The sequence below is a fragment of the Ornithodoros turicata genome, chromosome 3 (genome assembly GCF_037126465.1).
Source record: "Ornithodoros turicata isolate Travis chromosome 3, ASM3712646v1, whole genome shotgun sequence".
Taxonomy (NCBI): domain Eukaryota; kingdom Metazoa; phylum Arthropoda; class Arachnida; order Ixodida; family Argasidae; genus Ornithodoros; species Ornithodoros turicata.
Window position 1 is genome coordinate 58,429,709 of NC_088203.1, and position 53,535 is coordinate 58,483,243.

At 44.5% G+C, this 53,535-nt stretch overlaps 1 protein-coding gene across 4 annotated transcripts; it reads right to left on the reverse strand.

Moving 5' to 3' along the window:
• Window positions 1-4,534: 4,534 nt before the first annotated feature.
• Window positions 4,535-36,821, reverse strand: LOC135388505 (uncharacterized). Of its 4 annotated transcripts, XM_064618086.1 has the most exons (6): window positions 36,679-36,821; window positions 29,739-29,928; window positions 25,389-25,705; window positions 8,806-8,995; window positions 8,655-8,727; window positions 4,535-5,782 (listed from the first exon to the last, which is right to left on the reverse strand). In XM_064618086.1, exons 3-6 carry the CDS (start codon window positions 25,554-25,556, stop codon window positions 5,773-5,775), a joined length of 441 nt encoding a protein of 146 aa, XP_064474156.1. In that variant the 5' UTR covers window positions 25,557-25,705; window positions 29,739-29,928; window positions 36,679-36,821; the 3' UTR covers window positions 4,535-5,772. The 4 variants fall into 4 exon arrangements, 2 of the variants coding, with proteins under 2 accessions (XP_064474156.1, XP_064474157.1); XR_010421430.1 differs by lacking the exon at window positions 25,389-25,705; XR_010421431.1 differs by lacking the exon at window positions 25,389-25,705 and having other exon boundaries at window positions 36,667-36,821.
• Between the last annotated feature and the right edge of the window lie 16,714 nt (window positions 36,822-53,535).

Consider the following 53,535-nt stretch of genomic DNA (forward strand, 5'->3'; position numbering starts at 1 on the left):
ACTTCAGGTTGACATAAATAACTTCCACCAGTGTTATTCTCATCTCTTCGCAATTAAATTTCTATTTCACACGTTCAATGGCTATGTGAATGCCAACGTTTTTGCACGCGCATGTAAAGTGCTGTGGGTTGTTCTTCCAATCCCCCGCTCCAACGCAAGCAGTTGATCTTCCATGAGGAGTAGACCGTGAGCTTCAAGTCACTACATTCCGTCTCAGCCTTTGCTCGTTTCTTTTAAGGCTGCGACCTCGTCGAGGGGACCATCACATGACTTGTCTGCAGGTTTTTCCTGTGCATATTCCTTGATGCTCTGGTCACAGAAATTTGTGACGGTGTTGTCTTCCTCTGCAAAGTTGATTCACTCACAATTACAGCTCAATATTTAGGAATAGTTTTCATAAGTTTCAATAGCTCTCATAGTGCATATCTACATATATTTCGACGCATTACCATCCTCCACTGCCCCTTGATCAGTATTTAGAAATAGTTTTCATAAGTTTCAATAATTTTCATAGTGCATATCTACATATATTTCGACGCATTACCATCCTCCACTGCCCCTTGATCTTACACTATGTTGTCATCAACTTCAGTGTGCAAGTCTTTTGGTGACTCCTCGGAGAACTCTGCGTGCGAAGAACGGGGGATAGGAGCCTTCCTCAGCCTAGTAGGTGTCCGGTATGCAAAACTGCTTGGGACTGCCGTCCACTTCAACTTCTTTCGAATCTCCTTGTCCTCGAAGTCGTCACGTGTGAAGTGGTCCTGATAGTGGCGTTTTGATAGCACAGCAGGACAGGGAACGCAATGGGAAGATCCAACAAGCACTACTTTGATACGCCCGGCTGTTCTTCGCACAGTTGAACTGTTATTCAATACTGTGTGAAAGGTTCTGCAATGAAAAATAAACACACCACGAAATTTACCTCGCTCAAACGTATGTTATTCGTAGGCGCGAAGTTCTTCCGGCAGGTTCTGTGCCGATCTACGCGTCTCGTCACTTTTGCCCGTTGGAATGCAGAAAGATCATTTGCCTGACTCTGTCCCGTTGCAGCACAACATCCAGACATGGTTGTTCGTAGTTCCTCAGCTCTCTGAGATCCATTTCACGTACAGAAAACCAAGAGCGGCACACGAACATACGCGCACGTGCGCCCCAGCTATTGCGTTCCCCGTAGACCCGGCGGGAGGTTGGAAGCAAAGAGGAGGAAAACGCACCACGTGACGCGCCTCGGCGAATGAGCAAGGCGGCGGCGCGGGGAAAGCGAATGCGATACTCTTCCCTCGGGTACAGTGACTCTATCGTTGCCGAGACGTAGTGGGGCAAGACCAAAAGCATCAGGTGCAGCAAGTCATCTTCATTGTGGTTCTCGAGTCTTTCCTCCCCTCTTTTTCAGGCCTTTCAATTGAAATGGAGTACAGCCAGAATAAAGTGCATGGCACACCTGTACTACGCGCCTTTGTCCCTCTTTATCTCTTTTTGAATTGTACGTATCGTTCAGAACCAGTCCTTTTAGTGCGAGTGTCTACTTTGTGCTGCTGGAAAAATGAGGCCATTCTTTGTTCCTCCCTCCCCTAACTAAGCAATGCAAAACAAGCTAATCATGTAAGGATGGCAAACGCTACCTGCAGTTTAGAATAGGGTGACCCGTGTATACCGATGAATTATAACAAGATCGCGGTGAACTGGAATTTTACTGAATTGAGTCACATATGTAAGAGGATCTGGGCACAAGTTTGGTAAGAAATGAGAGGTGGAAAGGATATGTCCTCCACATGCCATCAGGGAGTTCACAGTAGACGTAGCAAGACTGACATGACACCGACCTTGTGGACACATCAACGTTCATCTCGACGTATCCGTCATTCCATCCAGCTTGGCAGTCTAGTATGTTCATTAAGAAATTATGTCCACTGGACGCATTAGTGAGCAAAAGCCCATCAAGGCCTCATAATATACCAGTCCATCAGGTTTAATAACCAGCACATTTTAACTCATTTACTTTTCAGTACAGACATGCATATCACATGCTTCAAGGCCATAAGCTATACCTGGAAAGGTACAGCTGCTTTTACTCCAGCTCCCAATGGACTTGACCATGTGATTAGTGATTAAGAATGTTATGGATCATACGCTTGGGGCAAGCTTTCCCATGCAAGAGCTGAACTGAGCTGATCTACATTTTGCAGTTCCCCGGGCGCCAACAAAGATGTAAGTCGGATCTACTAGGGAAGCGCCGGTGCCAACAAGTGGCTACTTGTCGTCCATGACAACTAGGTGCTGGTTGGCACAGGCCCTGTAAATAACCTTCAGAAGCACTGCTGATACAAGTGCTGTTCATTCTGTCCATGCTCATTAATTCCAGCTGTTGCCCTGTCTCAGAAGTGTTTCTCCATAGCCAATCTTGGGAATACTTCGCATTTCTCTGAAGTCAAATTAGTTATGTACTCTTGTTGCCTTATCTCTCAATAGATGCCCCATAAAAATTCGCTCCATTTCACCATGTATTTATACCTGTATGGCTCATCCATTCCAGCAGTTACTCAGTCTCTGACATGCTTTTCTACGTGTGAGCCAATCTTGTGAGTACTTATTCCCATTTCTCTAAAGTCAAATAAGTTGTGTACTCTTGTTGCCCTACCACTCACTAGATGTCCCATTAAAATTCGCTCCACTTTACCACGTATTTATACCTGTATGACTCATCCATTCCAGCAGCTACTCCGTCTCTGACATACTTTTCTACGTGTGAGCCAGTCTTGTGAGTACTTCCCGTTTCTCTAGAGTCAAATAAGTTGTGTGCTCTTGTTGCCCTATTTCTCAATAAATGGTCCATTAAAATTCGGTCTGTTTCACCATGTATTTATACCCGTACGGCTCGTTCATTCCAGTTGTTACCCTGTCTCAGACATGTTTTTCCCCATTGTGAACCAATCCTGTGATACTTCCAGTCACTATTCGTAACAAAAATATTTTAGACAACAGAGCAAGCGTTGCGTTGCACAAACATTAATATATGCACATACTACATATGTACTTCAGTTTAATGAATTTCAGTTCAATTAATTCAGTCTAATGCTTGATTTTACAGGATGTGAATGGGGAAAAGGTGTGGCCATCGACGACACATTCTCAAGCACTCACAGTAGTTTTGATAATGGCAAGTGTACACATACTTTCGAAGTCTTGCAGTGTTGGAAAATTACGCGGTAGCTACCGTAGTATCTGTTTAGCACTGTCTTGACAGCCCATGTGGTTCACTTGCAGAGTACCATATCTGACGCAGTCATGTCATGTAATTACCACATAATGCAATTCCTACTTAAGAGCAAAGCCAAACAAAACTGCAGGAGTTTGCAGAAAAGCAAATGCCTTTCTTGCTTTTCATATTTCTGCAGTGAAGGACTGACTTTCACATTTTCATTGCCACCATATAGGTAGTGTTATATTCAAGCCAATGTTTGGTATGTTACAGAACCCTACACCAGAGGTGCCTGCACAGTCCGCCCAGTACTTTGAGGGGGGGGGGGGGGGGGGGGCATTCCCAAACTGCATTGGTGCTGTAGATGGGAAGCACATAGTGATTGAAGGCCCAAAGCATGGAGGGTCCATGTTTTATAACTACAAGGTGGCATAATTTTCTCTCTTTCTTTTCTGTAAGTTAGGACCAAACCAAATGGCCGTAGCTGATGCCAGCTACAGGTTCCAGTATGTTGACATTGGAGCTTATGGCTCTCAGTCCGATGGAGGGATATTCAAGGCGTGCACACTGGGCAGGGTCCTTGAAGCTGGTGGCCCTGAACTCCCAGCACCAAGAAGGCTTCCTGGATCATCCCTGGAAGCTTCCTATGTGTTTGTGGGGGACGAGGCCTTCCAGTTACGTCCGGACTTCATGCGACCATTCCCAGGCAGACTTGGATGACACCAAGAGAGTGTACAACACAAGGCTCTCACATACCAGGTATCACAGTTCATCTATTTCTGTGGCTCTGATGCTCTACAAGGCATATGTAGGTATTTTATAGATATGCACATTTGTAGTACACTATCCGTGTCTGGATACCAAACATGAGTCACTGTGACCATAATCAGCAAAAGCCTCACATGTTGTGCACTGCAAATGTGCATTTTTATAAAGTTAGTGCAAGTGAATTCATACACTGGATCAGGAAAGGACAATGCAAACAAGTCTACTGATGATGGCTAAGGAAGATGTTTTATGCCACACCAAACATATTGGATCAGCAATGTTTGTGTAGGTAGTTGTAGTAATCCAACATAAAGTACAGCAAGGTGGTAATAGATTTGCATATTGCAGAATGTGCATAGAAAATGCCTTCGGGATCCTTGCGTCCCGATGGCGCAAATTCAGAAGACCTCTGAATGTCAAGGTGGAGAACGTCGAGCTCTTGGTCCAGGCTTCCATCGTCCTGCGCAATTTCCTTAGAGCGCAGGAAGGGGAGACATATTGTCCACCGGGCAAGGCAGCATCAACAACAGTAATAGTAAGAAAGAAATGAGACACCAACCACACACAACACAGGTGAACAATTTATTTCCCCCTTAGCACAGATGTGTGCTGATGCAGTGCGGAAAATGGACAGAAAGTAAAAAAATTGCAAGTTTTTGCAGGAACTTGTAGCTTGATGCTTCGAGTGGGTGACAACACATATAAACAAAATGTGAGGACACAAATTACTTGTAGCATACAAATCCTAAAGGTACATGCTAAAATGCTTAAAGGGACTATGAAACAATTTTTTTCTTCCTTTCGTTCGAAAGAAGACATTTTTCTGAGTCTAGAACCAAAATTTTACTTTCGTCGCGCGAGCGGATTTCTCGGGAGCGAATTTAAACGGAGCGGCGAAGGGAGGACAGCTGGCGCCGCACCGTGACGAGCTGCCGAGCAGAGACACAACGGGTAACTTGACGTGACCACGGCCGGCTCAGCAACACGTCATCGTGACGTGTTGCCGAGCCGAGGAATCCCGCCAGGAGCATGCGCCGTAGGATCCCGCGTATGCGTTAATCGGGAGTGGAAATCTCCATGACAGCAGCTTTCGCGCGATCGGCAGATTTCGGCAGTGGCGGCATTACTTGCCATTGTGCAACACCGGTGACGTAACGGAGAACCGAAGTGCGGTCCGTACAGTTACACCATCGGCAGGGAAATATGCGCGGGAGAGGAGGAACGCGGAAGAGACATTTCCAGCGCGCGCTCCTCGCAGAGTGGAGCGATTTCGTCCGGAAAAATTTGTGGCATATTAGTTTCTCTGCGGGAAGAACAGTTTCCATCGAAAAAAAGTATGGGGGTTCGGGAAATTTCATAGTCCCTTTAAGTATGACATTGGAGAACAAGTAATATTAACAGATGCATGCTTAAAAATTTATGCTAATTAAGTACCTCATTGTTAGCGACTTAAAAAAAAGTGTGAAACGGGCATCCAAAGAGCACTGTATTGAGGACATCTTATTTGATAATCTCTCAAATTACTGTATGACTTGTCCATTGTCGTATTGGCTCTCAAGTCACTAATTAAAGTTAGTTAATTAAAGTTAGTTATCAAACGTACAGAATACTGGCTATGAGCTGCGGTGATCCTGAACAAATCAAGTTTGCTTCATCCAAAAATATACAGCGTTTCTTTTTATCTGCAACAAATCTTCCTAAAAAATCAGCTGTGACATAAGGTCCTTGAGATATGGACGGTCCCTGGCTCTCCTCCCTTGATGCCCCAGCAGAAAAGTAGTCATGCTCGTCCAGCACCTCCTGGGCTATACTGGCCTATTCAAGAAGAGTGCAAATGAGAACAGAGTTTAGTGCATTATGTGATACAACTGCTACTACAAATGGCTTGTTGGAACCTTCAAAGCACTCAAGTGGAGAACAGAGTGGATATCTAATGCCTATGTGGTATACGTAGTGTATATATACCAGGGTGTCGAACTGAACCCGAACCGAAAAGCGTACCCGAACCGTTATTTTTGCCGGAACCGAACCCGAACCGCAATTTTCATGACACTGTTGAACCCGAACCGGAGCAGAACCAGAAAAAATAATAGAGGTAACCGGTTCGGACATAAAAGAAATCAGCATAAGAGTTCAAGTGCCTCTCAATCCCTGAACGAGGACACATTGGTGTCCTCGTTGGACATTGGGACGAATCATGGATTTCGCAAATTTTCAGCTAGCAGTCAAACGAGGACGTATAGTAAGTATGCTTTCAGAGTCTTTTTTAACACGTTGAAACGCAGTTGTCCTTGTGAGCGCCGCGGCTAGCGCCCCATGCACGCGCTGTGGCGTCTGCTCTTCACAGAGGAGGCGCCACGCGGACGAATGAAGCAGGAATGTAGTAGGCCAGTTGTGTAGCTCTGTAGGACGAATATGTGATTAAGCAAGCGCCCAACATTTCCCTTTACACGTGAGCACCAAAAATTAAACAAGTCAGAAACATGAGAAGTGGAGAAGGAGCGTACGCAGAACGGTGCCTGTTTGATTGGTCGTGGTTTGAACAGTAAATGTGATTCTGCTTACTGGCAGTGCAGTCGTGTCGTGACACATTGCGTTTGCGTTGTGGATTAACTGGTACACGGCTGTGAGCTCGGACAGAGCAAGGCTGGCAGTCTTATTTTCCACATGCTTCAGTACGGTTTCAGATCGATTCACGCTGCGAATGCAGTGTGCCGGCAGGTACCGTCGTCTATGTAAAATGCTGTCAGGGATGGGCAGTATTTAAATACATTGTAATTAAATTACTATTTAATTACTAAATACTATTTTGTATTTAAATACACACTAGAAAAATGTATTTATAATTACATTTAAATACCAACTTTTGGGTACTTATTCTTGTAAATAATTTGTAAATACTCCTATATACAGAATGTACTGACTTATATCCGAAAATTGCCCTGCATTTGACCTTTCAGGAAGACGGGCGAGTTTCGGGCGCAGTTATGCCGTGTTTGCGCCAGCATGCGCATGCGACAACCATTGTAGATGACGAGTTTTTCACTGCTGTTGCGGATAACGGTCGCGACTACCCAATTACCTTGTTGTACGAAGCATCCTCGTCAAATTTAGTACAAGCCTTTGTTCATCGGCACCTGTGGAGATGCTGTTCTCCTTTGCGAATCTGATTGTCCGGCCGAACAGAAGACGCCTAAAAGATGCAGTCTTCGAGAAATTTCTAATGTTAAAATCGCCATGATAATCTAACAAATAAATGTTATTGTTACTTGCTGATTTGTTGTTATAATCATCATTATTTCTGTAATTCCAGATGCCATCCAGACGCCATCTTACAGCATTCATGGTACTAGTAGTTACAGTATTTAAATACTGTATTAATATTTTGTATTTAAACACTCACATTGAAAATTATTTATGCAGAATATTTAAATACCCCTTTCAACTAAGTATTTTGTATTTATATGTAAATAAAAAAAATGTATTTATGCCCATCCGTGAATGCTGTGCATCTTATTAGGCTTCATTTAAAGGACGACGGAAACGAAAATAGGCTGCAAAGCTATTTGCCTTATATTGCGATGTGTACCAAAACAATCCGGAATTCGACTTAGATTTGCGTATATTAGTTGAAACGTCGCCACAATCGCGATAGAAAATTCGGCCGTGGAGCACTCCGAGCCCCTGGTGAGCGTCGCCGCGCCGCCGTAGCAGACCACGGAAGTGACGCACATTGGCTCTCCTGTTGGAGTTCCTGACTTTCATTTCGCTTCATTTCATTTGGTGTTTCGGCGTACGTCTAATTCCTGCTACGGGGAACGAACGGAGACGAAGAAGCATGTACGAACCCATCTCTCATAGGATATATTGTCTTCAGACTTCCACGAGATCTCCGAATCAAACATCTTCAGGCGTTATTCAGAATTCGCCGTGTTTGTGCCGGGCACCCGCACATGGAGCGCGAGAGATATTTGACGTCACGCGCTCCTCAGATTTTCCCGCAATGCTTGGCGCGCTCCATGGGCGATCGTGTCGAGTGGGCGGCCCAGCGCTCTCGTAATCGTCAGAAATATGGCCATCCGCACAGCGTACTTGCAAAATACTAGTGGCACCATAATTTTACATAATATTTACACCTTGTTCGGTCCCCTTTTTGCAATGGACAAATTTCGTTTCCGTTGTCCTTTAAGTGTATCTTGCTGGCACTGCGCGTGTGAGGTTTAGGAACAGAAAGTAGCAGGACTACAGCACTTGATCAGCGTGGACGCTATGTGCAAGTGTTCATACATTTCTCCTTCCTCTCGCTAAAGGGAGTACCTGACCACTAAAAACGTCAATGCAGACAACAGCAGTAAGCTTTTAGCCACGCATTACCTGATAAAAGCAGTTTTATGGGAGATATAAAATGGAAGCGTTGAACCGGTTCGCGAACCGGTTCGATTTTTGGCGTGGCCGAACCAGAACTGAACCGGAACAAAATCCAAGCAACGCGAACCCGAACCAAACCCGTATTTTTTGCGGTTCGACACCCTGATATATACTTTGTAAAAACATGTTTATGCATTATATGTACATACTCTTATGTTGTGTATATAATGTAGCATCATGTCTTCAAATACATGCATAGGAGCTGCGTACATACTATATGAGTGCATGTCTTTCTTATTTATGCGTGGTTCAACCTCACCTGTGCCCCAGGTCCTTGAGTGCTAGGTTCAAGAGTGTCTTCTGTTGGCTCTGGGGGCCAGTTGGAAACAGTCCTGAAGAAAATGTATGTACCATAAACGCTGTGTTACGCAGATGCAGTGTTGTTACATTATACTGAGAGTGCTACCTACCTCCTTGGTGTAACATCATCATTGAGGAAGACGAGAGCATGGTAAAACTTCCACTTGGGTGCCCCACTGCTCTCCTCTTCCTCAAGCACGTCGTCCAGGCCAGCCCCACTGGCTGCCGCCTTCTTTGTTGCAACCAGTGTTCTTTGAAAGCTGTCCAACAGCCTCTTCCAGATTTTCTTGCATACTTCCACTGGATTTGTGACACAAACAGTGATCAGAAGTTCACTATTGTGTAACTTATTGCACATGTGGTTTTGAGACTGTAATTAGGTTACTGTGTGTTTTACTATCTGTGTTGTGTAACTACTTGTAAAATTGCCCCAAGTTTTGCTCATCTGTGTGCATTTGAGGGCACAAGCAAGATTTCTCAATTTTGCATTTGAGTTGTAAAGATTTCTGCAGTTCCTCAGCAAGTACTGGTAAACAACATGCGAGGTGGTGATTATCTAGGATTGTACAATTACAAGTAATTGTAAGTTTACAACAGCGGTCCCTTGATGATGTATTACATGATCAGTACATGGATTCTGCAGTTTCGAAGTTAACTGACTGAAGTGTGTACTGCAATTGATACTTATGTACCAAGAAGCCACTCTCGTAATGACAAATACCTTCTTTGATTTTCTAAGGAGCTGAAAGAATGTTTAAGTAGGAAGCTGCACAATCACCGGCTGTACAAAAATGGCTCACACCTATGGTGTGACAAGGTCAACACTGTTCATGATCTTTGTTGCACGCTGTTTGCCCGAGATAAAACACTTTATGACAAGTCAGTAGGGAAGAGCCTAAGTAGCAGACTGAAAAAATTTTGGAAACCTGTTAAAGGGGCACTAAACAGCTTCACGAATATTCTGCAATTATTATGCTCTATGAAAGAACGTAGCTCACGATGTCCAATTATGAAATTTGTTTACTTCTAGCGAGCGTCCTTACCATGAAACAATGCCTTTCAAAGAACATAATCCGCGTGAGTCTCTCCTTCCTACTCGGAGAGCACCTACGTCACACGTCTCGCACGTGGAGCAAAGCTGCATTCCAGTCAGTGGAGATGGTGGAGATTTCGGACTCATAGCCAATGATGAGCCTCGTTGACACAAGCAGCGGCGTGCGGGGAGAACCGGTTGTGGGAACATCGCTGTGACCTCGCGGAGCAATACAGTGCTGAAAACATAGTGCGCACATGAAATGTAATATTGTGTGCTTTTGATACCTTTTGATCCGGCTACCTTGGGATTGACAAGTGTAAATATGTTTAGAATTGACCTCGCTTCCCGATATTACAACAAAATCAATGTGTATGTGTCCCGTATTTTGGATGGTTGATGGTGCGCGACGTCAAAATGACGTGTGGCTATTGTCGACAGGGCATCGTAGGACAGGGCATGAGCGCAAAAGAGTGCAGTGCATATTTGGTCGGTTTGGACCTATTATTTACATTTTGCGGCAAAAATTTTTGCTAAACATCACTGTAGGAAAAGAATCACACTGCATTAGAAAAAAGTGTGCCTTGCATACCTGTTTATTGCCCCTTTAATCAATATACACAGGACGACCATCCTTATAGCCTCACAGTTTTGGACAATTCTCGCCTCGCTACTGGCCCTGCTATAGTGAGCAACATATTTGCAGACCAGTTTAGTTAGTGTTATTTTTCTGCTACCTTTTGACTCGGCATGTGACACTGCAATACAGAGTAATGACTGTCTTCCATTTGCTCCCGTTAGCAATCATAAGGTTCTTTCCACCATTCAAAGTGTCGAGTCTAAGGCAGCCCCTGGTATTGACAGTATTTCTAACTTTATTCTCAAAAGCTATCCTGGGTGCCTGTTCTTTGCTCTCACTTATATTTTTAACTTGTCTTTGCAGATGGCCGTGTCTCCAAGTAACAGGAAATTAGCTGATCTTATTCTTGATTTTAAGTCTGGTGATCCAAGTTCTGTTAATAATTATTGACAGGTTTCTTTGCTTTCTATGCTCGTTTCTATTACTTCTTATGCAACAAAATTTGTGCAGAACAATATGGCATTATGAAAGGTAGATGTATGGAAACGAACTTGAGTACATTTCTGCACTACACAGCACCACTTGTCCGTAATCGGCAACAAGTAGACACTGTCTATTTTGACTTCAGCTGGGCGTTTCACTGTGTGGTGCCTGACGTGCTTGTTCTGAGAAGTAGTCAGTATTGCTTGTACAATAATTATTGTGTTTGGCTAAAAAGTTACCCTAATGACAAAACTGAGGTTAGAGTGGATGGGGACCTGCTTACCTCGATTGTCTGTATATTTGGAGTACCTCAAGGAAGCAACTTGGGCCCTCATCTATTTCTCATCTTTGTCAACAATGTCGCTAACGTAATGTAGCATTGTGATATTTTACTGTTTGCAGATGACATACAAATTTTCCTGTCAATATCTTCTAATATTGATTGTGCTCAAATCGATATTGATGCGGTTACCGAATGGTGTAAGCTAAATGCCGAATTATTAAAAATGAAATGTATATATACATATATATTACGTACTGTTAAAACAAACACTCTGCCCCTTACCAGGAAACCTTCAAAGTTGCTGTGGTTAGAGAGTGTGCAGACTGAACGAGTAAGTGTTGCACATCATCTTGATGTGATACTCGAAAGCACTTCAAAGCTTGATCATTACATTTCATGCATTTATGGCTTCTGCATGAGGATGTTGGGGTTTATATGGCATATTTCTTGGAGCTTCTAAGGAACTCAATCTTTGATCTGCTTGGCTTACAGCCTTGTTCTCTGTAGTTCAGAACCCGAATCAGACTACTTGGAAAGTATCCAGAGGAAATTTGTCTATATTATTTATGATAGATTTTTAGACAGGGCGTGGTACTACGATTACCATCATCTTTTATCGAAGATGTGTATGGTGGCCATAAGGGCACGCAGTCATCGTCATGACATAACATTTCTTTACAAGCTTATGCATAGTGTCGTTGATACACCGTGTTTCTTACGTGCCATTGATATCAGAGTTACAAGTAACTCGTTACTGTAATTATGTTCCTTTTTTGGTAACTTGTAACTTAACTCCCTACTTTTGCGCTATGGTAACTTTCAGAGGAACTAGTTCCTTTTTCAGGTAACTTTGCCAAAGTAATTTAAGTTAAGTTCCAAGTTACTTTTCACTCACATCCACATATTTTCTTGGTTTCTCTCCGGTTCCTTCATGTCATTTTTTGCGATAAAACGTGATGTCCAATAAATGACCATATTTTATTCAGGAAGTAAGAACCGTTGCCATTGAAATGAAGCTGATCCATTGTGCGCCCACAGGGAGTAAGATGCAAAGCGTTCGAATATACCTCTACCAGAGAAACGTCATCATGACATTGGTAGACAGACTTAAACCGAAACAAGTTGGAAGGGGAGGGCTGGGTTCCACGAAAGCTGTCTCCCATTGGAAGAAAAGTAGGACCGATGGTCGCGTCACTTTAAGGGACCATGTCGTAATCCTCTCAAGACCGTGGCTTTCGAGCGCGACCTTGTTCACCTCTAGCTTCGAGTGTAGTTCAATTGTACCAGATTTTGGCGCTGTCGAACACTATGATGTCATTTGTTTACAAACAGGGAGAGGTCTATTGTTGGACATACACGGAAACGATCTAAGCGTGTTGCACTCCCAACCCAAGGTTGGGAGTGCAACACGCACTTGCAACCCACAACGCACAACCCACTTGCAACCCAAGGCTTAACTCAACTGCTCACGCGCGCTGCACCTGCGTAATGTTATTTTGTGTCCGAAGTAACTTGGAAGTAACTCGTTCATTTTTTAAATAACTCAGTAACTGCGAGTTACATTTCAGGCTGAAGAACTTCGTTATTAACTTAGTTACATTTTGCACACGGTAACTTAACTTGTAACAAGTTCTTTTTGATGGGTAACTTCTCAATCTACGATTGATATATATGTTCCACTTAGACCAAAGAGACTCCTGTTATTCTGTTCTGCATCGTCATGTGACTTATTTGGTTGTACCTCCCCCGTTGTTTGTCTTAAGTGCATGCACAATCACTTGAAATTTGAAAGTCCAGATATATTTACAGACTTTTCATCTTTTGCTTCCCGTGTTAGAAATATTTTCACGTAATTTAATGTTAGTGTTTATCTGCCTTCTTCTGTTTTGTATCGTTTGTTACTTATATTGATAGTGCACCTTCGCTTAGGCTTTTGCCGTTGGTGGGCACTACATAACTAAATTCCTTGTCGCTCTCTCTCAGCATGGGAAATAACATATGCCCCCAGGCGTGGAGGAAATATTCAAGTTAATACTTTGAAGGTGGGGTTTTTTCTGGAGCATGCAATCAGACAGCTCCCACTTCTCAGAAATCTGCTGTTTAAGAAAGCTGCTGTCAGTGTGTCCGTCGTGCTAGAGGGATGACGTAAAGCAGGTACTCTCTTAAGGGCACCTGTGTAAGAGTGAAGATGACTTGCGCTTGACAAGAAGGAAGCCTGTGGTACAGCCAGCCGTGAGTGGGAAACAGGATACTTGGGAATGTTTTGTTGTGATGTGGTATACTTTTCTCTGGGACAAAAATTGCCAAAGCCCTCTGTATGCTGAAAATTATGGGAGTCCCAGCACTTAAGAGGCCTCAATACTACAGGATGCAGCAATGCTATTTGCTTCCTACAGTAAACAATGTGGGTATCTCTGGTTTTTAGGATAAGCTGACTGTGTGACTTACAAATGACATTAGTCAGTACTCTTGTGTAATATGTCTTACTACACGTGCAAAGACAGAGTGCAAAATCATGTGCGGTACATAAATCATATATAAACACAGGCACTGTTCATTTACAGGTATATGAGACGAAGCAGAATCAACTGTTGGGCAGCTGTGCCGATTGCCTTTGAGACTTGCCGGTGATGGGAGGTGTGATTCTCCAGGTCACACAGCTCTATATGGCACATATATGTTCTGGAGGACAGTGCCAATCGCATTGTACACATCTTTATGTGCTATGCCAAGCACATTTCAATGCTTTATGGGGCCATCAGCGGTAGCAAATTCCCAGGGGAACTTTTTGAAATTCTGTTAAACTTTTATTGATTCTCTCTGACCTTAGAAAATTTAAGCATCAGCAAACGTGCAAACACAATCAGGCGTTCACATTATGTCACATGCATGTATAAGGCAGCAGACTGAAGACCGACCCATATTGCAACCAGCCCTGCTTTAATACCTCACAGATTTTCAGGTGTTCACGGGATTTCTTTCTAACTACTAGGGAACAGAGGTGACTAGCAGCAACGCAATGGAGAAGCATAGGCTACAAAGGCGTCTAGCATTTCTCGAGGCGAACGACATGGTGGTAGACATGCTTGCCAGGGATCAGCACACAGGCATCAAAGCCATGACGAGAGTCTTGTGTCCCCACATCAAGCATCAATTTGATGTGCGGCATATGTTAAAGGTGAAATCACAGTCAAACCAAAATAATGATAGGGATAACACTGTGCAACAAATCCTGCTGACAAGCACAATAACCTGCCAACACTGTACTGCAGAAAGGCAAATATATGTGAAACTACGGAGGAACTGGAGTGTTATTTAAGGCACTATTCAATGAAGATACCCCATACTTTTGATTGTTGTTGTGTCAAAGTAGGTGCTAATGCAGTAATAGGTATTTATGGGCACAATCACACCAACGCAACTGGTTTCCCATTACCTAATTCAGGCTTATATGTTCAGAAGGCTCAATGGAATCCTGGCTCTAGTTATGGAACAGACAACATCGCCCATGAAGTGCTCTTCAAAGCTGTGTTGCCCAGTGTCTTTCCCACTGTGCCTAATGAATTGCATGCAATGAAATGAGCATGATGTTCTGCTTCATGTTCAGGTGTACATGTACCGTGTGCTCTTGTTTTTCTTTGTGAACAGTATGGATCCCAATGATGAGTCCTATCGTCCTGAGCGGTGCAACTAAGGCAATTGGTGAGTTATTTCTTAACTTCTGGTTGCTGTACATGTGCAATATTACAATTCCTTTAAGTGGCTGAACTTCAACATATGGCAAATTTTCAGCTCTGTCAGTGTACTGGAGGAGCCGCAAGTGGGCACTGCACAGGACACCAAGTGTATTGTGTCGAATCGTGCCTCAAGGAGCTTCTCCAACAGCGCCCGCAGTGCCTGACCCCAGACACTGCGTAACTCTTGTGCAACTCCAGTGTGCAACTCTTCTGCATTGGGACAATGGTAAAGGCCACCATCATCTGTCCCAAGTGACACATGACAACACAGTCTAACCAGCCAACACACCACAGGAGGCCACTGAGGAACATCTTGCTGTGTAGCGCCATACTGTTTTCTGGAAGCAGCCCAACGCAGACACTGAGGCTTCTCAACTTCCTTGGTGTCCAGACAGTAAAGAACACACAGTGCCTCAAGTTCCAGAGGCTCTACATGTTTCCTGCTGTCACTGAGGTACGTAATTCCTGTACAGTGTGATAAAGGTGCCGCTGGTGACGCCATTGCTTATACTTTATAGGTGTGTAGCAGTGAGTTGCAACTGCTCTTGCAGCAGCTCAAGGACAGAGAACTGTGCCTTGCTGTAGAATGCCGTGCAGACTCACCAGATTTTGGCACATATTCCCTGAGGGAGACAGGAATTGACCGCATCATTCATATGGAGCTGGTGAAGGTAGTTCTATACCATTTCACACACAACGTGATTCCCCTAAAACAATTTCTTTTAGCTGAAATAAAGTAGAAAAGAAATTTTCCATGCACAATAGTACAGTGAAACCTCGTTACTGTGCCGGCAGTTCCACAAGTGTTTGCACAGATTCCCGAAAGCAGAAAGTACACAATTAAAAATGTGCTAAACTACATAACGTACTGGAGGCAATCACTATTCAGAATAATATCGTTCTGTATCCCAATTGGGTGAAAAAGGAAGCGTAAGCCTTTCTTGTACTAACTTGCCCTCACGCAAAGTGGTACAAAATGTTTTTAGTCAGTGGGGTGAGAGAGGGATACCGTACTGGACTATGTTTGGTCTGCAGTGGGTCGTGCTGTGAGTCATTTTAAAGAGTGTATGTAATACAAGACTGAGTTTCCAGATTCTTGGCAGTACTGACTAGAAACCACAATTTAGCAGATTATATTTATTGCAGCATGTATTTGTGGCATGACAAAATATCTAGAGATACTGCCTCAACATAAATATTAACTCAATAACTCTCCAATTACATACAATTACAGCTACCAATACATCCCAATTTCATACAAATGTTTTTTTTTTGTTCTTCCCCTATTTGTCTTTGCTAGATAACTGTGATCACTGTTTAACCCTACGGCTGTCCAGGTCCTACTTTTATCACATAAATGGCAGTATAAGATGTATACATATAGATAGAAGATACAACTCCCAAGATTCTCTATCTTTTGCCAGGGCTCCAGTGGCAATTTTTTACAGGTGTAATACCGTGTAGTCTTGTTTTTGTTATTTCAGTCTACTGAACTGTCCTCCAGCAACAAGATGGAGAAGGAGAGACTGGAGCGGGCACTAAATGCACTTCCAGATGAAAATATGAAGGTGAAGACCCTCATCACAGATAGACATACAAAAGTCAAGGCCTTCATGAAGATATCACACCCAGACGTACAGCATCGTTTCAATGGCATGTAGCAAAAGATGCCACCATAACGCTACTTTTCACCGGTGCATCATGTTTTGTGTCATCCACGGGGAGATATTCCACGTTTGTTTTTATATACATACACCCAGGTATCCGTAAAAAGATCATTGTTGCATCCCACTCAAAGCATCATCAAGTTCTACAAAGGTGGTTACCGACTATAATTTATCACCTGTATACTGGTGTGTGCGAACGAGTAAAGGCGATGGCGAGCTAGTTCTGGCAAAGTGGCAGACTATCCTCCGCCACGTCATCGACATTCACACACCCCAGGCAGTCTCCATGAAAGGTGTGCAGACGGGGACATTGGTAAAAGGCTTTGGCTGCACGAAGCTACGAGGTGAAGCTTCTTGTTGGATACAATGTATAACAGTACTCATATTTTCTGATCTGATACCACACCAACAGAGACTTTCATAAAGTTGGAAAAAGTTGTTGCATCTCCCTAGTTGCTCAAAGACATCCCGAAGCTCTCACCACATAAGCGAATGTTTGAACTGGAGGCGTTCCACTTCATCATCATACACCAAAGGCATCCAAGTTCTCAACTGATGGCATTTGTGCTCGGTAAGCACAATTAACTTTTGTTCTTGTGGTGATAGTGGCGCACTCCACAAACTTTATGGTAATGGATGACTTCACAAATGAAGACAATTAAGGATTGCTACCCTCTGGAGTGGCTTCTCTCATACAATATTGCATATAATATTTGTGCACTAAACATTTTTTTGCCGTTCGTTCATTATTAGAGGGATGATGATGATGATGATGATGATGATGATGACGGTTAGGGTTTTTCTGGCGCATCGACAACTATGACCATAAAATTATTGGAGTAACGTCGATGGTGGAATACTGACCCACTATGGTTGTGCAAAATTCAAGGAATGCAAGGCATCGAAGCAGTCAATTTTAATCATTTCACTTCATGAAGTTTTATTCTACGTAATGCATTCCTGCCTTTTAAAATCCTGCCATGTACATGTTAAGAAAGTTGAACAAAAAAAAAAAAAAAACACAGAAATGGAAAACATCGAATAGTGCTGCTCCAAGAGATCGATAGAAAAGAGCATCAGAGTTAGAGGGCCCGCTGAGGTAGCAGTACAGGTTTTACACCAGGCGACAACTTCCTGGCATTGCTTTCACAGCTGCGAAACAAGTTTGACGAAGATGAAGAATGTTCTGTTGCGGAATGGACATCTATACATACTTTGGCACCTGCATTATGGTCAGTGAGATAATAAGAGTACAAAGAGGCACCTCAAGCTGCTGTCCAAAGCAACTGATTTTTCTTTTTGGCGCTTTCTGTGCACACACAACAACATTCCAGAGCTACTAAGATACAGCATGCACATGTGCACATCAACGTTGCATACATCCTGCTGCCTCACTTGTCTACCCCACCTACATAGCAGCTTTTTGTCACCTGACCTGAAGATAAGGCAACATGGGCGCAGCATGCCAGCACATCCATAGCGATTTTGAGGCTGCGCTCATGCAGGCATTGACTGCTAAATTCAGAGTGACAAACCGCAAGGGCTGTCACTTTCATTTTGGCCAGGCTGCATGGTACCAGGTGGAGAGACTGGGCTGTCAGAGAAATACAGCAAACACAGGAATGTGAAATCTTTCGTGAAGATGATTGTGAATCTGGCATTCTTGTCGGTGGTGAAAGTCAGAAAGGCAGGGCTCTGCAACTTCCGACTGTAGCAGAATTTATCGCCTACTTTGAAAGCATATGGATATCAGGCAACATCACGTAATGGAACCAGCATAGCAACAGGGGTGCAAGAACCAACAATGCAACAGAGGCCTGGTATCTGTAAGGTTAATATTGTAATGTGTGGTAACCTAGGTGGCAAATTCAACTTTGGTAGCAGAATTATAGTTTTCCTGACATGAGATAACCAACGTAGAGGAAAAATATACCTTCTGCCTCGACAGAGGCAGATACTACAACAAAGGACACAACATTATGATGTTCAGAAAGGGCACCTAAGTCACCTCCAGCCACGACAATATTTTCAGGAAGAGGAGTGTCGCGTGGTTGGAAATTATAAGGACAAGGAAGAGAGGGAAGTGTCTCGAAGGGATCGAGGAATGTGATCATTTGGTACCTAGGATAGCCTCACATAACTTTCATGATTAAAAGAGTTTGATAGTTAGTTACACTCTGGTAACAATTATAGGCTTATTTCAGTCTGTATCAAAGACCTTAGATGCAAGGTAGCCTGTGCTTAATTTTTTATGGATACTTTGTATAATTCTGTGGTAAAGTGTACTTGCTTTCTTACCAAGATAGCTGATATAATTTTTATTTCTTCCCATATAATCATGTGTGTTGTGCATTTGTCATCAACACACTCTTTTATGGACATGCACGTGCGACTATGAGCCTGCTGCACGCATATTAGTATGTGACCAGGAATTGCCTGTTGTTGGCACACTGGGTCTGAATTGTTTTTGTCTGTCATTTTCATGCTTTAGAAGAATCCTCTCTCATTTTGATTCATTAATTAATATATTCCAAAAATATATTTCAAGTCTATGTATATCTAATAACAAAATTATCAGAAAAGTCTGAGTACGTGAGATGGAGGTTCACCTTATTTGATTATGTTGCATAATGAATATAAGTAATAATGAATAACAGTACACACATATTGTGCCAATAGCCACATCATAGTACATTACACAGATTGCATTGATTGCTTAGTCACCTCCGCGACCTTGAGGTAACCTTGTCCATGTATAGCGAAGGCCTGCATCCTTCGATCTGACAATGAATTCAAAAAGAGAGGTTGTGTCAAGAAAGTGACAACTGTTGAACGTGTTAGCCTCAGAGCCATCAAATCATTTGGTACCTGCCCCATTATGCTGTTGTCGAGATTTGCATCTGCTCTGTCATCGACTGTGTAACAGCTTGCATGCTGCTACTATGTTCTAAGAAGAAGAAAAACAACACGCAATGACAAATTGCAAATTATTTATGCAAATTAAATCTGCTGCATTTGGTCGCGAGGCGCCTCCGAAGTTTGCCATTTCAGTGATGGAACTGCCTCCAAGCCCGCGGGCGCTGGCGCACAAAAAAAACGCATTTGGCGCAGAATTTCACAGAATGGCGCACCTCCGCCGTATGTATTCCACTGCGTCCCGCGCAATACATCGTGTGTGCAATACATACTCTCCACTTTCTAGTGAATATTGGGGTTCAGGACATCTGGGAACAAGTATCGGCATGTACGGTTCAAGTCCTGAATGCTCAATTGCTCGCGCTGTCCTTACGCGCCTACACCCTGCGAGCACGCGCGATGTTACGCAGTAGCGGAAAGCCTGGAGTGATCCATAGTACAGGCGCCGGCAACTCCGGAATCAGCGTCGTCAGCTATGCCTATCCACAATTGGTTAAAACGCAGTTGTTTAAAAACAACTCCCATGCAAACGAGACAATATTCTATCGCAGGCACGTGACGTGTCCAATGGTCGGTAAATTTGCACCACCACCACCTTTCGTCCAGTACGCACACACTTGATGCACTAACAGTGCGCTTTATTGTTGACAACTTCTCTTTGAAGTACAACAACGTACGATTCTTGTATTAATTTAACATAGAAAACATATTGCACGATTCCACGTTAGGGGTGGCGACACACTGCGGAGAACGGGAAAAAGAGGAACGAACAAACAGCGAAGTTTCACGAGCGCTACGCAAACACAGCGATGACAGGAAACCGGATGACAACTTTACGCTACTTGTGTAAGAAACAGGTGCTGCTAATTATGTAGCACCTGTTTCTTACTCAAGGAACAGAAAAAGTACCACCAGTTTTCTTTCATTCGCCTATTTATAAAGTGATAGTGAAAGCTTAATTTGGAACACCCTGTATAGTGAGCTACTGGGGGAATATCGGTAGTCCTGTACATTCCTTTGTACAAGGATCGACGACACAGTATTCAGAGCGAGTATACTTCTCACTTATTGTTGCGTTTTTTCTTGGGGCCTGTGACTTGGCGTCGACCTGGCGTGACTCGGCTTCGTTGTTCAGATGCATGACGAGAATAGAGAGGGCGCGGGAGCATCGCTCGCGGTTTTTGTTTCGTGTTCATGCGTTCGAACCAGGGCATCTTTGTTCGGCGCAGCTGTGGCGCAGAATTAGGGGAAATTGCTTTTTCGGCGCGGGGTTGCGCAGGCAATCCCAAATGGCGCACTTTGGCACAAATGGCGCAGCAGTTCCATCACTGCATTTGTACCAAAAATACCCTCAGTTTGACAGGCACCTACGGCGCTTTGAGACATCACAAAAAATGTGCAGTTTGCATCATTTGAAAGAGAATGAAATATTCCATGTTCTAGCCGAAATTCAGCTTTGCTTCTTCGAAGAGTGAGGGTTTGCATAAGCGGCAAAAAGTGAAAATTTTGCTTTACTTTGCGATTTCTTGCTGGAAATTTACGATTCCAATTTGGGTGATTATTAACACTACGGATTAAGCCAAGGAAACCGTCTCATGCAGTGCACTGCTAAGTGACGCTGCAGGCCAAGTAGAGGTTCACCAACGCAAATTTTCTAACAACAAAGACAAAGAAGAGGGAGGTGATGAAGGGCCCAGAAAAAGAGGTATGGCACACCTGAAGCGGGCAAAGCGAGAAAAGTACATTTGCCCCATTCCTGCAACAGAACCTGAACGCATTTCACGGTCAAGACCAGATTTAGTAGATTTGTCCAAATCGACTGAGAAGTTCACCTGTCAGAAAAATGATGACACTTTCACGGAAACGAAAGATGAGATCTGCGAGCTTCTCGGTATTATTTAACTTGCCAGCTACGACTTGCTGCCGCATGAAAAAATTTATTGGTCACAATCTAGTGATCTGTGAGTGGAACTGGTGGCGGGTCAAATGAGTGGCAACCATGAAGGATCAAGATGGAGGAAAAGCTGGGAAAGGTGCTACCTCTACGGCATGCTTTAAACTGCTCTGTTTGACAGCTCAGGATATTTCATTGAGAGCTTAGCATGAACAAATAAATTGTTCCTTTCTATAGAAGACACAGGTGCAAGGTATTTATGAGAGGAAGTACAATACGGTTCCTATACAAATTGTGGGCTTTGTGCTCCCATTCCATATTGACATTTACTGCGGAAAAGCGGACAGAAGGGAAAATGAGACGCCTGGTATGAGAGTTGTAGAAAATGAACTGAGTTCCGGTGTACCTACGGGGGAAGTGAGTGGGAAGACAACAATTAATGTTCCGAGCTAACACTCTTCACCCTCAAGGTATATTGTGATCTTCCCACTGACTTCCCTCTTATAGCTATACCTGTCCCAGTTTTTTACTCTTTTTCTAATCTTGTGTACCTGCAGTCCATCTAACTTTCTGACACCCAGTGTACATGGACAGCTTTTTCACTTTCTACGATCTCCACTGCAGTTGAAGCACAAAGGGTTCAGGGCCACGGGCAAAGTCCGAGAGATATGGGTGAGCAAATGTCCTTTGGAGGATACTAATGTTCTTACAGAGAAGCCGAGAGGATCTTACGACTGCAAAACAGTCAAACAGGTTCTTGAGGTGAAGTGGAACAATAACAGATGTGTGTGTGTACATGGCTCATATCTCCATTTTTTCCCCCTATCACCATCATCATCGTGTGCGCTTAGTCTCGAACCTCAATATACTGTACACCTACTTGCTACTGCGACTAGGTCCAGCCGCACAGAGCACAAAAAGGTGCAGATACCACAGTCTAAGTTGGTCCAGAACTACAATAAGCATATGGGCGGTGTAGACCTTTTCACGGATTCCTGAACGAGTACAGGCTGGTCATTACAAGCAACAAGTGGCACTGGCCCCTAGTCTCCAACCTTCTGCGAGCACTTCGCGTTGCTGTCTGGCAATTAAACCTCGAGCTAGGATGCGAACCCAAGCATGACAAACTTAGCTTCACCAGACTTGTCATGGAAGGCCTCTTCAAGTCATACGATGCACCAGTCAACAGGCAGGGTCCACTGGGCAACCTGTCCTTCCTTCCGCCAGCAGGACCAGGCCACCACATTGTGCCCGTCAGAAAGCAGGGCTGCTGCAGATAGTGCAAAAGGATACATGTATGATGTGCAAAGCCTATGATGTGCCCCTAAAGAACCATTGTCCAGAACGTTTCTGTCGACAAGTGAAACCGTTGAAAAAAAGTGACCTCCCAAAGACCCAGTGTTCCCATTTGGAAACAGGCTGTATCGCAGCAATGGCTGAATATTTTTGCCTAAGAAATTCTGGCTGAGGGTATCTTAATGCAATAATTTATTTTTTTCTGAAGCGTCACTTCTCTGAAGCTGCTTTAAAGGGTCCCTGACAAGTCACCCCGCCTTACCTTGTGTCTGTTGTGATTATCGAAGTACATACAGTTCCCATGAACCACGCGAGGTGCCGTGAGTCAACTGTGAAGAAAACAATTAAAACCAAGGGCCTGAAAATTGGCTTCGGTTTTCCCCCTCAACTCGGCAGATCTCTAGCCTGCTGCAAGTGTTTTTCCATGCAGGCTTCCATGGTGTGACGTCGAGACGTACTTGACTGCACTCTCATCACAGCGAACCCAACGCAGGAAAAATTACTCTCGCACCCATTCGTGTTTGTTGTGTTTGTTACTCTGACAAAATGGCTGCTGAAGGGAGCGGTCTTCTCGACAACCTATTGTCGAAGGAAAGGCAAACTTTGTTACGGGCGGCGGAATTTGGGAGCCTTGCCTTTGAAAAACGTCCCCGGCTCCACGAGCTCAACGGGACGAGCACGTTGACGCGGCAGCGTGCGGGAGCAGCAGCCGCCTGAATTCCACAGATTGGTAAATAATGGCTGGCGGTTCATTATCATATAGTGCAAGAAGTGGATGATTCCTACCGCGACGGATTCTCAAAGCGCCTCTCGGTTACAGGTGCCGTCATGGGTCATGCGTCGCCATGCCCACTGAAGAAGAGTGCCCCTGCTGTAAGGAGCTCCAGGGCACCGCTGAGCCACGGAGCTTCTCGTGTATCACGGAGCACGAAGATTTCAAATTGTTATGCCTCAATCAAACCGTACTTAAGGTGGCGTACTTTGAACTTCGGGGCCAGTGGGAACCGATGAGAGCACATATTCACAATTAAGCATGATTTCAACTTGACGACCATGTTTGTTTCTGGTTATGATGTGTCCACTACCAAAGTGGCATTACATATCTTTTCTCTTTCTGTGTATTGCTGCAGAAGATACCGATACACTGCATACCGTCAGTTCGTGAGGTGGATGTGGCACAAGCTTGGAAAAAACAAGCGCATGGTGATTCCAGCTTGTGCTGTGAACACTGTTCGCGAAGCCTTTCCATCAGAGTCGAGGACAGGCTTCAGATATGCAAGGTACTAAGCAAGGTGTGTATGTCGGTACAGTTTCTTGTTTAACCAGTGCACCCTGCTGGGTACAGGGCAGTAATAGCAGCTATCAAAGGCATTGTTGATGTTTGTAACATGACGTACTGTAAGACCCCTAAATTTCGCGCCCCTGATTGTTCGCGAATGGGTCATTGGGGTAGTTTCGCGACCGCTGAATTTCGCGAATTTCGTATTTTTTGCTGTGTATCATGTGTACATTAAAATTTTTGCGAAGTTCTTCAATTTGCGAAATTAGCGAAAATTAACGGCGCACGGAAATAAAGGGTTTTACAGTAAGTGCTGCACTGCACAAAAAATTAGCCGGTGTCACGCCACTAATTTCTGACAGTATGCTCCCAACCAGGCACTAAAACTGGAGTGAGACCACCAAGTGATGACACTGGATGATGGAGTGCTACAAGTGTGCTGCATTCATGGCAAGAACTGTTTGCGGTGTGCTCGTAAAACAGTGTTGGGGATTGGACTGGAACAAATTGGACTCAAATCTCAACAGGAATGAAGGTAGAGCAAAATAAAATTGGGGCTGGATTTAAAATCGCAATGACAATTATTTTAGCTACTAGCAATTCGGTGGCGAGTACGGATTGCTTACGCAAGCCGTCCCTGAAAGGGATGTTAAGCCGTGCGGGAGATTTCCAGCGCGGTAAAGAACCCCGAGGTGGGCAAAATTAATGCACAGACTGACCACTGTGGCATCACTCATGATCATAGTTGTCTCGCAACGTAAACCCCGAAATATTATTATTTTAGCTACCTGCAGGGTACAGATGGCTTAGGCGCGGAATGTTGATAACGGAATGCCATCCCGCCCGAGGTTTGAACCTTGTCGAGGAGGCTAGCAATTCAGTGGCTGGTAGGGGTTCTTTAAACATGACGTGTCCAGGAGATGCTAAATGCTGTTTCCAGTGTGCATACACACACACGCTATAAAGAAAACCTCAGGTGGGCAAAATTAATTCACAGACGTGCTATGGCGTCACTTATAGTCCTAGTTGTCCCGTGGCGTGAAACCCAAATTATTATAATTTTACAGAACGCCGCCTGCGAAGGTCTGTTCACATGTTAAAAACTGGCACGAGGGCGAAGTTATCCACTGGTTGACCACTGTCGTGAAGCTCGTGATCATGGTTATCATGCAATGTAAAGCCACAAAATATTGTTAAAAAATTGATGGAACCTGATGGCAGGAGAGCAGTAGTGAGCGAGACCACGTTGAGAGCTTTCATTTGCTAAATGAACTCGGAAGCCGCAATTATGGTTTAAAGTTAGGCCTTCAGTCAAATGTGCAGATTCATATCCTCAACACTGCTGTCGGATGTGTGGCCAAGACGTGTGCCCCCAATCTACTCAATCTCTGGCGAGGCATCATAGGTGGGCAAAATTCCAGAGTGGGCAGTTCCAGTCCAGAGTGAGCATCATAAAAGTACAACATGAAGACTCTACAACGACCAGATGCTTCAATCCACGTTGTTTTATGCCAATTATTCATACCTTATTGACCGTAGGGAATAGGTAAGCACCCTGATACCGGTAATACTGGCGATCTGTGAGCACCTGGACACGCATTTGCCTCAGCATGCGTAAAGTGCAGGTGGGGCTCGAGTCGCTATACAGAAGTGCAGCAGAAAGCAAGGCATTCCCTACTGCCTTTTTGCCCATGTGTGGCTGACTCGTCCACTGAAAGGTGTGACCCAGGTGACACTCCGCCAGCACTGTCACGAGTGTTCCACTAGTCGTAAAGGAGCATCTGCAGGGCTGGAAGCACTCCCGGCATGTCTTGAATAGCTGACGCTCTGACGAGTAGGGACCTGCAAAAAGTTTGCCTTGTTCTGGGTCACATATACTTAGTGGAGTTATGTGGTATCCCTTTGTCATCTTCTGTTTAGATGACTTCTATCACACAGCGGCGGCTTGTGTAGTGCGCGGGGTTTAGGTGATTCATATCACATAGCGGCGACTTGCCGCATTGACCAATGACCGGTGACTTTTTGCATTCAAGGATAAATAGAAAATCATTCCGCATCCATTAATATTGTTTGCAGCTTTGGGAGCGCCATGGACGACAACTTCTTGGTGCTAAGTGCGATACTGCTGCCGCAGTTTAAGTTATATTGGGTTGCGGACGCCCGGCGGAGGCAGCGTCTGGAGCGGTTCAAGGAAGAGCTTGCGCACGTGTCGAGCAAAGACTCAACAGCAAATAATGTCATAACACCGAACAAGGCAGCCACAGATGAAGATTTTTTCGCTTTCGACAGCACTGCCTTCGGAGGCTCGGAAAGGGACAACAGCGCCGTACAAGAAGTGCACAGGTACGTGGACGACGGAGACACCGAAACCACAGCACTGATGAAGTATCCTCCACTACGTGAACTCTTAAGATATAACAGTGCTGTGCCTTCCAGTGCACGCGTGGAACGCCTGTTCAATATAGCGGGTCATGTTTTGCAGAGAAAGGGGGGGGGGGAGATGTAAGACGACCATTTTGAAATGCAATTGCTACTGCAGGCAAATAAAGTGTATGCTTCAAACGCAAGACTGCCTGATTTGAGAGAGGTACTCGAGTATCTTACTTCTATTTCAAATACTTTTTGAAGTATTTTATACTCTATCTTAATTACTTTAATTTCCATGTACTTATATTCTATCTTAATTACATTCTAACGTTAGCATTTATTATCTTATCTTAAATACATTTTTTAGTATCTTGTACATGTCTGCCTTGAACCCAGTAAATGTCATATTTTAGGCACTTCACTATTGCTATGCCTGTTGAACCTACATCGGTACATGAGTCATTTTACAGGTTTGTGCTAAAGAAAAATAGACAGTTTGCTACTAATTTAGCAAAGTAGCCTTGTCAAAGTTCCTACTAAAGCTGAGGAAATTTTTCTCATACACAAAAAGTATGTTGACTGGACTTTTGTTATTCCTGTCTGAACTTGAGTTTGCGGAAAACAGCCTATATGTTGTTCCAGCCTCAGAACATCAGTTTATCTCTTGTTCAGCATCTCGTATGCCTTACAGACACGCCTCCCCCCCTCCCCAAGTTCTTGCTTGATACAAATGCAATTTTGTCTCCTGATACTAGTCCACTTCTTTTTGGTTCTGCATTTAACGCGTGAGTCAACCTATACATAGTGTCAGAGTTGTACCAGCACAGTTGTATGCAAACGCCACATACGCAACACAAGCTCTCAAGAGCTATGCGTCGTCTGCCCTCCTGCCTCGCATCCAACGCTTGACGTCACAGGCTACTCCCCGCGAGGTGGCGACACCAAAACTTCTCCAGGCGAATATCAAACTGGAACTGGATCATACTACAAAGTGTTGGTCAGCAGGGGCTGGCGTGTACATCATTCTGTAATGGCTGTCGTCGTCATGGTGTGTTCGTTTTGATCGTGCACTTTCACGTTGAGAACTTGTTGTCTGCAAGAAGACTATGTCTGGAAGAAGCAAGATTCAGAAGAAACCGAAAATTTCTCGGCGGAAATCGTGCCGGCAACTTGTGAAATGCAGACGATACGTATACATTGCTTCAGCGGCTGAAAACGTCTCTGTAATGTCTCGTCTCACCTGTACATTTTCTTATCAGAATGCTGTCAGAAACAATGGAAATCACACTGCAGGTGAGATTGTGTGCAGTACATGGGCGTACGATGCACTTGGGCAAATGCGGAAGTGACAGCTTCATGCATACACACCCTGGAGCTGTCACGCAATGCATGTGGATCGCCCCATTTAGAAGACCTCGTAGTCATTGACGGACCGCTAGCACAGGGATCCGAGAATCAGCCAGTGGAAGCAAGAGCGACACAAGAACCGTCAAGCAGGCCATCCTGTGTGATGCTACATTTAGCTACTGCTTCACCAAACAACACATGGCTGTGCACTTGGTATGGCAGAAATGGAAGACTTGTCAGACCTTCCCTCAGAAACCAGCATGCCAGTGCAAACACAAGAAGACTCTATTCTTAGATGAAAACTAATTTCACCAGCATGTTTCTTGAACAGTCTTCATGAAATAGAACAACATGTTTGTCCGGCAAGGTTTGGAGAACGATTCACCTTTCAAAGTGGAAGAAGAGTCAGTCTGTGGTCTGCATTTATTACCAAATGTGACGGGTGCAAAGGAACTTACTATGGACCCCATTCCTGAGCCCACACCAGTGGTTTATTATGAAAAATGGATGGGTGTGAATGATGCTCCTAAATGTGCATTGGGTCTGGGTATTCAAGTCTGGAAGAACCTCTCTCGAGCCCGGATGTGCCAGGAATAATCAAATAATCGTTCCTACGAAGATGAGATGCACTTGGCCTGGTGAGTCAGTACTGCTGAATTAGCAACCATAATACTGGAACATATAGTGAACTCATGAGCTGCAACACAATAGTGTATTAATGTAATTTTTTTGGCTTTCCGTCAGCCATTGGCTAGAGTCCTGATTTGCAATGCGCAATTGATTTTTTTTTCAACTGCCATCTGTGGTAACACCAAACTGTTTACAAATACAGAACAATCTGTGTGAAAATAGATGTGTGCATTGTAGAGAGGTCCGTGAGCTGTATTCGGGAACAAAAGCTACGAAGCAGGAACGAAGCAGATATCAAGGATTCGAAGATTTCAAGGATTGTTCAAGGATTTCAGATGAGCGAGGAAGTTGATGAACTTCAGTACCGGACACCTCTTACAGGACTCCTCTGTATACCACCAAATCATGACAGGTGTACGATATCGGTACCTAGTACAGGAGAATGAGTGTGCAAATCACGTTAGAAACTGCACAAGTAGGCTGTACAAGAGGCGTGGAGAGAATTCAGAACACCAGAAGCTTCTCACTGTTCCGAGACTGAAACAGATCTCTAATGGTACCCGAAAAGCAAGCATTATGCACCGTACAGATATCAGGCTGTTGAAGTTCCTCCAATAGATGTGCTGTGCAGACCTCGTATGACCAAAAGGACCACGTCACATGCATATTCTGAAAGGAAATTCATCCGGGTGCAGAGTCCCAGCTAGCATCTGGTACTATAGGCATGACCTGCATGCTGCTTCCACACCAGAACAAAAAAGGTCTCCTCTACAATTAACAAGTTCTTACTGTGTGTCGAGCATTTCGTGCCATTGCACAAGTTATCCCAATGGTCATGCGAAATGTGTCTGCATCGTAGTTAAATCCTTCTCATGTTTGCAGCTTAATAATAAATAATGCTTGCATGGGGATAAGGGAAGACATGTCTCTGAAGATGCACAATGAACAAAATAAAGAACAGAATGGTTTTCTCCTTCATAAATTTTTTGCAGACGACCTACCAAGCAGGTTTTTGTTCTCAAAACTGCAACGATATCAGGGGACCGAAGACCAGACGTTTTCATTGGGACAACCTAGTAGCTTTCATAATTAGAAAGTTAACTGTCGAAAGTTAATATAAGACATTGCCTTAGGAGTCCTTCCACGGTGTGCCCTTCAGCATATACTATATTACAATTGATTTCATCTCCGAAAAACTGATATATCTATTGTTAAGAATTATGTATACATTTAGCTGGGACACTGTATATTGCGGCAGATAATACTACTTGTAGATAAAATTGTAATGAATGATTGGCATGGTGGTGAAGTGAAATCTGCAGGGTAATAACACAAATGTTACACTTTAGGCTTTCAAGGGCAAAAATAAGTCTCAGGCTCTCCCATTGTAACACACATGGGAAGTGTAAAAGTGTGCTAGCCTGCTGCTCTGCAATACAATATACTACGAGCTGACAAGTTGGCTAAGAGTGTTGCTTATCAATAGCAAATACTTGCAAGAAAAGGAAATCTAGAAAGAAGTTAAACTTACCTGGTGGTCTTGACTGGTGGTGAAGAGTTTTGTGGCATTTTCAAAGGATGCATAAATAACACAGAATGTACATGCATATCCAGCAATGATGACACAGCACAATGTTCCTCCTCAAAAATGTTCAGTAGTCGTTCACATAGCACCATGCAACCACTAGTAGCTCTTGCATTTCACTGCCCCTTGTGACACACTGAAAAAGACAAGGCACTGTCAGATAAGGTAAGTAAAACAGTGCATTCGTAAATATAGTAGTTAGTGGAGATACTTAGTATCATACTTAATAACAGTGAACCCTCATTAATATGGCGGCCGTCATTCCCATCTCTTTCAGTCAAAGAAAATTGTCATACTAACGAGAAACGCACCCTCTGTGCGCTCATATTTATGATGATTTAGTTTCTAAAAATGTCTGTTACCAATGCCTACTGAAGTAATTATGAGTAATCGAGTTTTCTACATGGACAATAGCACCATCAATTGTGCATTTGTTATTGATGTCATTCTATCGCTCAAAGAATAACAGTGCAACCTTTAGTGCTACACTTGCTTCCTTGACTGGGCAGGCTCATTCTGTCACTCTCGGAAAGCAGTGTGTGTTTCAGTAGCATCACGGTCCCTTGATAGCCTTCTGGTCATGCATCAAAAAGTTGGCTTAGGGACAACGGGAGCCGCAATCGGAACCCGGTATCAGCTCCCGCTCGGGCCAGTCATGGGAATGGCAGATGTTGTGTTGTATTTGTGCTTTTTGAAACATCCTACAAGAAAATTATTTGTTGCAATGGCTTCCTGCTGCATTGCAGCAGCTACAATATAAATAGTCGTTTTCTGTTATACTTTATTTTATGCGGAAAGCTGCTGCCGATCACTTTGAGTGGCATGGATGTATTGTCGCGAGTCTCCTATCTTTAAACCCTCAACCGGAGATTCTGGCGCCGTTTATGTGCATAGTGCCAGGCGGTAAGGTGATCCATACTTTATCTAGCGCATAGAGGACCTTCTACAGTTATTCGCAGACGGTTACTGCGCCCATGACGGCATACTAATTCACGCTATCGGCCGATAGCAATCACACCAGTCTCCAGTTTCCCAGATCCTGTTCTATTAGCAACATGGTAAAAATACTGACACTGCCCCATTTAACCAAATCATTAAAAAGAAACACCAAATAACTGCCATGAGTGCCCCCTCAATTGCAGCCGGTTTTGGATTGCAGACGATAAAAACTCAGTTCGATTGCATTACCTGCCCATAGAGCTGTGCTTGAAGGCACCCATGATCTGTCAGTGGAACACAACAATGGGCATTAAAATTATTTCTGGTTTGCTTGATAGTCAGGTTTGAAATCTGGAGCCTTTTCTTCTGCCTTTTTGCAATCCCAGGATATAGATATGCCTGCATGTGTGATCCCTGGATGGGATTCTTGTGCAGCTATCCCCAGAAGGTCATACAGGGTGTCCCGGAAAACGTGTCATCGAATTTTAATACAAAACTATGCCACATAAAATCATGCAGTCAACGGCATTTGTTCTTACGTTATGTAACCTCAGTTTAATTATGTAAATTTTTGCGAACTGAACTCGGAAATTTGCCAAGTAAAAGTCACTGTTTTACCCCACCCACGGCCCCTCGATCGCTCCTCTTCGCTCCTTTGGTACGGCCTGCCGATGTGGGGAGAGAACAATAGAAAAAGCGTGACGGAGGAATCTCCACATTTCCACGTTAGGGGTGCGACGGAGCGGGGGTTCCCCGAAGGAATCTTAGTTGCTTCCACGGGGTTTCGGTCTGCAATATTATGTTCCCAATTAAACGACTTGCGCATAGGGATGTGAAATGTCCAAAATTTTTACTTTTCTATGATTTAGAGAGTTCTCATCGAGAGAGTTAGAAAGTTCTCATCAGAGAACATTAGAGAGCAAGTCTTAGTCCAATAATATCACTCTTTGATCGACTCATCACCGGCAACTTGACATCGCCTATTTTTCTGCCTTCGTATCTTCTAATAATATGCCGTGAACAGAGGCTCAAACGTCTTTTCTTCTTAATTCTTCACTTTCTACCTACGAAAGTGGCTTTTTTTCTTAGTTGTTTCCGGGGTATAACTATACCTGTCTTCGTGCATGTAATTTTCATTTTATCATATGGTTGCGGTTGTATGCGCTTGTGCTATTCTGACTCATTCATACACAGCACCTCCTGCTTGAGAAATTGGTTTGGCGTGTATTGTATGCAAATAAACGAACAGAAAATAATTAAAAATGTAAAAAGAACAGCTTTCTGGAATATTCTTTTCAGGAGAAATTCAAAAAATAGTTAAACAAACTGTCGATTGTTCACTGAGTTGTTCGTCATCCAAATAAAATGTGGAATAGCTTTTATTTGGTCTAACTCAAACAGGCATATGTTTTGCTGATATTTAGGCCTTGTTTATGCATTATATTTCGCCAGAACGTTTGTTACTATTTTCTGTTGTTTTGGCGGCGTGTTATTTCCGAGTGATATTCCTGTCGCCGTGGTGGCATGTTGCAACCGGGTATCATGCATTCTGAGCCAAAAACCCAGCAAAAGCACCAAGACAGCGCAGTCGGCGCAGGGATTGGGACTGAAAAATTTAAGCAATTTTTTCGGTGCCAAGGAAAAAAAAAAGAACAAACAACAAACCCTTCTATCTGCCTTTTTTTATTCAGGACCTCGTGTCTCTACTTAATTCCAGACATGTCGCACTCGCTTCGTGATACATTCTACGACCGGGCGGGCATCCTCTGGAAGAGAGTGTGTAATTTCAAGATCACGGATTACTAGAAATTCATTAATTAACTTAATTAGGAAATTTATTGCAAAAGTGTGATAAGAGAACGTGAGACAATCCTCATTGAAGGCCATTCTATTTTTTTTTAAATCCAGAGAGAAGCGTGTGCCTGAAATAACCATAGCTGAATTTCGGTATGAAGATGAACCGAAACCAAAAAAGCACGTCTGAGGAGCGCATCACCCCCCGACGAGGGAGTCTGATCTGGGTCGAAAAGCGGTTTATCTGGCTAGCTGAGCGGTACCTACTCCAACCATCTCTATCGCTCCAAATCACATGGCCCTCTGATGTGAAATGAGCGCTGTACTCAATGCCTTCCCGGTTGCCGCGGTTTCGGCTCATTTGCATGTCAAAATTAGGGTGTGGACATTTTAACGTGCGTGCACGTTTCAGGATTTGTTAAACGTGAAATGGCTTGCAACTAGAATAGTTTCTCAATCTGCTATCTCGCTTTTGCACAAAATCCCCTGGTTAAAAAGGTAAGTAATGAATTATAGTTAATTAGTCATCTTGTACCTTTCTTTGAGACGATGTCCGCATGGCCGTAGAACTCAACTACAAAAACGACATCAATGCTGCTCTCATAGCCTATAAAAATTCTGTAAAGGCTAAACAAAAGGCACCCTGTATATTCCTACATACGTATTCTATATATGTCTGTATGCGTATGTTTAATGTAAAACAGAGTTCTGTTCTGTGATGCTTCCACGCGCTTCCGTGTGTATGTGTGATTACTTGCTTCTGTCTCTCATTGCATTAAAAAGGAAATAAGACATTTTTTCGTGTTCATGTGCATTGTGAAACTTATGCGCAGCTTAACACGTTACCAGATGACACACACAGTTGTTACAGAGGTGTTTGACACCTTGTAGCATTCGCGTTTTTTACCTTCTCCAAATGCACTGCGCAGAACGGCTGGCATACGATGTCCCTCGATCGTAATTTAGGCTACTTCGGTGACGGTGATCCAGCGTTACAGCTGGCACACATACAGTTATACTGCATGGTGAACCAGCAGCCCTGACGCACATGAATTCGTTAGCACTGCTCCCTGCAAGCCGCTAGCTGTCGGCGATATTTACAAGAGGTCGTGCACAGAAATCACTGAAAAATTTTTTATCAGTTTCCGGAGTTTATATCTCCCGTCCTCACACTGCACATACAGAACGATAATTTTGGTGAAAACGAAGCGAAGTGCATTTATGCCCCAACCCCAACAACATAGGGGTGGTATCCAATGTATTGCTCCGTTGACGAAAGCGTGCTGGGCCAACGCAATGCAGCCTGGACAGGTCCTGGTCGCACGTCACAGCAAACGTCAAGGCACACGTGACCTCAAAGATGGCACCGCCTGTGATCGGCGGCCAAACCGTTTGTAAACAATGCGGTTGTTGTTTCTGCTCAGCGTTTTCGATGTCTTATGATCACGTTAATTATTTTCATCCAATAATCTCGCAGTAAAACGCGCAGTTTTGCACATAAGGCCTAGCAGTGTTGACAACTTCAAAAGATGTGACGACGACCGCACGTTAAGACTCACTGAGCCGATGTGATGTACTTAAACTAAGGAGAAATGGGCTACCATGTTGCGGAAGAAGTACCGCATGGTTTACGCTGGCAAAATATGTCCATCTCTTGGCGTTACGACGACAGAAATATGTCGGTAAGCGGCAAAACGACATGTAAACAAAGTCACATGACCTCAAAATGACATTTTCTATGACGTACGACCAGGACAAGATGGCAGCTTTGCCAAAAGCTCCCGCTTGAGGGTAGTTACAACAATGGCGGGTTTGTGTCACACCTGTGGTAAACAAGGATGCGAGCAAACGTCGACATCCCCCGTTGGTCAGCGCCCTCACAGAAAATGCGGGAGGAATACAAACTTTTCCGATCACCGGTGCGGGGGGGGGGGCATTCGGCAGGCTGTACAAAGCGAAGCGAGCGATCGAGGGGCTGTGCCCCACCAATGTGAAGAGTGTGCCGAATTTACTCAAATTAATGATAATTGACAAGAATATTTAGGAGCTTTTGTATCGGAAAAAACTGTCGAAAATCATGCTCTTCGGAGCTCACAGAGGATAGCACGCGACAAATTTTTCAGCAAAATCATTCTGAGTCCGACGAATGGAGGTTGGAAACACAGCCCACACCGACACAACAGAAAACGATGACACAGACATAGCTTATCGCGTCCGGCTTCGGCTGGGACCACACCTTCCCTCCCCTAATTTCTGGTACTGTCACTTCCATCATTCTATGGGCTGGGTTTCCAAACTCCTTTTGTCGGACCGAGAGCGATTGTGCTCAAAAAGTCATCGCGCGTTCTACTGAAGTGCCCCGAGAAGCATGATATTCAGCTACTTTTTCCCAATAGGATAGATCCTAAATGTCACAGCCAATTATCATGAACTTGAGTAAATTCGGCACGCTCTTCATGACGGTGAGGTAAAAAAGTGACCTTACTTGGCAAATTTCTGAGTTCACAAAAATTTACATAATTAAACTTAGGTTACATGACATGCACATCAGGAGGTGGCAAAAAACCTAATAAGAACAAATGCCATTGACCGCATGATTCTATGTGGCGTAGTTTTTTATTAGAATTCAATGACACATTTTCTGGGACACCCTGTATAGCACACTTGACACTTGCACATATGCACTGTGGAAAATTCCCACATGTTCCCAACCTATTCGTGTGTTTTGCTCTTCTTGCTTTTTATACCTCCACTGGTAACTTCTGGCCTGAAGTAGTACAGCCTTGCTTTCTGGAAACACTGGCTAACTTTTTTTGCTTTTGGCTATAAAGTCAACCTTGTGATCATGGCCAAAAGAATGAGAGAGAATGACAGACACGCACAATATTGTGTAGTTTCACATATCGGATGATTCCTCGTGATTTCATGGGGGTTTTAGTGCTATGTGGCGGCTGACCTCAGCTGTCGGCTCGGGTAAGCTGGGTCAGCGGCCATGTTTGTCACGTATCATAGACGATGGCAGCTAAGGATATTTTTCACATATGAGACGCCAAAGGTCGGTGAGATACGGTCTTTGATGTTCACATTTTCACGCATATTACCGACTCTGCTTTCCCACGTTTTGTCACAGAATCCGACATTTTCTATTTATGGTCTCCAAAGACATTTAGAAAACATGCTGAAATTCGAAGAAGTCGGGGGCTTGAGAGGAATGTTTCAATTTGAATTTTTTATCTCAGCATTTTCCTGTTCATCCAAGTATCTCTATACATAGAAAGGAGGAGAGGGCATTGCAGAAGTGTCCCTTCAGCTTCCCCTTCCCACGCCTCAGGAAGTTTCTGGACATTTAGGTTCGTGTCATTAAAGAATTGCTGTGTTTGAAATTGTGTTGTCTTCTGTGTCTCGGGTTTCATTATTGTAATTATGTACAGTCCTTGCCCTTCTACCAATGGAGGAGAAAACTACTGGGAACAGGAAGCTCTGACACAGTAGATTGACAATGTTCCTGCCCTTTGTCATGACAGCTAAACGGTTACGAGTTACAACAAAAATTAAATAAGAAATTAATAACGAACTGCTTGCAAATAAAAATACAATGCTTACGACGACAATGACATTACATGCGACTCACCCAATACGCATTTTCAAGGGCCCACAGAAAGTCGTTATGAATGCATCATGGACACGTTATGGGACTCTACGTTCATGGCTAACAGGTAGGTCGATTGCCAGACTTCAAATGGACCGCGTCAACGTAGGATCAAAACACTGTTTCGTAAACACTGTTCCGTCAAGAGATAAACTGATGTTCTGAGGCTGGAACAACATAGAGGGGACAGATACAGAGCCCTGGACCGGCAATCCAGAAGATGTGGGTTCGATCCCTACAGCTGGCTAACCTTTTCAGTGACTTTCATCTTTCATCATTCACTGTTCCGTCGTTTCCATTCAACATTAAGCAAACGAGAATTTGATGTCATGCAGCTAAGTAACTTTTATTAACACAATTGGTTCACGTGAATCGCATACGCTTTCTTGAAACAGACAACAGAACAAATATCTCGTGGAAGCTTTGTGTAGATCCACCACGCCATTGCAACGATAAGGATTGAATAACGATCTCAAAGAAAAGCTGTCATACCTTCATACATACCTAAAATGTAGCCCAGCGGATCTGGAAGTACTGCGCACAGTTCAGCACGTAATTTCTTTCACAAGTAAGAAATACGACACTTTTTAGCAGCACTTCAGCGACCACAAGTTCCCGCACACTATCAACAACAAGGCTTCGATGACTTCGACTTCGTCTGACACTGGGATGGCTTGGATAACGGATCGCATCCAAAACAAGAAAGACTTGAAAAAAAAGGAAAATCAGTTGCGCTGCGCATGCGCCAGCAAAGGATCGCGCATGGGAGAGGGGCTCGTGGGGGAGAGGCGTGACTTCGGGCCGCCATGTTGGTGGGCCCTAAAGTGCTGTGTGTGCCCATAGAAAACAATGGGAGGCAACAGAGATTGTGAGTATTTATTGCGCTGCTAGCATTGATCGTTGTTTGTCATCACACAATTTTGTAAGGTGCCGGTATACTGATGTATCCTAACAGTGTTTCGCAGGTGCCCTGCATTTCGATTCTTAATAACGTTATGTTTTGCATTCCGAAACTAGACCGTCACAGCAGTGCAGCGCTGGGGATTGTACTACAGCACGTTTCCCAGCCAATATTTCAATAAGAAACGACGTGAGATTAACAACAACCATGTATATAATATCCCGTACTGCGTTCTGGACAAAAATTGTTCCATAAAGAACGGCCCGGGAAAAGATATACTCGCATGGCAGAAAGAGATCGTTCTGTAGAGTCACAGCCGTTGTTTTAGCCGTGTATGCGTTTAGTATGATTTATGTCAAGCATCGCCTTAGAAAGAGTCTTTTAGTAAACGACAGCGGTGCTTTGCCTCGCAAATATGGACACACCGAAGCAGCCCAAATAATTACTTCACGCAATTACATCACACTCGTTACGACAGTTAATCAGGTAGTGATGTAACCTTAATCAATCAAGTTACTTAGAAAGTGGTAACACCTCCTTGAGACACAGGACTTATCTCTTTTTGAAGTACAGCCCTTCTATGTTTGTTTGCTTCTTCCTTTATTTGTTCTGATTATTTGCAGGCGCGGTTGTGCCAAACTGAATGTCCTTCTCCAGCACTCACATGCTTTTGTTGAATACAACTGCAGTGTGAGAAAAGCTGCTTGGGGACGGGGTCCTGCTATCCAGTGCTGACTTTGTCATGCTTGTTATGTGGAGCATGTTCCAAAAAATGCAGCTCCACGTATGGTCTTCAAATTGCAACAGGACTATTTGGAGCTTGAAACAGTTGTGACTTTGTCATTTTGGCCCTCGTGTACCCAGTGTGTGAAACGCAAACAAAGAAGTCTAACACGATATGCTTTTGTAATGAAGATCACTGATGATGAGTAAAGAGAATATAAGAGTTCTAGTTTATTCAATATTTTATATCATTCATTATATTCCGCACCAACAAGCTAACTATTAATAATAAAAAAACTGAATTCATTCTCTTTCATAGCCCTCAGAGGAAACTACCGCTGCTGCCAACTTTAACGCTAAATGGTAGCTCTCTTTTACCTACTGGCAAGGTAACGTTCCTGGGAGTAACGTTAGATACCCATTTAAAGTTCACAGCACACATCTCAAACATATGTCAGCGTGCGGCTTACGGCCTTCATGCGTTATCCAAGGTCAAATATTTTTTTCCACTCCATACACTTGTGTCATTATATTACGCTTTCATACATTCCCCACCTCTCTTACTGCATCACATCATGGGGATCCACATATATCTCTCATCTCAAAACCGCTTACAAAGAAGAGCTATTCACATCATTACATTCACTCCCGCAGTATGCAGCAGTCGCCACCTCTTCATATCACTGCGTATTTTGCCACTCATGCAGCTGTTTCATTTCTGCGTTCTACTGCTTCTGTACAAGCATTTGTCAGGTGTCTTCAACAATCAGTGTCTTGCAGTAGTCGTTCCATCTAGATCACCTTGTAATTTTCTCCTCTCACGCACAACAACCAACTACGGGAAGCAAACATTCACCTTCGGTGCTGCCAAACTATGGAACGCCTTGCCCGATAACCTAAAGTCAGTACGTTCGTTCCAACGTTTTCGGATCATCTTACGGAACCATTTCATGAATTAGCTACTCATATTCATACACATTCTTTTCATGCACGCTTTTTCAACTATTTGTCTTCTTTCACCCATGGGCTTTTTCGCCTACGCTGTTCACCTTCATAAACGTCACATTTTTGCTCAATCTCAGTTGTTTTTATTTCTTATATTTATTTAATTTGTTTGTTCTTTTACTTTTGTGCGTATTGTGCTTTGTCCCATACTGTGACAGTACATCGTTATATTGGATACCTTGTTCTGATGTTGTCGCCACATACATGATATTCAGATTGTTTCCGGGAGGCCCCACCTCTAGCTATGCTACGGGGCCCCCACTGTGTACTATGTATTGCAAATACTACTAACAAAATTGAAATGGAATTGAAATTATTCAATATTTTATGTCAAGTTTATACAACATCAAGTTTATTCAAGTTCAAGATTTATTTCTTGCACTTATGCGTTTCAGGATACAATGAACGTGCAGGGAGGTCGCAAAAGACTACATTTATTGTTTTGTGACCTTGCTACAATGGCAATATATATTTTAGGAATGACAATGGTCTGGTACGCTCTCTAAATTTGTAGCACTCAATTTTAGGTTGGAATGAGCAATGAATAGCAACTTCCCTCCTGATATTTTCTCATATATGCTGAATTTTAAATTTAGTGTGATCGAATATGTGATATAATAATAATATATAAGAATATAATATGTGATAAATGAATGTGATCAACAGTAGATGTAAACAACATGAGTAGCCATAGAAGTGCATTTTCAATAAATAATTTTCTTCTTATAGCGTATATGTACATGCCTATTAACTGAAACAATTATCACAGTTCCCTGACAAGTTTTAATTTCTGAGAGTGTACTGTAGAGGCTCTACAACAGTTCATACAAGGTATTATATACTGTGAATGCCTTTAAAAATCCCATGTGACACATATGCCTTTACTTTCTGGAGGTGGTGTGGTAGTCAAAGTTTGTGGGCATTACGCAGGTTCTGCACCCATTTCTTGAGTATGTCGAGGTAGCCGTGAAGTAACCTGCATTGATGATGATTATTCCAATTTTTATGGTGCATCGACAACAAAGGAAATAATACATCAGAACATTGGTTTGGGTGTAACCAGTTAAAAATGAATATGTTGTTTAATAAATGCATTGGACAAATGTTAAAACATCAGTTTAAAACATGGTTTACAATCCCTGTATCTTCTAAAAATTAAAAAGATTACAAACTATTCTAAAAAGAATATGGGGAACTCTTCTAAAAATAATTATAATCTCTAATTATTATATTGCTGGGTGAAGGAGCCTAAAGTGTAAGGTGTGTTTCTGATGTGAACATGTAAGAAAATATGCAAACCTGAGAGAGGCTAACCACAGTGCGTGCACTGAGGTTGTTCCTTCCTGTAAAGTAGAAACCAGTGGATGGGGAACGTGATACTTACTTGTACACCCAGCTGTATCACACTGCACAGATTATTCACTGGGTAGCCCTCATGACGAAACCTGTATTGAGAAACCACTTTTGCCTTAAAAACTGCTACAAATAGCGCGACACGTGTCGCGCCATACTAAATTTATACTTATACTTGTGTGGTATTTTTGAGCACCTTTTTAAAAGTACAATTCCAATAACCACATATTCAGACAATTCCACTATCATGACTTACTATATAACTGTTTGCCAATATTATTGCCTAACTCTTTGTTCAACTTTCGCCTTTCCCGCCAACGACTTTCTCCTCCTTTCGTAACTGTAACGCGAAACCACCTTCCGGCGCGCACTCACTCCCCAAGTGTTTGTTTTGTATATATTTAGTTGAATAAAGTGTAGCCTCCGCAGTGGTACCGGACCATGCTCTGGACCTATATAAGCAGCGTCCTGGGCCACTGCCGGGGGTCGTTTGTTGGATCTCTGGAAACTGTCTCGGCCTCTTGTCACTCTGCCTCTCTAGCACCGCTTCCCGCCCTGTGTGAGGACTTGTATCTTCCCTCGGCTGTGGAAGTCGCGAAAGAGGTAAACTCCCCTTCCGGCTGTGGAGGCTAAGTTTTTCCCGCATGTGTTGTGTGGAGCTTCGGCTCCCCTTCCGGCTGTGGATGCTTAGGTTTTCCCGCCTGTGTCGTGTGGAGCCAGTAGGGTTCGGAGCAGACTAGTTCCCAATAGAGCATTCCTAACCGCGACAAAAGTGGTGCAGGTGCCGGGGCAATTATCCCTAATCTACCATGAGAGCGACTCCCCAAGACGCGATCAGTGTTCACGCTTTAACGGCGAGTCAGAAACGTAACCGTCGTCGCCGCCTTTTGCAAGCAACACGCCCAAAACCCGCACAACCGATTCGTCTCCCGTCCAAAACATCCGAAGAAGAACGCCGGAACAAAATAGATCATCATTTCAACCGCCTATTCGAACTCGCAGAAGAACTAATCAAAACTCATGCCCAGCAAGAAAAGTAAACAAGCGCCCAATATAATGGCAACCCCATCAGCACGACCGGCCGTGGGAGCACCCACCTTTAAAGGAGGTCCCGATGAGAGCGTATCTGAGTGGCTGACCTGGTACGAACACGTTGCGGGGATCAACGGGTGGGATCACGAAGCAAAAGTTAAGTGCCTATACCTCGCACTCGACGGCGACGCACGGAAGTGGTATACCACCAAGATGCTAACGGGAGCACAGCTCACCTGGGAACAGTGGAAACACGAACTCACGCAGAACTTCGGTGGGCGGCAAACGACGGAATTATTCCACTTACACCTGTGCGGCCGCACACACCGTCCACTAGAGACACCGGAGCAGTATTTCTACGACGTGCTTTAGCTCTGTGCTCGGGTGGACCCACAAATGACTGAGGCGTGCAAACTGCGGCACCTCATGAAAGGACTGCGCCCAGAAGATATGCAGAAAATGCTCCTCGTCAATCCATCGACGTGCGCCGATTTTCTGCACACTTTGCAACGCATCAGCCAAGCAAACATCATGTCTCTCTCAGCGACGCATTTTCCACAGGGGTTGCAGCAGCTCGGCCTCGCTCAAGCGACAGTCAACGCAGGGTCGTCGCCACCACCAGCCACCGTTCCCCATCCCACACTGCTCCACAGCGCCTTCGTGGAATCCGCACCAAGCGGCTCAAACCATCAACGCCCGCAACCACAAGATGACCTTGGGGCATCCCTGCGCTCCCTCGAAAAGCGACTGGCTGCCATGGAGGTCCATCTTCGTCGCACCCAAGCGCGGTGGCCTCCGGCAGGAAGAGGGCGAAGCGACGATGGCAGGCCCGTGTGTGACTATTGTCACAGACGGGGTCACATTTACCGACAATGCCATAAAAGAATGCGAGACGAACAACTGAGCTCGGCTCAGCGAGACCTACCCCCACGAAACTTGCCCGCGGCGGGAAACGGGAACGGCCAGATGTAAGGGGCACGTCTGGCCGCCCTACCGCAACGCTTTCGAAAAATGAACTGTTGAAGCTACCTGTGAATGTACAAGGACATGTTGCAAACTTTATAGTGGACACAGGGTCAGCAGTGAACATTATATCTTCCAATTTTTTATCATCGTTATCTTCTGTGACTGTACAGCCAGCACCGCATGTGTTCATCAAGACAGTCAGTGGCGATTTGGCACAACCAGCAGGACAATGTGTTTTGAATGTGGAATTTTCGAACAGTTTAATTCTTCCCATGTCTTTTATCGTTTTGAAGGACTTCCAGTATGACGTTCTGGGGGGAATACCGTTTTGTAGGGACGCTAACGTTGTTATTGACTTTTATAATCACGAGCTGCACATTAACCAAGAAACCTTTTCTATTAACCTTAGTGAGCGTAATGCAAATTGTGTAAATAAAGTGACGCCCGTATATAATGTTTCCCAAGTGCGTATCGAATCGGGAACGGAAGTGGTTCTGCAAGTAAAGGTTCAAAATGATGGGCTACAACTTGTCGAGTCGTACCCTAAACTGTCCAACAGTTTATCAGTAGCACGTACTATCACGAACGTGCAACAGCAGAAGGGGTTCGTTCGCGTTGCAAATTCAACCTCCTCGCCCATCATCATTCACGCCCATAGCAAAATTGGATTGGCCACCTCCATATTGAATACCCAGCTATGCGTAGTGGCACCCCAAGAAGGAACGCCAAAAGACGACGGAGACATTCGGTTTGGACCCCACGTATCAGCCCAGGATCAAGCCGCGCTACACAGCCTGCTTTCCAAATTCTCCCACCTGTTCACAAGAAAGGACAACCCTATTCGTCGGACGCATTTGGCGGAGCACGCGATAGACACCGGTAATGCGGCGCCCATAAAGCAGCATCCCTATCGTTGCTCTCCCTACGAACGAGAAGTAATCAGGGCTCAGGTGGATGAAATGCTGGCGGACGGTGTCATTCGGGAATCGAACAGCCCGTGGGCTTCTCCGGTGGTCCTAGTGCGAAAACCAAACGGGACGTGGCGTTTCTGCGTCGACTTCCGGAAAGTCAATGCCGTTACGAAGAGGGACGTACACCCGTTGCCGCGTATAGATGACATCCTCGACGTTCTACAAGGCGCCAAGTACTTTACAACCCTAGACTTGACGTCCGGCTATTGGCAGGTCGGTATCCGAGAAGAAGACAAGGAAAAGACAGCTTTCGCTTGTAATGCAGGACTTTTCGAATTTAATGCGGTCCCATTCGGACTGTGCAACGCTCCGGCCACTTTTCAGAGGATGATTAACAAGGCACTTGGTGGTCTCCTTTGGAGAGTGTGCTTGGCGTACCTGGACGACATTGTCATCTTCTCCAAGACGATGGAAGCCCATTTGACGGATCTCGAACAGGTGTTCCGGGCCCTGGATAATGCTAACCTGCGCCTAAAATTAGACAAGTGCAAATTCGCGGAGAAGGAGATCAAATACCTCGGACACGTACTCGACGGGGAACATATTAGACCGGATCCGACCAAGATTGCAGCTATCCAGGAGATACCATCGCCAAAAAACAAGAAACAGGTCCAAAGCTTCCTAGGGATCGGCAACTACTATCGGCGCTTCATCAAAGACTTTGCACGTATTGCCCGACCCCTGACAAACCTCACGAAGAAGGGTGTGCCATTTGCGTGGACAGCCCAGTGCGAAACAGCTATGGCAACGCTTAAGCAACGCCTTGTCTCTCAACCTGTGCTCTGCCACTTCGACCCAACAAAGCCGACGGAAATTCATACGGACGCCTGCGACTATGGTATTGGCGCTGTCCTCGTGCAGAGGGACGGTACCGAAGAACGTGTGATAGCCTACGCCAGCCGTCACCTTAATCGAGCTGAGAGCAACTACAGCACTACGGAAAAGGAGTGCCTTGCTGTTGTGTATGCCTGCCGCCAATTTCGACCATACATATTCGGCAGTTCGTTTACAGTTGTGACCGACCAGTCCAGCCTCATCTGGCTGATGAATGTGAAAAATTCCAACGGACGACTCATCCGTTGGTCCCTGCTACTTCAAGAATTCAATATCACGCTACGCCATCGAGCAGGTCGAAAGAATAACAACGCCGATGCCTTATCCCGCCTTCCTTATGATCCAGCACCGGAAAGTGATGAATCTGTCCTACCGCTTCTGGTCACGGATCAAGGGAACATTGCGGAGCAGCAGAAAGGAGATCCATTCTTGGCCAGAATAATTCGACATTTGGAAAACCCGGATGACCCGGTTGATCGGAAGGTAAAAAGAACAGCCAGGGCATTCAGGATGGTCGACGGTGTACTCTACCGTAGAGCAAAGAATGAAGAAGAAACGAGGTTCGTGCTCGTTGTTCCCGGGTGCCTACGTCCCGAAATACTTCGAGCTTGCCATGATGATATAACGGCAGCGCATTTGGGTATCAAGCGCACCTGGGAAAAGGTACGAAGCAGATTTTTCTGGCCGAAGATGTTTTCCGACGTTACAAAGTACGTCATGGGATGCAAGGACTGCCAGACACGGAAGGCTCCTCCTCTCAAGCCAGCGGGGTTCTTACAACCCATTCCTCCTGTTTCACGCCCCTTTCAGCAGGTTGGAATGGATTTCCTGGGCCCCTTTACGAAGTCTAGGAACGGTAACCGTTACATCCTTGTGATGACGGATTACCACTCTAAGTTTGCGGAAGCCGTTGCTACGCCGGCAGCCACTGCATCTGAGGCGGCAAAAGGGTTCATCGAGAACATCGTGCTGAGACATGGCGCCCCGGATAAATTAATCACGGACCGCGGACAGCACTTCGTGGCTACGATGATGAAAGGAATACTCGCGCTGCTGAAGACAAATCACGCGACCACGACGGCCTACCATCCGCAAACAAATGGACTCTGTGAAAGATTCAACAAGACGCTTGTCGATATGATAAGCATGTATGTGTCGTCCAACCATCAGGACTGGGATGAGTTTCTTCCCTATGTGTTGTTCGCCTATAACTCGTCACAGCAGGAGACGACAGGGCACACGCCATTCTTCCTCCTGCACGGATACGAGCCTGCATTTCCTATTGACGTGGCCCTGCAGAACCGTTACAATGAGCCTTCCTCTCAAGATCCGGAAATCATACAACAGCGGCTCCAGCTTGCACGAGAAATCGTCGCTGAAAGAGAGAGAAACGCACAAGAGAAGAACAAGGAGCGCTACGACCAACGTAGACGGGGCCACAACTTCCAGCCTGGAGACTTCGTCTATGTTTGGTCACCGCCGAGGTCAAAGAAACAGACAACAAAGCTCCTTCATTGCTATCATGGTCCATTCCGCCTCGTCCGGCAAACAGCCGAGAACGACTGGGAAATTGAGAACAGAACCGGTAGGAGAACTGACATTGTTAATGTTTCTCGTCTGAAGCCGTATTACCCGACGTGGGAATTACGGGAAGAATCAGAAGGCAATGAAGCTCCGGAGGGAAACGAAGGTTCCAACCACGGCAATGTAAGCGGCAGTGAGGATGAATCGGGGGATGACGAGTTCTTCAGCGCTAACGACGCGTCGGACGACGAAGCGGATTCCCGACATGCGACTAGCCTTCCGCAAGCGCGCCCAATTGGGAACTCAGATTGCCGACCTCGACGTCACGCGCGACGCACCGAGCGCCCAGACTTTTTATATTATTGAGTATTGGACATGAGTTATATTGTCGTGTTTGAAGTGTACCTGTAGTTTTATTGTTATTATTACCTGTGCAGAATGCTTACTGTGTAGAATATTGATTTGTACTCAAGCTGCCTAAGAGTGGGGACACTCTTTCTTTGTACGGGGAAGATGTCGCGCCATACTAAATTTATACTTATACTTGTGTGGTATTTTTGAGCACCTTTTTAAAAGTACAATTCCAATAACCACATATTCAGACAATTCCACTATCATGACTTACTATATAACTGTTTGCCAATATTATTGCCTAACTCTTTGTTCAACTTTCGCCTTTCCCGCCAACGACTTTCTCCTCCTTTCGTAACTGTAACGCGAAACCACCTTCCGGCGCGCACTCACTCCCCAAGTGTTTGTTTTGTATATATTTAGTTGAATAAAGTGTAGCCTCCGCAGTGGTACCGGACCATGCTCTGGACCTATATAAGCAGCGTCCTGGGCCACTGCCGGGGGTCGTTTGTTGGATCTCTGGAAACTGTCTCGGCCTCTTGTCACTCTGCCTCTCTAGCACCGCTTCCCGCCCTGTGTGAGGACTTGTATCTTCCCTCGGCTGTGGAAGTCGCGAAAGAGGTAAACTCCCCTTCCGGCTGTGGAGGCTAAGTTTTTCCCACATGTGTTGTGTGGAGCTTCGGCTCCCCTTCCGGCTGTGGATGCTTAGGTTTTCCCGCCTGTGTCGTGTGGAGCCAGTAGGGTTCGGAGCAGACTAGTTCCCAATAGAGCATTCCTAACCGCGACACACGCTACAAATTATTACTATCGTAACAAGCTGACGATACAGCTCAGACACAAAGGCATTATTCAAGTCGCGCCACACCACCGTTACGTAGGATTCTTTGTCACAAATCAAACCAAGGCACAAAACAATACCAATACACGAAAAAAGGTGACAATCGTGGTCTCATTATGACGTAATACCGAACTTGTGCGCGAAGGTAATTCAAAGAAATGAATGTGGCACTTGCTTCCGCAGAGAACACGGTGTACCATGCTAGCAATGCATGCAAAAAAGCGCTCGAGTGCTCGCACATATATTAATGACAACACTACCTGTGTAGTGTAACGTGTTCTTTCAAGCATATTATGCACTCAAACTGTATTTGCCGCCGGGTAAAATGCAAGTGTGCTCGATTGAACGTCGGAAGAGCGATCAAGCAACCTGCATCCAGTGCTCGTTTTGGGCAAAAAAACACTTCATAATGGTCAACTAAATATACAGAATGGACACCTATTTATTCCTCGATAAAGAGTGACTCACCTGTATAGATTTAGGCCCTGTATCCTTGCCAGTACGGTTGGTACGACCGTAATTGGAAGAAGTTGCCTTGATCGCTACGGCGACTGTTGTGGGTACAGTAAGATGGCGGCCGGTTTCTTCACGCTCGCGCTCCCTATCCGCGATCCAGCCTTTTACAATCGAGATCAGTGGTCCGAATAGTCTGAGATGCGTCACTGCATACCGCACACAGGAAGTGCCGCCATAATGGTGCGCCATCCGAATTCTCCACAGGTGCACATGTGCGTCACAGAAGGCGCACTTTGGGAAGTCTCCTCCGATGCAGACTTCGCGGAGTGCGTTTCGCGTTTCCCGCTTCTGTCGTGTTTCGGGGGAGGGCGCGTTCGTCGAACAGCTTAGCAGACGACAGTTTTCGGCGGCTGGCGGCTCTTTCGTTTGCAAAAATGGCGGTTTAGTCTCTCATATGAGATACGTGTTAGCACTAAACATTTGATCCTTCGCTCTTTAGTTAATTTTAAAGCGACACGAGTTTTCGCACCTCTCCACGGGAATGAGAAACGCAGGAAGACAGGCTGGAAGGTCTGGAAAATCGGGAGGAAGACCCATAAGATGAGGTGATCAGTGGTAAGCAACCCGGGAGACGCCGTCGCTGCCAGTCCCCAACAAGTATTGAAGTAGGAATGTTAAACGAAACACGACGTTTTACGGAGCAGACGGAACTTGTTTAACGGTTTTATGATTTATTTGCGAATAGATTAATAAAACTACACACAAATTCTCCCCGTGCGGGATTGTCGCTTTCAGCCTTGGATAATTGTCAGAACACAATCGTTGCTCACGAGGTTGCATGATGGGTGTCATGCACGATTGCAGGGTGCCTTGGGCAGGATTAGAGTCACTAAATAAGCTACGCTTATAAGCGTAGCTTATTTAGTGACTCTAGGCAGGATAAATGTGCAGCAAGCCGATCCCAGTACTACATCACGCTACTGTTGTCAGAATTAGAGTTCCCGTCGTTTGTTCTCTTCCGGAGTGCTCCTTTTGGGAACGTTACTAAACGCTCTGCTTACTTTTCTTCCTTCCGTCAGTTGTCGTGCACGACTTCTACACACATTGTCTGGAACGTCTACCTCACTCTCACTCACTCGCATGTAGGTAAACTGCAAGACAAATGAAAATGCCATAACTGCCTCGGTGTCCACGCTGAATTCCGAGAAATTATTGTCGTCTGCTACTACGGCCGATTTTGCAGCACCTCATGCAAAGCGCCGTCTGGAGCACGGTGGTAGATAGTAAGGTGATCCGACGCCGCGCCTCCTCCACGCGGTCGGGCGGTTCCACTGATCTCTATGTATAAAGGCTGGATCGCGTATGGGAGAGGGGCTCGTGGGAGAGAGGCACGCATTCGGGCCGCCATGTTGGTGGGCCCTAAAACGCTGCGTGTGCCCATTGGAAACAATGGGAGGCAACAGAGATTGTGAGTATTTATTGCGCTACAGGCGTTGATCATTGTTTGTCGTCACGCGATTTTGTAAGGTGCCAGTATACTGATGTATCCTAACAGTGTTTCGCAGGTGCCCTGCATTTCGATTCTTAATAACGTTATGTTTTGCATTCCGAAACTAGACCGTCACCGCAGTGCAGCGCTGGGAATTGTACTACAGCACGTTTCCCAGCCAATATTTCAATAAGAAACGATGTGAGGTTAACAACAACCATGTATATAATATCCCGTGCTGCGTTCTGGACAAAAATTGTTCCACAAAGAACGGTCCCAGAAGGGATACCCGCATGGTAGAAAGAAATCGCCCCGTAGAATCACAGCCGTTGTTTCAAACAGGCGTATGCGTTTAATTTGATTGATATCAAGCAAGAAAGGGTCTTTTAGTGAACGACAGTGGTGTCTTCGATGTAATGCCTCGCAAATATGAACACACCGAAGCATCCCAAACAATTACTGCACGCAATTAGATTACGCTTAGGCCAGTTAATCTAGGTGTTGATGTAAACTTAATAAAGTTATTTAGTAAGTGGTAACACCTCCTTGAGACACAAGACTTATATCCTTTTGACGTACAGCACTTCTTTTTTCTTCTTCCTTCATTTGCTCTGATTATTTGCAGGTGAAATTGAATGTCCTTCTCGCGTACTCACATGCTTTTGCTGAATAGAACTGCAGCGTGAACAAAGCTGCGTAAGGATGGGGGCCTGCCATCCACTGCTGACTTTGTCATGCTAGTTATGTGGAGCACGTTGCAAAAAATGCAGCTGCACATCTGAAACTCCAATCATTATCATCGTCATCTAAAAGGGAATGTGGTAGCACTGCTGTGAAACCAGGCACGATTTCTGAAAACCCTCTATGGCACTTTCCGCAGTTTGCACACTTTTCTTCAGCGTCAGTCTCTCTCATAGGAGTCACTTTGCATTAACAGTGACTCCCATCTTACATTTTCATGTGCGAGGGCTCTCTTGCACTACACATGTACGGTTTCCCAACTGCAACATGACGATTTGGAGCTTGAAACTGGAGCCCTGGTGTTCCCTGTGTATGAAATGATACCAACTGAATCTTGTCAAACGTGATGTTTAGTGGAAGATGGCTTTCTTGGTTGTGCATTCTGAGTGACAAAGATTAACACGATATGCTTTTGTAAAGATAAGTGATGTTATGCTCTATGAATAAAGAAAATATACATTTTTCAAGTTCAACATTTATTCTGGCATATACGCATTTCAAGATACAATGAATGCGCAGGGAAGTGACAAAACAATACATTTATTGTTTTGTGACCTCCCTGCAATGACAATATATATCACAGAAATGACAACGTACAGGTACACTATGTAAATTTGTTGCACCCAATTTTCATACATGCTGAATTTTAAATTTTTGTTTTTCTGCCTATGTGTTCAGTATATTACAAATTGCATAATGCAAACAACACTTTGTTAATTTCAAGCTTTTTGCTCCCATCCAAGATATTCCTGTCCTGAAGGAACCGCCCCTTCGACACCATAAATATTCAGTAGGTTTCACTCTGGCAGGCCCTGCCACTGCAAATTTCCTGAATTGAAACCCTTCAAACTGTGTCATAACCTTAAATACGTCAATATTTTTGCAAGTAGTTTACATGCTGGAGGACACTCCTCCTGCAGCTAAGGCAACTACAGAGAGTTCCAAGAGGCCGAAGGTAAACCTACAGCTGCATGAGTTTGATCAACAGTAGTGCATTCTCAAGAAATAATTTTCTTCTTATAGCATATATGTGCATGCCTAGTAACTGAAACAATGACCACAGTTCCGCAACGAGTTTTAATTCCTGAGGGTGTACACTGTAGAGGTGGGTTAGATCTACAACAGTTAATACAAGGTATTATATACTATCAATCAGTGATGGCCACTAAGTACTTCTACTATAACTACTAACTACTTTGCAATGGAGTAGTTTAACTAGTAGTTCAACTACTTTTCAGGCAGGGTAGTTAAAACTACTTCTTTAACTACTGCAGTGTAGTTTAACTACATCTATAACTACTTAATGTTGTCCATCAACACCAATCCCATTCTATAGCGTTCTAAGACCCCTAAATATGAATCACAAGCAGTGATAAAAGTGAAAATTTAGTACACATGCACGGCACAATTGCTCTGCACCTCCGTTCTCATCAAACAAGCAGCTCAAGGTAAAAATCGGAAGCACAGCCATGCCGTAAAGCTTGCGGCAAAATCGGAAGTAGTTGGCGCCTGCAGTAACCTAACTACTGTAGCCAACTACTCGAAATAGTAGTTTAACTAGTAGTTGCACACTACATTTCTGCAAGTAGTTGATAACTACTTTTTAACTACAATCAGGTAGTTTAACTACATGTAGTTAACTACTGGCCATCACTGCTATGAATACCTTTAAAAATCTCATGTGACACATATGCTTTTACTTTTTGGAGGTGCTGCGGTGATCGAAGTTTGTGGGCACTGCTCAGGTTTTGCACCCATTTCTTGCGTATGTCGAGGCAGCTGTGAAGGAGAGAACATTTGTTAGGTTGCAACTAGTTAAAAATAAATATGTTGTTTAGTAAAAGCATCGCATAAATGTTTAAAACATCAGTTTAAAACAGGGTTTACAATCTTGATATCTTTTAAAAATTTCAACGTTTAAACGCTGTTGTAAAAGAAATTATAGCTTCATCACTAAGACACAATGCTGGGTGAAGGGGTCTAAGGTGTATATAAAGCTCTTTGAAGTGATGTGTTCCATGATGTGAACATGTAAAGAGAATGTACAAAATTGAGAGAGGCTCACCACAGTGCGTGCACTGGGGTGGTTCCTCCTCGTACAGTAGGAACCCGTGAATGAGGAACATGATACTTATCTGTAAGCTCGATCGCATCAGACGATGACACAGGTGATGCTCGATGACACAGACGATCCTCTGGGTAGCCCCCGTGAGGAAACCTGTATTGAGGGACCACACTGCTGCAAATAACACGACAAGATACAAATTATTATTATCGCAACAAGCTGACAACATAGCTCAGACACAAAGGCGGTATCCAAGTCACACCACACCACCGTTACGTAGGATTCTTTGTCACAAATCAGACCAAGGCACAAAATAATACCAATACAAGAAAAAGGGTGACTATCTTGGTCTTATTATGACGTAATACTGAACTTATACGCGAAGGTGGTTCAAAGAAATGACTGTGCACTTGCTTCCGTAGAGAACACTTGGTACCGTGCTAGCAATGCATGCAGAAAAGCGCTCGAGTGCTCGCACATATTGATGACACCACTATCAGTGTAGTGTAACATGTTCTCTCCAGCATGTTATGCACTCAAACTGTATTTGCCGCCGGGTAAAATGCAAGTGTGTTCGATTGAACCTCGGAAGAGCGATCAAACAACTTGCACCCAGTGCTGGTTTTGGGCAAAAAAAACACTTCATAATTGTCAAATAAATGTACAAAATGGACGCCTATTTATTCCTTGATAAAGAATGACTCACCTGTAGAAATTTCAGCCCTGTATCCTTGCCGGTACGGTTGGTACGACCGTAATTGGAAAAAGTTGCCATGATCGCTGCAGCGACTGTTTTGGGTACAGTAAGATGGCGGCCGGTTGCCGCACGCTCGCGCTCCCTATCTGCGATCCAGCCTTTTACAATCGAGATCAGTGTTGCCACCGCCTTGTCGTCTGCTCGCTTTTTGTCCGTATGCACTAGGAGACAGCGGTTTGCTTGAGGATGGATTTGTGGTAAGGACGTGAAGCCAGTGAAGCAGCTTTGCTGAATATTCCGTTCAAGCTCCTCGCTGGACGTCCGTCGATGTTCACCAGGTGAGGGAACGACACCTGCGAGTAGCATGTTCGGCTCAAAGGTGAGGATGTTCGAGTGTGCCGCTTTGTTACTGCATATTGCAACAAATGCAAGTTCACTTTTTCTCAGCAGCACTCTCTTAGGCCAGGCAACAGCAGCACCAGGTATAAATGTACACAACCAAGTGAATTAAGACGCGCGAGAGCATTTAAAGGGACTCCGACCAGAAGTTCGACAAATCTTTCGTTTGCATCCATTACGAAGGTATAATATGCCTCCAAGCCACACGCGAAATATTTTGGCTGTGCGCGGCGGCAAAGTTTGCCAAACGGCGAGCTGAAAAGCTTCGTTTTTCCTCCTCAACTCGCGCAATCGGGGCCGAAATCTAGCCTCTTTGTAGTGGACATCCTCCAATTTCCGTGTGCGTGACGAAAGCACGAGGCCCACGTTTCATTGGGCGCCCGGACCGGAAGTTCTGTTGTTAGTGAGAGCGCCGGCATCCGTCCGGAAAGCGATCTTCAATATGGACGTCGAAGGAAGAAATGCGGAGACTTTGAGCCCGGAACTTCTTTCTGACATTTCTGCGATCGAGAAGAAAATTCTGCGTGCTGAACAGCTCGGTAGGCTTTCGAAACGTCGCCGATGCCGAGAATGCGAGACGAAGTTAGAGCTCTACGAACATCGGTCACAGATGGAGCAAACAGCATGAGTCGCCTGTCGCCGATGAGCTTTTTAGCGCACACTGTGATCGAACACGTAAACGTTCTCTGAAATTTCGTGTTCTGATATTTAATGCGCACTTGCTGTTCATGGTGCCGGTGTGGCTGGTGTGTCATAATGCCGAAGGAGATCGAATGCTTGCCCAGGCGAAAATCTGGACTGGTCCCAGAATGGTTCCAGTTGAATCTGGACTGGTTCCAGTTGGATGTTTGATGGTCCCGGAATGGTTCCAGTTGAATGTGGATGGTCCCATCTGGATTCCCAAGTGGGGTGGCTGGTTCCACTTTGGTGACATCAGTGGTACCACTCTGGTCTCAGATGGTTCCAGAAGTTCCAGCTGGAGCCTCACAGGTACCATTTTGTTCCCAGAATGGTCG

What these genes read in the sequence shown, in the direction of transcription:
- LOC135388505 (XM_064618086.1), bottom strand. Translation starts at nt 25,556, where the DNA reads ATGGGCAAAAAGGCAGTAGGGAATGCCTTGCTTTCTGCTGCACTTCTG. An exon ending in TATTCCCTACGGTCAATAAG is followed by an intron (nt 8,996 to 25,388) that starts GTATGAATAATT and finishes TCACAAATCCAG; the next exon opens with TGGAAGTATGCAAGAAAATC. An exon ending in GATGATGTTACACCAAGGAG is followed by an intron (nt 8,728 to 8,805) that starts GTAGGTAGCACT and finishes CATTTTCTTCAG; the next exon opens with GACTGTTTCCAACTGGCCCC.